Source organism: Papaver somniferum, unplaced genomic scaffold (genome assembly GCF_003573695.1).
Source record: "Papaver somniferum cultivar HN1 unplaced genomic scaffold, ASM357369v1 unplaced-scaffold_99, whole genome shotgun sequence".
Taxonomy (NCBI): Eukaryota; Viridiplantae; Streptophyta; class Magnoliopsida; order Ranunculales; family Papaveraceae; genus Papaver; species Papaver somniferum.
The window spans coordinates 2,128,848-2,200,936 of NW_020653081.1; the positions used below are offsets into that span (position 1 = coordinate 2,128,848).

A 72,089-nucleotide genomic window follows, 5' to 3' on the forward strand; every position below is an offset into this window, starting at 1 on the left:
TCAACTCTTCAGTCAGTTTGGAAATCTTGTCTTCCTTCTCCATCACAGCGTCATTGGTAAAGGGTATATTATTCTCACATGAGTCCTTAATAGCATTTATCTTCTTAAGAAGCCATTTCACGTTGAAGACAAGTCTCCCAGAATTCTCCAAGTTAAACTCTCAATCAAAGAGTACATCTGGAGTCACAGTATTTCTGGCCCTAGCGCATATATCAGTTACAACACGCAAGATAACATTTACTTTCATCGTTAAGGAATAAACACGCTTGGGATCCCTGATAACGATGATGTGACCAAATTTCCTCCATATTTTCTCGTACAAGTCGGAATATCCAATAGGAACACTGAATCCACCAACCAGTTCGTGATATGGGAGTGAGGCATCAAATGGAGGGTCAAAAAAAATCCCTGCACTCGGGTATTCATGCACTACTATACGATTCTAGATTACTGGAGCAACTTCCACGGCCATGGCAACGGTTTCTTCAGTTTCTTCTACTCGTGGTTCAACTTCTCCCGACACTGAAGCAACAACAATTGAGGTCTCAGTCACTTCAACAACATCAAAATGAACTCCCTCATAGACTTGAAGTTCATAGGTGGTTCTCCCTTTATCAATAACCACAGGGTTGTTCGAATTATCATTATTGGTTCCATTATTCTCAACTTCGGCATTTGGTACCTAATACGAAGATTACATGAGATTAGAATAATGCAAGCATGAAACCAAAGGAAATCGTGAACTCCAGCATATGAGTGGTCTAACATCATCAAGATTCATCATTATGCATTCACTACATGAGCAAATAACGTGGAAGTCATAAAAACACATTTTACAATAAGCTCGTCTGAGAAGATTTTACACTTCCCTGTACAAAACGATGAACTGGGAGCAATTTATAAATAATCTAAGGTTTAGTTATATGTCATTATCTTCGTATGGATGTTATATACAACATACTAAAATTTCATAGCAATTGGACAGACGAGTAAAAAGATATGGTCAAAACATTGGACTACATGACAGCTGAAAATTTTCTGGAAGTCTCCTGGAAGTTCATTGTTTCGTCGATTTCGACCCCTAGACGTGCTCAAAACTTAAAAAGCTTCTTCGCTAAAACTTTTGGCAAAACTTTACGTATATTCATATGAATTCTCATTCATTCATTCATTAATCAAGAAATTTATGCTTCTATGGATAAAATGCAAGAGAAATACTTACTTGGGTGGTCTCCGAAGTGTTCAAGGACCCTGGACTGCCCGTATCAACATTAAGAGCGCCATTTCTTTCGTTCGGTTTTGAGCTCCGGGAATTTTCTTTATCGCCATTTTCCGAAGGTGAACGAACATCACCAGTACTTTCCACTTCCATAGCGACATCCTCCTGGATACATTCTCAACAATTAGCATTTTTGTTGGAGCATTGCTCGGTCGAACTCGCATGCGTTACTATCTCAAGCATGTTTGTCAATGTTAGTGACCAAAACTACAAGTCTTGATCTCTGTTCTACAGTAGCTAAGTCTCGGACTAGGATAGAAAGTGTAGTTGAGCTCAACAACTCCATGGAGATTCATCATACAAGACGAAGAACTACTCAAGGAACCGGTGGAACTTCATCAACAAAAAGGTATGTGGAGACTTGAACTTCTCTATCACTCAAAAGTCTATCTACTCTATCTCCTACTTTGAGAGAAAAGTCGTTTCGCTATATAGACTTTGATTATAAACATTTGGTATTTCGAGCCGAGTATATCTCGCCTATCCATATCTCGAAATATGTGTTGGTAAGCTTTCGCTTCAACCAAGTTTATCTTTACCTAGTGACGAAAGTCATGTTATGTTTCAATCACTTTGAAAATTTCTTTACGAGAAATGGTTTAACAACTATATAACGTCCTCTAAGAATGTTTCAATGATTGAAATGAAAGTTTAGATTATATAACCAATGGTGGACATAAGCATTGTTGTGGAAAAACATATACGTACAAGTTCTTATTCCTTGAACCAAAGTTTGCGAACTTTGTTGATCAAGAGAACCGAAACTAGTGCTGTGAACTCAGACCGCGAACTCAGTCCGCGAGCCTAGTCCGCGAACTGGCAGAAGTTATCATTCCGAGAATATCTGCCGGAGTTTGTGAACTCCTTCCGGGAACTTAAATTCGCGAACCCAGTCCGTGAACTTGAGTGAGGTTATATCTAAAGGTGATTGTTTTGAAATTATACTTATAAATACTAAGGAATGGAGTTTGCAAACCGTGGCTATAAAGTTCATGAACCGATTCAAGGGAATCCAATCATCTTTGGTATATTTCAAGTCTTCGACTTTGGGTCGTAGCAACTCTTAGTTGTGGGTGAGATCAGCTAAGGGAATCAAGTGCGTAGTATCCTGCTGGGATCAGAGACGTAGGGAGCGCAACTGTACCTTGGATCGGTGTGAAATTGCTTGGGATCCAACTACAATCCAGTCCTAAGTTATCTTGGAGTAGGCTAATGTCTGTAGCGGCTTAATACAGTGTGTGTTCAATCTGTACTAGGTCCCGGGGGTTTTCTGCATTTGCGGTTTCCTCTTTAACAAAATTCTGGTGTCTGTGTTATTTCTATTTCCGCATTATATTGTTTATCTTTATAATTGAAATAATACAGGTTGTGCGTTGAATATCAATCAATTAGAATATCCGACCTTTTGGTTGTTGATTTAAATTGATTTACAATTGGATATTGGTCTTTGGTACCATCTAAGTTATTCCTTGTATTTGATTAGGACCCGCAGATTTTGCTTGAGTAAATCAAATCAACAGAGAGATATTAACTCCTTGATATACTTTTATCTAGATTGAGTCTGACTGTCTAGTTGATTCTCTAGTAAGTATATTGGAGTTAGTCCATACAGATTGCTAAGCGAAATATTGGGTGGTGTTGTTAGACCCCCGCTTTTTCAATTGGTATCAGAGCAGGAAAACACGTTTAATACTTTACAAGTCTGTGTTTGTAGCGATCTGACTCTATGGACAGAGGTGCTATCTCTATTAATGTACCACCAGTCTTCGATGGCTCTAATTACTTATGGTGGAAAATTTCTATGCGAGCTTTTCTTCAAGCACGTGATTTTCAGTCATGGGTATATGTTGTTAATGGCTGTGATTCTCCCGTTGTGGCAGTTGGTAATGTTAACGTTCCAAAGAATATTGATGAATACAGTCCTGCCGAGATACTTTCTACAAAGCAAAACTCTGACGGTTTGAATGCCATCATACATGCCATTACCCCAAATCTTTAGCACCATGTGTCAAATTGCACTAGGTCTAAATATGCGTGGGATATCTTAGAAAATGTATTTGAAGGAAATACCGGTGAAAAGGAAGCTAGCTTCAAAACCTTAGTTCCGATTGGGAAAACCTTCGTATGGAAGATGAAGATTCATTTGATGAGTTTAATCACAAAGTGTCTGAGATTGTTAATGCATCTTTTGCATTGGGTAAGACTATTCCTGAAAAGTACATTGTGATGAAAATTCTCAGATCGCTGCCATATAGATACGAGTGTAAGAAACATGCCATCATTGACGGAAATAACCTTGATAATCTTTCCAGAAATACGTTGGTTGGAAAGCTAAAGATCTTTGATCATGAGTATACATCCAAAATCGGAAAGGATGCTGCTTTCAAAGCACAAAAGAACACTAAATTACTTGATAAAGGTAAAAGTGTTTATGTCTCTGAGGATGATCATTTTGAGGTTGATTCATCAGATGAAGATCTTGACAAATCAGTCTTTATGATCACAAGACAGTTTGGGGATCTTCTATTGAAGAGAAGTAAACGGTTTTCAAGAGACAAACCTAGGTCATCAGATAAACTTCACAACCGCATTCCTTCTAAAAACAGGGATGCTGACGAGGCTGATGACGAGGATATGCCTTAGTCTTTAAGTGTAAAGGTTTTGGTCATTTTGCAAACGAGTGCCCAAATCGTAGAAAATACACTGGGAACAAAGGTCTAGCTGTAACACTTGATGAGATGTCTGAGATCTATGATTCTAATGAAGATAGGAAATCAAGTGTCGCTCTTCTATGTGAAAACATTAATTTTGATAACTGTAGCAATACACATATCAATATTGATGGTTTTGGTGAAGAATAGAACCTAATCAATATGGAAGAATCAATTGACCCATTCTTTGGAAACCCTGTTTGTAATGTTTCAGGATCCACTATGTGTCTAGCTGCGTGTACATCTCAGATGCCTGAATTTTATCCAAGATTGACGTGTTAGTTTTATTCTTAGAAGGGTCACGAACTTTCAAGGTGTTACAAGTACAAACATTCAATTGAGGCACGTCAACAAACTTCAACGAAGAGCAAATCGATTAGAAAATAAGCTTAAACTTTCTCAGAAGACCGCTGAGGTATGTAGGATTTTATCTTCGTCTAAACTAGACAAGGGTGTGCTTTATTTGTTCATTTTCTTGGCATGTTGCAGATTCCTTTTACTTGTGATAGCTCTATTTGGTTTTGATGACCCACAAATATTTCGGCTATTATTTTATGATTTTATGAGGTGACTAATCCTTTCTTAGTCTGGCTGAAGACTTTAAACTTAGCACTTCTTGGGAGGTAACCCATTCTCATGCAACACAGTAATATCTTTCCTTATCTCTTTTGCTTCAAATGGTAACAGTTTCTCCTTGTTCATGCTTTTAATTTCACCTTTGGAACATTGAGGACAATGTTAGATTTAAGTTTGGGGTATAGGAGAAACTTTTTAGTTGCATAATTAAACTCCAGAGCCTAGAAATTTGCCTATTAAGGATGGCACTAACCAATCTAAGTGGATGGAAGCATTTTGGTTGTAAGAGTTGAGGAACCAATCTGACTAGATGGCAACATCTAAAGAGTCTATTCATAAAAGCACATAGCTCGGGTGTTAGAAATAACATGATAGTTTCACCATATATCGTTGAGTCCTTTTCACTTCTGTTTTTATTTTGTTTTGTTTTTAAACTATGTTTCTCTAAGTGATTAGGTGGGGCTCACGATTCAAGTTGTTACCAATGCTAGGGTGGATTAGAGTGATTGAGATAAAAAATAAAAAAAAAATAGACCAGACCAATTGGAATAAATTCAATAAAGTTGACCACTGGAACCCTTGTATATGCCAGTTGTGTTGACCTAGAATTAGGATTATCGACCACTGGTACCCTTGTATATGCCAGTGTGTTGATATTAGTCAGACCGGTATCTCAGTCCATTAGGATAGGTTCATTTTGGCGGAGGCCTTCAGACAGATATGAGAAACCGTTCACCTAGTAAACATCAAAACCATCTATGTTTTTCTCTATATCCATCTTCTTGATCTATCAATGTGATTAGTTTCGACTCCGGATATTGATGTCCATAGTGCAACTATCTGAGTAGAGCTCTGTCACTTTATATGAATTTTAGTATGCTTGAGTGCGAACTCGTGTACAACAATTGGAATTTCGCATCACGGTACTTCCTCCTGTAGTCAATAAGTATGCCAACCAAGGAGATTCTTTAGTGCCTTCCAAGGTTCTTTGTAGATAGCTAGAGTCTGGAGTATAAAGGTTTTGTGGGTATATCTCTGGTAATCCCTCAGGATACAATACTCCTCCACTAGGGACACCTAGGGGTTTAAAGGCTTATTGCATACGCTAAATGCAATCGACGATGCCTGCGACAGTGAGTTAGAATTTTATTTTCTAGATTTGATTTGCTCGAGGACTAGCAAATAATAAGTTTGGGGGTATTTGATAGACACATTTTTGTGTCTGGTATAATCTCAATTGTATATATTGTTAGTGCTCGATTTTGTATTTATTATGGCTCTTTGTGTCTTTGTAGGTGTTTTTGGAGAAATAAGCTTTTGCGGGAAATTTGTCTCGAAAAGTGGTATTTGCGCTCGTGGGAGAAAATTACTATTTGGACTCTCAGTTTGGATAAGGGGCACTTCAATTACTAAGGGGCACCTCACTGCTATATACACTCCAATGGCTAAATGCACCCCAGTCTGGATAGGGGGAGGTCATCTTCTCTTTTGTTTGAAAATAGAAACTGGCAGGAAAAGAAAACACAGTTCGTCGACGTTATTATCTAGAGAAATTTGGTCGAGATTTTCTCAGGGTTTTAGTTGCATTAAAGACACGTATCATCCTGTTACACTAAAACAGGGTGGATAATCTCCTTTAGATTCGATAAAAGATGAAAGGTACGTCACTTTGAAGTAAAATAGGGCAGCCATTTTTTATGGGATTTGGTGGATCATATTTGGCAGTTGCTGTTGGATTTGTACGAGGAACTGGATAGGAATGGTTGTTATATCGTAACAGGCTTTTTATTGGGCTTTTGATTCGAAAAAGAAGTATTTCACGTTGATTTCCTTAAACATGGAGTGAGAGAGATATTCGGCTCTGTAATGGTATTTTTGGAAGTTACGTGAAAAGATAGGAAAGATTACTCTATGTTGATTTAGTTTTATCCTTGAGAGATTCAGGGACGTCAGATTAGACTAAAAAATACTCGTAAAGAAAACTTGGAGAGGATTATTCGCAACTTCGCAACTAGGAAAGAAACAAAAGATTTCTGGGAGATTTTATTGGTCCTGAGGTGTATATAAGAGCGGATGGAAGTTCAGAGAAGGGTATCGGGAGTTAGGGGTCTAGTCAGAGGCCAGAGAACCCGAGAAAGAAGACTCGCAAAGAAGCTCTCTGCTGATGCTGAAGCAGGAGGAAGAAGACGAAGCTGAAGAACATTGGACATACGAAGACAGTCGCAGAGGCAGTCTTTTTCAAACAGCATAACAGAAGTATCGTTGTTCAACAATAATAGATAACATATATCATAAGCTTGTCATCTTTTCTCTGTAACAGTTCAACCCGTTGTAACAGCTGTTTGTAACACCGTTGCAGCATTGCAAACTGTCTGCTTTATTAGTTTTCTCTTGTTTTTTTACCTATTTGAGCTATGAACAACTATTTTGAGCACGTGAATAATATGAGGAGCTAAACCCTTTTGCTGAGGCGACGGAGGAAGCCATTTTCCCAATTACTATATGGTAATCTCTATTTAATTAATTTTTACAATATCTTTTATGATTATTTGCACTGAACTGAAATTGAATATATGATTCTGATTAAGTGGTTGTGTTCTAAATTGACGGGTCATGCTTAGGTTAGTCTTTTGATGGTCCGTGCTTTCGATTTACAACTATTGTTTTGAGAATTTACTTGTCTAGGTGAAATTATTAGAATCACTTTAAACGTAAAGAGTTGCATGAATATTTATTAGATTAAATCACATAGAAATTGGAGATTGGTGGAATCCGAGTCTCGGTGCTTTTAAAATCTTGAAAACAACTTCATCTTGAGTTTTTATTTTTAGTCTAAAACAAATCTTCACAAGTCTTTAAACGAACCACTTTTCTTACCACTTGAAAAAACAACATCATGAATCCTTGTATATTCCGCAGTATTGATCTTCCCTGATCCATATTTTATGTGTATACTGCAATACTCCATAATTTTTTCTTGTGTTGAGCATATGAACGGTTAAGCTAATCATTTATTTATGGTTAACTTAGTCGTAGCTCCGTAAGTTCTCTTATGTTGAGCATTTCCAACTAAACTGATCACTCTTGTGTTTAATTTGATTGAGTATTCCGATTAAATTAATCATGGGTTTGCTTGTGATTAATTTGATTGAGTTTTTGGATATAGAAAATCATTCTTATGGTTTTTGGTGTCCAATAAAATCCTTCTTTTCTTTCGAAATTAAGGTCGCTCTTGTTGTTCTTTCGGGAATGACATCAAATGGGGGAGAGTTCTTTTGAACTTGTGCTTAATTGCCAAATCTTGAGGGGAGTGTGGCTGTGGAATATTATATGGGTTATCTTGTATCTTTAAAATCCTTGATGAATACTTTTAGCTTTGGCTTTATGATTGCATCTAAACTAGTTGGTATGTATTTTTCTTTTAGTCGTGAAATGTCTCTTTCGGAAATTTCATTAGGATCCCGTTCTTGTACCTTTGCCAATTTTATTGACAAAAAGGGGGAGAATTAATATGTAGTTTACACTACAAATACATATGGTTTTCGGATCATTATGTAAGGGGGAGTGGTTTCCATGTGAGATGGAGTATTGACTAGGGGGAGTGATACATATCACCATAGTATTATTGTCAAAGTTGTGATACAATTGAACTTTGATACTGTGTAATAATACTATGACACTATATAACAATGATCGAGAACTATGTTTTCTCATTGTTATAGCTACGGATCTTCAACATTAATGGTGATGCTGAACTTACAACCTTTGGGATCATTGGAGTGCTTGGAAGTGACGAAGATTTCGAGTAATGTTGAAGATTAGGCATGTGGAATAAGAGCTACTAAAGTTTATTTATCTTTTTTGTATCCCATATGTATTGATAGTTTTGTCACTAAAATTGACAAAGGGGGAGATTGTTAGAGCATTGCTCGGTCGAACTCGAATGCGTTGCTATCTCAAGCATGTTTGTCAATGTTAGTGATCAAAACTATAAGTCTTGATTTCTGGTCTACTATAGCTAAGTCTCGGACTAGGATAGAAAGTGTAGTTGAGCTCAGGAACTCCATGAAGATTCATCATACAAGACGAATAACTACTCAAGGAACCGGTGGAACTTCATCAACAAAAAGGTATGTGGAGAATTGAACTTATCTATCACTCAAAAGTCTATCTACTCTATCTCCTACTTTGATACAAAAGTCGTTTTGCTATATAGACTTTGATTATACACATTTGGTATTTCGAGCCGAGTATATCTCGCCTATCTATATCTCGAAATATGTGTTGGTAAGCTTTCATTTCAACCAAGTTTATCTTTACCTAGTGACGAAAGTCATGTTATGTTTCAATCACTTTGAAAATTGCTTTGACGAGAAATGGTTTAACAACTATATAATGTCCTCTAAGAATGTTTCAATGATTGAAATGAGAGTTTAGATTATATAACCAATAGTGGACATAAGCATTTTTCTGGAAAAACATATATGTACAAGTACTTATTCCTTGAACCAAAGTTTGTGAACTTTGTTGATCAAGAGAACCAGAACTAGTCCGCGAACTCAGTCCGCGAACTCAGTCCCGCGAACCCAGTCCGCGAACTAGCGGAAGTTTTCATTCCGAGAATATCTGCTGGAGTTTGTGAACTCCTTCCGGGAACTTAAGTCTGCGAACCCAGCCCGCGAACTTGAGTGAGGTTATATCTAAAGGTGATTTTTTTGAACTTATACTTATAAATACTAAGGAATGCAGTTTGCAATCCGTGGCTATAAAGTTCATGAACCGATTGAAGTGAATCAAATCATCTTTGCTTCAATTGTATCTTGTGTAGTACATGAGATTTCCTTGCAATTGAACAACTCTCTAACTAGTTCATCTTGAAGTCGTTTGAACTAGTTATGGCGAAGAAGAACATGGTTGATATGAAATGCTCATATGGCTAACCATTTGGTTAACTGTTGTTGAACCAACAAGTGCACACATTTGGGTACGGTTAACAAACCTAGAAGCGTGCATTGTAAAGTGTGTATAACAAGCTAAGTTTTCGATCTAACGGTTGAGAAATATTAGCTTGAATCTAAATCAGGTTTTCATCTAACGGTGAATATTGAATGCTTTGTGACTAAGCTAACATTGATTGCAAACCCTGATTTGAAAGACTATATAAAGGAGAACTCTAGTATTGTGAAAAACTAATCCCCACACCTTACGTGTGATACTAGTTTGCATGCTAGAGTCGATTCTCCTTTAACCTTTGGTTTCTTCTTAAAAACCAGGTTAACGACTTAGAGACTTCATTGGAATTGTGAAGCCAGACCGATACTACTTTAATCGTAGTTGTGTGAACTGATATTTCATCTTCTATCGTACGAGTGAAATCAGATTGATTGGCTTGAGATTGATATCTCCGATAGGCAAGATATAAAAAGTAATCACAAACATCTTCGTCTCATTGTTTGTGATTCCGCAACATCTTGTTTCACTTCCATACGATTAAGATTGTTGTGAGGTGATTGATAACTCTAGGATGTTCTTCGGGAATGTAAGACCGGATTATCAATGGGTTCCTGTTCACCTTGATTTATCAAAAGACGGAACAAAACCTTTTGGGTTTATCTGTGGTAGACAGATTGATCCTTTCAATAGACTTGTCGGTGTGAGACAGATTGGTTTATTTATAGTCTTCGACTTTGGGTCGTAGCAACTCTTAGTTGTGGGTGAGTTCAGCTAAGGGAATCAAGTGCGTAGTATCTTGATGGGATCAGAGAAGTAGGGAGCGCAACTGTATTTTGGATCAGTGTGAGATTGGTTGGGGTTCAACTACAGTCCAGTCCGAAGTTAGCTTGGCGTAGGCTAGTGTCTGTAGCGGCTAAATACAGTGTGTGTTCAATCTGGACTAGGTCCCGGGGTTTTTCTGCATTTTCGGTTTCCTCGTTAACAAAATTTTGGTGTCTGTGTTATTTCTATTTCCGCATTATATTGTTTATCTTTATAATTGAAATAATACAGGTTGTGCGTTGAAGATCAATCAATTGAAATATCCGACCTTTTGGTTGTTAATTTAAGTTGATTGACACTTGGATATTGGTCTTTGGTACCATCCAAGTTATTCCTTGTATTTGATTAGGACTCGCAGATTTTGCTTGAGTAAATCAAATCAACAGAGAGATATTAACTCCTTGATATACTTTTATCTAGATTGAGTCTGACTGTCTAGTTGATTCTCTAGTAAGTATATTGGAGTTAGTCCATACATACTTCTAAGAGAAATATTGGATGGTGTTATTAGATCCCTGCTTTTTCAATTTTGTCTACAAAGCATCATAATTGGTTATACGAAGAAATACTTACGGCCTCTTCTTCACTCAAGTCGGAAACTGTTTGCCCAGCAGCAGAGAACTGAAGACCGTCAATACTTGATGGAGTAAAATTCTGTAACAAAGTAACAAATATTGGTTTTACGATCCTAACTACACGGATGAGAAGAAGTCATGGTGAAAGAAATATCGACAACTCACCAAAGAAATCACTGGGGACTTTATGATGTTAGGCAACATCTTATAATTCTTATTCCTGCCTTCTCCACCATGAACAGTCGCTTCAGTTTCTGAGAGGTCTACGTCGATTTGAGGTCTTACATTACGATCGTCCTGTTAAAATTTTGATGCAGCAATCAAAACACAATTATCATGATTTTATGAATATTATACAAAGAATGCTTACTTGTGAACATAATGGAGATGTTTTCCGTTTATCACCACCAGGGAAATGCTTCAGTCTTGGTCGAGTAGCAATCATCTCATCAGAAGGAGGCTCTTTCACCAAAGGTTGATCAACCGTCAAGAAATCAAGTAGACGCCTGAGCTGTTGATCCCAAAAGTTTATGTAACCTGGAGTTACATATGTAATCCGCTCAGAACTATGGAACCAGTATTCACTTCCTTCCACATGTGTGCGATATAAACGAGTCATAAGATGTTCAACTAGTGGATTCTTCCTTCGAAAAGTCGGAACACACTGATCCATACCCATTTTCCGAGCCACCCTATCAATATTATATTCTTCTACCGAGAATTCCCCATGTATTGTGATATCAGGTTACCAGGAGTGCAACTCAGCATAAAAGACCTCTCGTCGTCGCTCAAATCAACACCAGATTTCAAAGTCATACTTTCTTCAACATTGAAAGTTGTCAACTGAGAAATATAAGGGGGAATTGACACCCATGGGCGGAAGTTGAACTCAGATTCACGGTATAACACATCAAAGAAGAGAGGCTTGAGTCGAGGTTGCTTTGTGGACCAGCGCATAATCCTAGCATTGCTCTTCTCAGAGAAAACATGGCGAGCATCAGTATTCAATCCTTGCAAGATAGTACGCGGAATGGGTGCATAATTCTTGAAACGTTCCCACATCAAGGCTTGAAGAAACATCGTATGGGCATAGCACTGAATCTTCATAAATCCATTCGAGATGTTGGAATCTATAATCAAGGAGTCTAAGTTAGAGTACAAAGAACCCAAGAACAGACTACCTACAGGGAGTTGATCACCCTGAGCCATCTTAATAGCAAGGGGAATTATGAACGGCGTCAACAAATTCCCAGCGTCTTCAAATACATCTCTGGACAACCATAAACACAAGAAAGCAGCAATAGATAACGTACTGTCAACATGCCACTCAAGAGTAGTATCTCTCGTCCACCAATGTATTAACCAGCGAGCACAACAACCTTTGCTTCCGGATACCTTATTGATCTCCTCCATTGCGGTTGTCAAGATGTTAGAGATTGTTGTTTCCTCTAAGTAGGAAAGACCTTCAGGAAGGTTACCTGTGATTGGAAGATGCAACAAAGCAATTACATCCTCTAAGGTGATGGTAAACTCTCCCCATCTACACATGAAAGTGTGAGTTGGAATACACCAACGAGCAAGTAGAGCTACCATACCTCGCGCATCATGAAAAACGAATAGGTCTCAAGAAGGTTGGATAGCTCGTATTATTTGTGCATCATGCAGCTTGGCTCGAACACGAGGGAAACCCAGCATATACATTGCCCATCCAGAAAACTTTTCTAAAGGTCGTCGAGAAAGCTTAAATTCAATGATTGACGCAGAAAAATATCCTCGTTCAAGACAGAACCGAATGGCTGTCTGAGGAGTCACCAATTTTTTCTGAGTAACCTCTCTAGGATTTATCAGAAAACGAAATGCTGGAGTTCTGATACGCTTTTCAGGCCATTGATCCACAAAGAACACGTCCTCTATGTTTGGAACATTCTTGATTCCAGGTGTTTCATCTTCTTCTTTGCCAATGGAAGTCTCATCCATGCATGTATCATCCCTGGAGGTATCATTACCTATGCATGTATCATCTCTGGAGGCATCATTAGCTTGGGAATCATACATCCTTGCAAAGTAGCTGTAAGGTTCACATAACATTCTACTTCAGTATACCATCCATACAAGATGCAAACTTTGACAAGATGATGGGATCATGCAAATGGCAAATGCTCAACTAGCATCTACAAAAATGGTAATTCTCAACTCTTACCTTTTTTTACGATTTCACTAACAGTAGTGACTGTAATACAAGAGTTAACACTTCAAACTTGCTCGTTTCTTCAAAATCTACAAAAGACGAGCAAACTCAGATTTTTATAAAATCATGAACACTTCTACTGTGTGAACATTAACCACTGAATCATCAAAACTAAACAATATTTCATCATAAATAATTGTTCACCTTTAAACACTATTCAAAATCAGATTTTGGTTTTCAAAAAATATATATTCGTGTATATATATATATATAACGTGAATTATTCACGTATAAATAAATTTTGTAATTTTAATGTGAGTAAAACTCACGTAATTTTTTTTTTCCGTGAACACATTACGATTTTACATAAAAAAAAATCGTGGATATTCCACGGTTTCATAACAAAAAAAAACTTTTCCTTCGTACGATCGTCCGGCTTCGAAACGAGGGTTTATTTCGGTTTTATGAAAATTCATACTTTTAAGATTTTGTTTCCATGAAAGCTCATAAACAAAATTTTATCACTAGACGCATGTATATATGAAAATCTCTCCTAAGTCAGGAATTATCTTAAACTAACGATCGAGCGAACATACGTTTTCAAAAAGGTTTTTTTTACAAAACTCACACTCATATATATACATGTATATAATGTTGACATCAAAAAACACATGAACAACTCATGAAAACAGCAAACAAAACAAAACAAAAATTTGTCCAGCCGGAAATTGGCCAGACGGTGACGGCGACGGTCGGCGGCGTTAAAGTTTCAGCGAAAATTCTGCTCCTCCCTGATGGCGTGAAGGTGATGAAGAGATGAAGGTGGTGGTCGTGTGTAGGTGAAATAAAAAAAAGGGGATTAATCCCTTTTATATTAAATTTTATTTCCAAAACCTAATTCCACAAGGATTTCCTTTTCGGGCCCGGACCCGCGAATCCTAAACCGACCAAGGTTCCATCACCAAATTAGCGGTGCTACACCATTTTATGCTCGTTAGATGAATCTCTATAATGCCGCTGGGATCTTCGTTCAAGCCGTGGTTTGCTCGTGCAATCGAAAATCGAGTAACGTCTTATCTTACGACACCATTCAGTGCTGACTAAGGACACATGATTGTCTCTCACTAAGCAGGGGACTTGATGTAGATGGTGGATTTTCGACAAGGGATAACATCGTAAAACCATAACTATACATGCTCCTGATCCAGCAATCAGATGAGTATTGAGGCTCATGTCTCTCATTGGAGCATGAAAGCTCATGCCACAAGAATCTCTGACTGAGAATATTGTCTCTCAAAGTATATGTAGATGTGTAGTCTCTCAGCTGAGGAAACGACATATCTCATGAATACTGAGAAATTTCAGTAATTACTTCTATATGGAATCGCAAGATTGGACGGCTCCTAGACAGCTTGCCTGCTAGTATATAGAAATAACGTCTTCAGGATGTAACAATGTTTTCCCTGACTATATAAAAGAAATATGACGCTTCAACAAGCTACTTTAAACGTTAGAATAGATTGACACGTGTCGTACGATATCCGTTACACTGAACTATCACGGTTGTGAATCGTTGCAATAACTGTTAAACCCAATCTGTTACAATAAACTAAACAACGATTAAAATCGTTGTTGTATCTGTTACAAGGAAGGACAGGTGGCAATAAGTCAACCGTTACACACAAAGTCGCCGTTATAGTATCTGTTACACCGAACTGTTACAGACCAACCGTTACGATCTTCATAATAACGGTTATCCATTACAACAAAATGACATCAGATAAATCTTGCACTGACTAGATAACTGTTGGTTTTATTCCAATGAATGAAACCATTATTTAATAAAATTTTACTGTAACGAAATGAATCGTTGATAAAATATTATAAAACTAATAATAACAACACATTTCCAATGTTTTTTTGACGTTACAATATATAGATACTAACGTTTTTTCAACGTTACACAATCTCTGATTTCTTGTAGTGATGATCATGTGAAAATTACCTTGAGCATCTTACATAATTTGTGTGAGACAATCATTTGATGTTAACTTGGGATGTTTCGTATTGATAAATAACCATTTGAAAATTACTTGAATCTAGTGGTATGTGTAAGATTACCATTGTCGTCTTCTAAGGATATTTCAAATCAATTAACGAGAGTTTTAGAACTACTACCAATGTCTGGATACATCACAGTCTGCGTACCCAGTATGCGAACTGTGAAGTACTAGTTCGGGCCCGGAACTCTTACTTGCGAACGAGTTTATCTGTGATGGGTCTGGAACTATGGTTTGCGAACAATGTTAGTTGTCATGTATCGGTGTTGGAGGGGGTGCCCATATCATAATCTAGTTGGTTATTAGTTTAATTGTTAGTAGCACTTGGCTTTTATCAATTGTAAGGGTGCCTACATAGTTTCCATTCTCCAAACCTAGCCATATAATGCTAGTGAATCTGTGTAAGAGGGATTATCCAATTTATGAATTAATGAAAATGGAATTTAGTTTAGATCTCTTCTTCCTCTTAGGCTGGTTCTCTGAATCAGATTTCTCTAAAGGCTCGATCCTTCGGGATTAAGAGAAGTTTATCCTCAAATTATCCATCTAACCCTGTTATGTACATCTAGGTACATAACAATTGATATCAGATTCGTTCGATCCATGGGGAGTATTTCGTATCTATTTAGGGAGAAATTAACTCTATAACCATTTACTTGATCTGAAGAAAATATATCAAGACATACTTAATGATGTACCTTCACCCAGTCGAAATTATCATCTTTCACAAACAGAATATCTCACCAACTTCACCAAGAAGAGGTAAGAATCAATTTATATACCACCATTAGCAGACGAATTCGTTCATGGAGTTGTGAATACGAAAATGGTAGAAGTGAAGGATCAATTTGATGATTTAAAATCAACGATGCTTACCAAAAAAGTTTTTTATTCGGCAATGGAGTTGTATTTTGGTAAACAAAACTGCAGTGGGGAAGATCCAGTAGGAGCTTCAAATATTACTTCGAAGTCATCGGATGAAGGCGATCCTACTAAATCAATTGGAATTGGCGACCTAATTTCTACTTCTGTTGCCCAAACTTTAGATTCTGAAGACTTTGGCGTTGTTACATCGGAAGAAGCGGATTCAATTCCTACTTCTGTTCAACTAGATTTTTCTTCTCAAGTCCCCAATAGGATTGAATCTCAGAAAGTTAGCTCAATTTCCGCTGGCGCTGTGACAGACAAGGATGGTTCATCTGATTGTGTGAATTTTCGACATAATGAAACCGCAAAGACAGATATTAAGGACTTCACCTGGATAAATCAGATCGAAATTGGTAAGTGTTTTAACATTATTCTGAATTCTTATCGCATCATATTCGATCGTGGAAAATAATTTAAACATATGACAGGGACTTCTCGTTTTGCTATGTGTGATTCTTTGTTTTGGTATGTTTTGGATAAATTCTTTGAGGAAGATGTTCGGGAGTGGAATTTTGAACATGGGTACCTGGTCATATTCATGGTTTAGAGATTGAATTGTTGCTATGTTAGGTAATGGTAGAGTTGCTTGTACTGCTTGGCAGAGATTTGTTAAAATTCTTCAAATGGATATTTTGTGTTTGAAGAGCAAAAATGTTTTCAGCCACCAATTGTGTAGTAAGAAATCTTTTTACTCTTGTTTCAACCTTCCTGGTGGAGTATTTGATTGTGGCAAAGGGTCATATAGTATTAAGAGGTTCTCTAATCCTGCTGGTAAATATGAATGTCATTTGTTACATTTTCTCCTTGTGCAATTGTTTTTCTCGGGTATCAGACGGAATCTCAGGGTATGAATCTGTTGGTAATTTTGTTTCTCAATGATGTTGAACTTGGTTACGATAAAGAGTTGTTTGTGGAAATGTCAGAGAGAAATAGATTTGTGATACTCTTGTTCGCACAAATGGTTGCAGTTGGGAAGTGATATAATTTGTTGGATACAATGCTGCTGTTGGAGAATGTCTGTCGTCCTCAAATTGTACCTCAGTTGGCAAAGGTACAAGTGGTTTGGAAGGTGCTCTGGAGTTTGAGTAAATATGAAGAGGACATGCCTTGGCAGACCGAATATATCTCACCTGCTGATACAATCACATATTGGGGTTGTCTATTAGGTGTTATGGTTAGAGTTTCTGATTTACAAGTGTTCAACAGCCTTAAGCTTCTTTTCTTGATTTTCAAAATAGTGCGCCGATTGGTTTATCATTTGAGAAGGAATTTTCAAAGTCCTTCGCAAGATGTCTATAATACCATTCAAGATAGACACAAGAGTATCCAGGCAATTCCGTGCCCATATCGGTTTCTCTTTTCTACCTACATATGTTTCCCAGCTTGTTATTGTCGATTGTTGTGGGTCTGTGGAGAGTCAGAATACTGGAGAAAGATTCCAGTCTATGAAGGTGTTGAAGGTTCATACAGAGTGAAAATTATCTTCAGATTTCATAGAAGGGTAGTGGAAATGCGTGCCAGAAAGCTGTGTGATGTGTCTTCGCAGTAGGGAACCGAATTATGCTTGCTTCATCTTGGTTCATTGTATATAGCAAGTGGTGATGCTTTCACTTTGATTTTTACTTGCCTACCAAAAGGACCCAACTCTACAGTTTCTGGTAATAATGAATACTGTTCCGACATGGAAGAGTTTTTTGTAGAGGGAGTGAAAATCAAAGAGCTGCTTATCATGGTTGGTGGTGTACGCTTTTATGGATTCTTGAGGTGGAAATTCAGATTGTTTCAACCTGGTTTAGGAATAGCGAAAAGTGTTAAAATGACAGTTAAATTCTCAGTTTTCACCTCTAATGCAACCTGGACTTATGAATGCATGAGGGTTAGTGGAGGTACACTTAGCCATGCGAATTCTTCCATGACGGTTCTTTATCTTTGTATTCTACTTGACACATATTCTGGTGCTGCTATCGGATTTCGTTGTTGGGGTATCTACCACCATAAGGGTTGTATCCGGTTGGAGTTTTCAGGGGAGTTGAGGAGCATTCGTTTCAGTCTCATGATGTTTCCAGATCCTACTGTGCTAATGTTGCTGATATCCTTGCTGTGGGTATTCTTGAGGAGATTCTTAGCAGCAAATGGGGTTACTGAGCTTGCTTATTTACAGGTGAGCCTGTCTGTATGGATCAGTACCGCAATTGTTGTGAAGCTACAGGAAGCTTGCTATAATATTGACGCGATAAGTAGGTGGATGTGTGGAATGCTTAGCAATTCTGGTGTTGTAGTTATTGCTGAACACAACAGACGCAGTGCCCATAGTATGGTCTTCGGGATTGTTACTAAGAGCGCATACCATGCCAGCAGTTGTACAGATAATAGAGTCACTTGTTTTTTTTTTGGTAAATGGCAGAAAAAAGTCAAGTTCAAGGACCCATAAGAGTATTCAGCGGTGACAGTTGCTTGTTGGGCCTGGGCTTGGAGTATGTGACTATTGGGCTTCTCATGTGTTTAGAAAGAGCCACCACTACTATGTCATGTACGGGTGTTGGAGGGGGTGATCACAATCCTTGCTCCTCCTGCATTGCTCATGCAGTTGTCACAAGCGGCTACCTATCTTACAAAGTTAATTTTTGCGCCTCTCATCCTTGAGGACAAGGTTGCTTTCAAGGGGAGTGGAATGTCATGTACCAGTGTTGGAGGGGGTGCCCATATCATAATCTAGTTGGTTATTAGTTTAATTGTTAGTAGCACTTGGCTTTTATCAATTGTAAAGGTGCCTACATAGTTTCCATTCTCCTACTATATAAGGCTAGTAAATCTCTGTAAGAGGGATTATCCAATTTATGAATTAATGAAAATAGAATTTAGTTTAGATCTCTTCTTCCTCTTAGGCTGGTTGTCTGAATCAGATTTCTTTAAAGGCTTGATCCTTCTGGATTAAGAGAGGTTTATCCTCAAATTATCCATCTAAACCTGTTATGTACATCTATGTACATAACATTAGCAAACGGCAAAAACTAGTCACGGTCCGTAATGGTAGTTTGCTAACTCAGTGGTTAGGTTCTAAAATTGGTAAGTATGACAACTTGTTCCCATGCTTTGTATGCTAACTATTGTCTATACTCATGAACTAAGGTTCGTTTGCGAACTCGGTTTGCAAACCTTGGCATTATGTTCATGAATTGGTTCTTGTATAAGTACTTTGTACACTTACAAACCAAGTCGAATATGTCTCAAATGCTTCATGAATATTTATATGAGATAGTGAACATTTGAAGAACTCTCTTAAAACACATTTAGATACATTTGTTTATCTATCATGATTGGTTGATTATCAGATTGAGTCTAGAAGTGTAAGATGAATATATCTAATCTAAAAGTTTTCATATGGATAACTTCGGTTAAATGTTACTCAACCAACTTGTTATACACGTTTAGGTACGGTTCATCCATATATGAATATAAGTATATATCATTTATGTGTATCAACCTAAACCATTTAACGGTGGATATTGATTGCTTATTTTCTAAACAAGCTTAGCTTGAATCTTAAATCAGAGTTCGTATAACGGTGAATATTAATTGCTTTGTTACTAAGATATCTTAGCTTTGATTGTAAGCAACCCTGATTTGAAAGACTATATAAAGAGAAGTTCTAGCGTATGGGAAACCTAATCCCGACACTTTCGTGTGTCCTAGTTGCAAACGAGAGTCGACTCTCTCTTAATCTAGGTTTCTAGTTCTTCTGAAAACCATTACTAGGTTTAACGACTTAAAGACTTAGATTAGGATTTGTGAAGTCAGATCCAACTATTTTCTTTGTAGTTGTGTATCATGATCTTACTTTTTCTATCATATTGAGTTTAATCTTCTCTAAGATTTTCTCGAAATTTATCTCCGATAGGTAAGATATAAAAAGTAATCACAACAGTTTCTTCGTCTCAGACTCTTGTGATTCTGCAATAACTTCTTCTGTCAATCAGTTAGGTTATTGTGAGGGGACTAATATTCTAAGCTGCTCTTCGGGAATATAAGACCGGATTATTAGTTGTGTTTCCTGTTCACCTTGATCTTTATTTTAAGACGGAAACAACAAATATAATATACTTATATGTGGGAGACAAATTTGCTTATAAGTCTTCGACTTTGGGTCGTAGCAACTTCTAGGATGTAAAGGACATCAACTAGGGAATCAAGTGTACAGGGTCTTGCGAGATTCAAGAGGCGTAAGGAACACGACTGTACTTTTACCAGTGTGAGAATTGGTTAGGGATCAACTATATCCGGTCCAAAGTTAACTTGTAGTAGGACAGAGTCTGTAACGACTTAATACAGTGTGGTGTTCAAGTATGGACTAGGTCCCAGGGGTTTTCTGCATTTGTGGTTTCCTCTTTAATAAAATTTTTGGTGTCCGTGTTATTTCTTTTCCGCATTATTTATATAATTGAAATATCACAGGTTGTGCGTTGTTCAATCACAATTGATAAATCCGACCTTGTTTGTTGGATAAAACTTACACTCGGGCATTAGTCTTTGGTACCATGCGAGTTATTCTCATAACAATCAGGTTCACAGATTTCTATCTGTTTGATTTACTGATTGTGTTGAGAAAGAGATAAAGCTCTTTGATATATTTCTTGATTGAGTTTCATTAAGTTGATTCTCTCAAAATTATATTGGAGTTTAGCTCATACAGATTGTCGAACGAAAAAGTTGGGTGTGGTTGTTGTACCCCCGCGTTTTCAGTTTGAAAATTACTTATTCATAGGCGACAGAAAAGTAACCGTTGACGCTAGACATTCTATCGAGCAATATCCAAAAAACTGCCAACGATAAATTCTTTATCGCTGGCGCTATCATCAACACCGCTCTTAGAAACAATCACTCATCTGTGTTTCCATAGTAGCGTGCTTGGTTTGCCATGCCAATTGGTATGGAAAATGATTTTTATTGAATTGGTGCATATGGATAGGTATAATGTTAAAAGTTCAGGACACTACATAGCACCAGGGTCGGCCCCGAGGCAAGATTGACGAAGCCTTTCTTTGGGGCAGTACGGGAAGCGGGGCAGCAAATTTCATGACGAATAGAATTAGTTAATGATAAGAGCGGATTATCATTCATATAAAACAATCATGGTTTTTTCCTTCAATTTAATCTTTTTATTTTCTAGGGAAGAAGCTTAAAATCCCTAAATTGTATTTTTAGGATAAAAACTTCGATTCATTACTTTTTGAGTGTTTTATCATCTTAATCTTAAGTCGTCATATGAAGCTTTTGATGAAATTGGTCCTTTAACATTCCTTTGTTGATCTGCAATACAATGAAAAAGGTCGTTGCTTTTGTTTATACGGTTATTGTTTTTAGGAATCCAGTTCAACCTTTGAATTACGTCGCTTAGTCTGCAGTTGTCTTTGATTTTATTTTATTTTTATTTTTTTTGCGATTTTTTATTACTGGGTTGATTACTAAGAAATATGGCTTTTCTCTTTCCATTAACACTTATTTTTAACATGACTTACTCCTTTCATAATATTTGATCTTTCACTATGAACTCAATAGTGCATTTTTGTCACTACCACTTGATCTTGACATCACGAATTATGTTTTGTTTGTTACAATATGCCTAGTTTCAGTTTGAAATTTAGGATTTCTAATTGAACTCAAGAACTTGGATACATTGGAAAATGGGATTATTGTAACATTGCATAAATGTGAATACGGTTGGTGAACTAAGCCATGCTTTAAGAACTGTAAAATGGGGCAACAATTTTACTACCGCTTCGGAGCATCAAAATCTCAGGGTCGGCCCTGCATAGCACACCCTCAAATGCACCTTTCAAATTTTTGGCACGAGTACAAACCGGAAACAACGTGGTTCAGTGAATCAAGCTTCACCCACAATTATTTCATCCTTATAAGTTTGTACCAACACAAAAAACATCGCTACAGTTCTACAACGAAAGTTTTTAACCCTTCTTCAAACATTTCCATACATTATCAACAACAATCATCCAACCAAGAACACATAAAACATGACACAATTAACCAATTTTATTACATAAAATGGAATATATACGAATCTTGCCCATTTAGGGACTTATGCAGACTTGTTTCCCTTAATAAAGCTTTTACTTGTCAAAACTCTCTCAATTTCAGTTTCACAATCAACTTTGCAAGCCTAATGGTTTTCTAATTCCTTTAATTATTTATACAGTAGTTACAATGGCCAAAACTGTGCACAACACTTGCATACGCATGGGACAACCATCTGTCCAATAAGGCAGTTCCATAACTGTGCATACTGGCCAGTTTCTTTCCCAACTCGAGCCAGCCTTAAAAAACCTGTACCAAAGCAGTTATAAATACTCCCACATGGTTATAAACTCCTTTCATAACCGTTCACCCATGTTTCGCATCATCGACATGATCACAAAGCCGATAACCAACTATAACCGTCACTGAGCAAAAATGTCCTATCTTTGCGCTTATTGAACTTTGTCCTTGAGTCAATACACAATCAAAATAACGCTATACTCATCCTGGCCTTTTCCAATGTACAACTATCATAACGTTGTACTTGCACAGCTATCATAGTGCTGCACACAACTTGGCCTAATCTAATATACATCTATCATAGCGCTACAATCACCATGGCCATTTACTTAGCTCATATGTGTCATATTCTTCGCTAAGCCAATTGCTCGACAATAACAATGCCTACTCTTGCATCACTAGATTGTTTCCACTGTCCAAACTTTGGCCAGTCTTGGATTAATACATAGGTTAACTCTTGGCCTATTCCATGTTCTTGCATCATACTTGAGTTGGGCCAACTCAATTTCATGGATATGCATCAATGCTAACATCACGTGTTGCATTTGTCATGTTGGCCTTGTTTTACCTTTCCTTAATGAAGCTTCATTGTGTCTCCAATAAGATTCATTACTTTGGTCACTGACTTTAAAGTGTAGCGCCATCATCACGCTTCACTGGCCCTGTAGGGTACCGCTATCTTAGCACTTTATAGTCTATGCAGTCTACTGCCATCATGGATATTCACTGACTAGGCCAGCTATGTTGCTTCATTAGCCATACATGTTATACTACATACCACAGGTTCAAACTACCCAAATGCAACAACCAACCTTGACAATGGCACTATGCTCCACAGCACAGTTCCTCCAACTCGCACTTAACCAATTTCTTCTCTTCTTAGCCAAAACTCTATTCAGCCCATACTAAACAAGGGTTCTGCTCACAAATCTTTCAAGCCGTCAGATCAATACACACACTCCGCTTGATACATAAAACAATAAGCCAAACAAGGGACAAATGCACCAACAGAACTTTGCTTTAAACTTGGTCGAAGCCTTATTATTACTGCACACTTAGGGTTACACAACTCTTCTTGTTCCGGACACCCAACCCATTACAAAATCATGCTTATATAGCGTTACAAAAGCTATATACAAGTAACTGACTAGCAGTTACATATTTACTTTACATAGGGCAGTTGGCCAACTGTGCCAACTGCTCCCCTAAATCCAAGCAAGCAATTCCTATCCTTTAATAAAGCATAAATCAAACAACTTCCGTGTAACCAACTTGTAACCGTCAAGGCCATGTGCCTAGCACATGTCATCTAGCCTTGTTGCGCCATGATAGCTTGGTCAACCAAATCTCGGCCATCATTGCTGGGCATCATTCTCTCAATGATACAAGTCTTACTTGCATGCCTGCACACCACATGCATACACTTTGTGACTACTAGTTTTCCTAATCTACGTAATATGAGCATCTCAGAGGATCATATACTAAGTAGTATGGATACTTAAGTTGAACTGATATTTTTGAGTAAGTAAAAGTTATGTTCGAAATAATATCTACTCAAAACATCATATACTAAGTAAGTAAAGATACTTTGAAAGAGCAGATGCTAAGAAAACAAAGGTATCTCTGTAAAACAGAGATAAGTAAGCAAATAAGCTAAATAAAGAGATATCTCAGATGAACAGATAACTCAGAAAGCAGAGATAACTTAGAATACAGAGATAACTCAGTAAGTAAATCTCTAAGAGAGAAGATAACGTAAGTGCATCTAAGTTATCAACACACAAGAGATTACGTGGTTCGGTTAATTCGAATCTACGTCCACGGGTAAAGACGATATATTTATCATTGATCTTGTTACATTTGGGTGGAAGAACTCCATTAAAGAAAGTATGAAGCTCTAGAAAATAAGAGAGAAAGTAGAGAGAGAAAGTGAATCTTTTCCCTAATTCCTAACCAACCCAACTCTCCTTCTTTGTTGGTGAAGCTTGGTATTTATAGCCTCTTCTTCTCCAAATATATCTTTGTTGTCTTTGGGTCCATCGTGTCCTGATATATCTTCCATACCAATGGTACCTTCGTTCACCGCAAGCTTTATCCAGTCAGACTCTGCCTCCTCAGCTGACCCACGTTCCTTTGAAAACTACCCAACCTTAGTACATATTGTACCTTCGTTGGCATCCCACTATCTCAAATCATACAACGGCACCTTAGCTTCCTCCATGTGCCATCGTGAACTGTGAAACCTCAGTACAAGTTGTGCCTTCGTTGGCCACGTACCTTTTCCAGTCAGAGGATACCACGTACTCTGATCCCACATGGTTGACAACTGTGCCTTGGTACTAAAAGCTGCGCAGACTTCTCAGCTACCTCTGACAGACAGACACACCCATGTACCTATACTACAACCTATTGCTTAATAACTAAGCAATCTTGGTAGTGATTTGGTGTACTCCGTTGTAGCTTACTTTGATACTCCAACCTTTAACATTGTGTCACACGTTGATAGAGATAACTTCATAACTTAGCATCTGTTTGAGGGTGAAAAAGTTTCTGCTGATTTCGATAATTTAGTGTGTAGGTAAGAAACGAGTCTAAACCCTAAAAAAAGTACCGCACGGGAGTACTTTAGATTCGAGAGATCAATTTGTACAAATCCGGCCTAAAGCAAGAAATGGTCTTTCCAGACTTGCTTCGGTCACAAAAGTGAAGGAGAGGGGTTGGTCTTAGGGAGGGAAGCGAAGAGAGTGTTGAAGCCAGAATAGTTGATTCTGAAAGGTGTGGTTGTTTTACGACTTGTATCAGAAGGTAAAGCTGGATAGCCAAGATGGGAAGCTACCAGGTGATTTCTGAGTGTTGTAGTGTTCTCCTGACCAAACTTGTCGTTTGGTGGAAATAGGTGAAACCTATTTATACAAGTCGTAATAAAATGTACCCTGGCCTCGTAAGAAGTGGAAGCGATTGAGTGGTGGAAGAAAAATGGTAACGGGTAACGCCTGGAATTGATGTTTCCATAATGAGGATACGTTTCACCATTATTTCATGCCATTACTAACCGCCTCACTCTTATGACACTTTCTTGTAACGGGCGTTTTGCACGCCGCACGCTGTAAACCGCCAGACCAATACCGTAATGAGCATCCCCCAGTTTGTGACATGTTTTGATGTCTCGAGTGTTTTCATGGAAAACGTGTAGCATGTTGCTTATGTGTGGCAAGTTAAGATTGAGAGGCCTGCTAGTTCAGCGGCGAACTTGTACGACTGAGATCTGTATCCCAATAGAAATGGTAGCCGTTGATCTTGGCTACATTTCATTTGGCGGCCAATGGCATGGTGTCATGGCCGGCATGGCTCGCATACTTTAGGGGCGTCCAAATTGGGGTTTCGGCATTGCGGCCAAAAGTTGTCACAAATTTTGGTGGCGAACTTGTACGGCTGAGATCTGCATCTCAGGAGGAAGGGTATCCGTTGATCGTGGCTACCTTTCGTTTGGCGGCCAGCGACATGGTGGCATGGTCGACATGGCTCGCATACTTTAGGAGCGGCCAAATTAGGGTTTTGGCAAAAATCGTGGAATTTGGCATTGCGGCCAAAAGTTGCCACAAGTTTGGTGGAGAACTTGTATGGCTGAGATCTGCATCTTAGGAGGAAGGGTAGCCGTTGGTCGTGGCTACCTTTCGTTTGTCGACCAGCGGCATGGTGGCATGGACGGCATGGCTCGCATACTTTAGGTGCGGCCAAATTAGGGTTTTGGCATTGCGGCAAAAAGTTGCCACAAGTTTGGCGGCGAACTTGTACGGTTGAGATCTACATCTCAGGAGGAAGGGTAGCCGTTGATCGTGTCTACCTTTCGTTTGGCGTCCGGCGGCATGGTGGCATGGCCGGCATGGCTCGCATACTTTAGGCGCGTCCAAATTAGGGTTTTGGCATAAACCGTGGAATTTGGCATTGCGACCAAAAGTTGCAACACGTTTGGTGGCGAACTTGTACGGCTGAGATCTGCATCTTAGGAGGAAGGGTAGGTGTTGATCATGGCTACCTTTTGTTTGGAGGCCAGCGGCATGGTGGCATGGCCGGCATAGCTTTGGCGTGAGATGGAGACGCAAGTATCGTGCGGAGTTGTTGGCTCGGCTTGGAGCCGCTGGCAGTGTGCGGCTTGGACGGAGCCGCTGGCATGGTGCTGCTTGGAGCCGCTGGCGTGGTGCGGCTTGGACGGAGCCGATGGCATGCCTTTGGCACAGTGGTGTGGTTGGCATGCCTTTGGCACAATGGCGTGGCTGGCATGGCTGGCATGCTTTTGGCACGGTGGCGTGGCTGGGATGGCTGGCATGCCTTTGGCACGGTGGCGTGGCTGGCATGGTTGGCATGCCTTTGGCAACGTGGTGTGGATGACATGATTGGCATGCCTCTGGCACGGTGGCGTGGATGGCATGCCTTTGGCACAGTGGCATGGCTGGCATGGTTGGCATGCCTTTGGCACAGTGGCGTGGCTGGCATGATTGGCATGCCTTTGGCACGGTAGCGTGGATGGCATGGTTGGCATGCCTTTGGCACATTGGCGTGGCTGGCATGATTGGCATGCCTTTGGCACGGTAGCGTTGATGGAATGGTTGGCATGCCTTTGGCACAGTGGCGTGGATAGCATGGTTGGAATGCCTTTGGCACAGTGGCGTGGCTGGCATGGCTGGTGCATACCTTTGGCACGATGGCGTGGCTGGCATGGCTTTAACACAGTGGCGTGGCTGGCATGGCTGGTGCATACCTTTGGCACGGTGGCGTGGTTGTCATGCCTTTGGATCAATGGCGTGGCTGGCATGGCTAGTGCACACCTTTGGCACGGTGGCGTGGCTGGCATGCCTTTGGCACAGTGGCGTGGCTGGCATGTCCGGTGCATACCTTTGGCACGGGCGGCTGGCATGAGCGAAGATGATGCCAGCCAATACTAAGGGTTCTGTCGCAGAACGTAGTATGTATATATATAAAAAAAAAGGTACCCAGTAAGTCTTGTATTGGAAAGGTGCCGAAATTTATAGCGTATTTGGGATGGTTGTCGCATCCGCGAGTCTGGGTAAATTTCACGTAGACATATTGAACGGCTCAATAAATGTGCTAGCAGAGATATTGGTGTTTACAGATCCGTTTTCTTACAGAGTGACGTCACGTCAGACCAAGGTTTTACGATTTTAACCCTAAGCTAAAAACCACCATCAACATTAAGTCCCCTGCTTATCTCGGAACAGGGTCCTTGTTGCGAGGTAAACATGAGATGGTGACAGACAAGGGAAAAATCGAAACGACAAGTCATGTAAAGATGGTCAGGAAGATCCGACTAACCTTTTTCGGGAGGTAAAGAGAACCCGTGACTCCGGTGTTGGCGGATTTGCGTAAATTCGTCTCGTGGTGCTGCTAGCTAGGCCGCGGAGTGGTAGAGATGGTTGATGGCTGGGACGCAGACAGTTGGCGTCAGCTTGGCTTGGTCGTGCGCCATCTTGGCTAGGCTAGGGAACGCGGAGTTGTTGGCTTGGCTTGGAGCCGCTGGCGTTGCTTGGCGTGAAATGGGGCCGCTGGCATGGTGCGGCTTGGAATGGAGCCGCTAGCATCGGTCGTCTTGGAATGGAGCCGCTAGCATAAACTTAGCGCGGGCGCTGGCTTGGGATTGGCATGGCGTGGGCGCTGGCATGGCGTGAGCGCGGACTGTTGGCACCGTGAAGCTTTCCATTGTGGTCCCGGTTGCCTCTTTCCATGCGTAGCTCAAATAGGAAACCCTTTCCTTATTCAAATTCCAAAAGTGTCACGCCTATAAAAGGGGTTAGCTCTCCTTTTTATCTTGTATCCTCGTTCTCACGTCCTGGTGCTAGCGGCAGAGTGGTAGCAATAAAGTGGGCAAGCATATTCCAGGTATGTACTCCAATGTTTCTCTTTCAATCTTGTTTTTTTTTTGTTGGTGCAAACCCTAGCCATAGGTATACCTTCCATAAATTTGTAGAAATATTGTTCTTCTGTATTGGTGTAAACCCTAGCCATAGGTATGTCTTCCGTAAATTTGTAGAAATACTTCATCATAAACGATTCCTCTTCGAATATCACCATAGTAACATTGACCACCTCATTAATAGTATCGGGGGAAATCTTTATGCAAAGTAGGCATGCACGGGTAGGCGACTGCCATTGATTCTATGAAAAACTTGGCGTTAGGTTTTCCTTTTTTTTGTGCGTTGCCGTGAGCATAGTTTCCGCGGTGAGAGGCGCGACACCTTGGCCGAGAGCGTACTTCCTGCTTGAAAGGCATGGCTTTGGCGAGGGGGCGCATTTCCCGCGGCAAATGCGAGGTTTGCCCTGCGCGAGTATCAGCCTCTACTTCTTTGGCTATGCGTGTTATGACTTGTAACTAAAACAAGTTGGCTCGCGTCCAAAATGGATTCTCTCTTGTTGATAAAGCGGTCTTCATGCATTTTTTTTCTTGGAGTAACTTTTTTTCGTTTTTTGCTCCGTTGTAGCTATTTTGAAAGTGAAATCATCGTAAGAAAATTTTGTTGGGATGTCGCCTGAGAAAAGTCTTGTCATACCAAAAGACGTTGGAATATCCAAGCCAAACATGGATGATGAATTCTTCACAATGTATTCTGCCACAACTAGGAGAAACCATCCCAAGTATGTGCCGATCCTTCTGACGGGTTCGGAGGGCGAAGGAGGGACCCGGTCGGTTCGTCCAGGGGGTGTAATACGGTTTTATCTTCATAGGAAAGAGTATTCCGCTTCTCCTATTGACTTTAAAATCTATCAGAGTCCATTACGTTCTTTTGATAAATGGATGCAATTCATGATAATTCAGGACTGAGTAAGAGCTAACTTGACCAAGGAGCAGATCATCGATGTTGTCACGGTTTCTGCAACACTTCAGATCAGGAAATACATCCCGGGATTGGTCGCTTTTATCTCCAGATGGTGTCCAGATACTCATACGGATATATGTAGGTGGGGTGAAATGACCATCTCTTTAGAGAGTGTAGCCGTTTTGCTGAACCTTCCCATAACAGGGAACCTTGATGTCACGTTATCTGAAGATGAAGAACAGATGCACGCCACCCTCGTTGCGAAGTCAAAGTTCGTTCGGAAAGATTACGAGATGAAGTGTTTCCACAACTGGTGGGTGTCTCAATGGTTCCCAGATGAGCTGGAGCCGGATCAAAAGAATAGCACGCTTCATGTCGCGGCGTTCTTGGTTCTTTGGTTATCAAGAGACATTTTAGATGATGGATCTGGTAAGAAGGAGATAAGACGGGAGCTCATCAATTTCGCCATAAAATTAACGAAAGGTGTCGTTATCCCCATTGGCGTCTTGTTTCTTGGTTCTCTGTACACACATTTGGATCATCTGGTCGCGGACATGTGCGCTTCAAATGGTTACATGAAAGTGGACTCGTATGTCCACGTCGCTTTTCTCCAAGCGTGGTTGTGGGAGCATTTTGAAAAATATGCCCACAAACCGTTGGCTTCACTTCCCGAGTCATGTGGTGGCTCCAGGATACTTCGCTGGTTGAATAGGTGTCCGAGATCCGGATCATATCTAGTTGAATTTCTCGACAACTCGTACGCGGTCAACTTTCGTCCATGGGCTCCGGTGCATGCATCCATAGTTCAGGTTAACACTTTTGCTCCTGCTCCGAACATGTCTTTGCTTTCTGATGAAAATAATATGAGCGCTGGAGAGGTTGTATGCATGCGTAGTTGTATGCCTGGTCCTGTGTCGTCTTTCTTTCGAGGATCTTGCAAGGTAGTCTCTTATAATATCGATAGGACGGCTCGGCATATGGGATTTGACCAGGGGGTCCCACTCATTCGTCAGCTGGTTGCTCCAGAAAACTCGTCGCCAGTTGCTCTTGATGCTAGTGTTCTTATGCCGGGTAAAAGTCTCCCTTTTCTTCTCTCGGAGCGAAGTCCATTGACGACCTACAAGTATAACATGTTCTGGAAGGATGAGTTTCTGGCCATCCATGGATTCGTGAACGATGTGGTAGAAAATCATCGTGATAAGCCTTCCCCTGCGGTTTTAGAAGAGCATCCACTGTTGAGGGATCCCTCTTCGACCAAACGAAAGTCCCCTAGTGCGGACGCAGACAGTCCCCAAGGGCGGGAGCGAAAGTCAAAAGATCGTGCAGGCGGTTTTCGATCGATTCGGTGGCTCTCGTGACCTTCAGTTCTTCCAATATTCGGGTATGTATCACTTTCTTGCTGGCTTAATTGGATTGTGTAAATCTTCGTTTCATTACTGAATGTCTGTCCTTGTTCCTTGCTCAGGGTCTCAACAGCGTGAACGCCTTTACCAAGCTTGCACGTAGTCAGAAAACGGTGCCTCTCCAGGCGGAGGGTGGCAATGTTGAGCCTTTCCATGGTGAAGAAGAATCCGGAAAAAAAAGAAAGTTCTGACTCCAGTGACGATGAGAATAATTCTTATGACAGCAGCGTCGAGTCTTCCTACAGTGAGTCCGAAAGTGAATCGGTGAGTCTTCCACATATCTCTTTCTTTCTTTCCTCTTTTTCTCCCCCTTCTTTTTTTTGAAGTAAAAACCAAAATCGTGATATCACAGGAGAAAACCGCTCACGAGGATGGCCTTGAAATAGAGACTCGCCACAGTGAAGATGTGGTTGTACCTCCAATTGCGGAAACCGCGCCTGCTGGCGATTTGGACATTGAAGTTGATCATCCTGAAGGTGTCGCCGCGACCCAAGTGGTGGAGAGCACTCCAGTGACTGCATATGCAATCGTAGTTAGAAATCCCTTGTCGGTTACTGATTCAGTCGCGGGCGCCATCTTCACTCCTCCATACCTGGTTCCTTACCCGGATCACGTGTTGATCGGAGGCTTCAGTGTGCATCCAAGTATGAGGAACTATATACTAATATATGGGAAAGATACAGACATATCGCCACGACCAAAAGGATTATCGAATTGTGTTGGTCAAGCGTGTGGAGGAAGCTTTATCTTCGATTGACGACATGTGCCACGTGACTGGTCACACCGTTTCCGAGGATGTAATTCAAGCTGGAAGTTCTATCGTAACATGTGTGTAGACTTCGAGTTCAACGCTCCTTGGTTTGTTGAGGGTTTCTCTGAGATCGAAAAGTTGCAAGCCGAGGCGGTCGAAGGCCCTTCCGCGGATGAGATCATACAGCATGAGGAGGAAATCGAAAGGTTGTCCAGGAAGCTGAAGCTGAAATGGGCGTCTCTCCAAAGCACAAAGGAGGATTTTTCTAAGAAGAGCAAGCCATTACTGGATGGTTTTCCTTGAATGCGCTTCTGTTTTCTGAACTTCTTTACTTGGTTTTTTTTTTGAAAGGCAAAAAACGCCTAGTTTATGGTTTGATTGATTTTTGAAAGGCGAACAGAACGCCTGGTTTATGGTTTGATTTTTTCTGGGTTTTTGAATTGGTAGATAATTGTTACCTATGAGGGTTTCAGATTAATCCTTGGAATGAATTGTTTTTAGAATAACGCCGTTTTTATCATGGTCATAAGTAACACAAATATTTTAGGAAAGCCATGGGGGGGTGAAAGTTGTGTGACAGTAGAAAGCATGGGATGAAATGTGGGAATACCATACCATTGGTTTCTATTATCCATGTGAAAACTCTAAGTAGTAGATTACGTATTTTGTCTAACAAGACTTACTTGCTTTTAGGGTCTCCTAACAAAATGGATCTTACGGACGTAAGTCTGAGTTTTGTGGGAGGCACCGCCGTAACTGTGAAAAGTACCCAGTAATTCCTAAGTCTCAAATCGTTCCAGAGCCGCCTGATAACCGAGCCGTTGATCCCCGAGCGGCTAGTTTTGCTTCTACCATCTCAATATCTGGGCTGAAAATGAAATCAGGAATTGGAAATTGCTATTGTAACCGAGAGATTAATCTCCCACTGTGGTCGCCAATTGTTTGAGGGTGAAAACAGTTTCTGCTGATTTCGGTAATTTCGTGTGTGGGTGAGAAACGAGTCTATACACTAAACAATGTACTGCACGAGAGTACTTTAGATTCGAGAGATCAATCTTTACAAATCCAGCCTAAATCAAGAAATGGCCATTCTAGACTTGCATCGGTCACAAAAGTGAAGGAGAAGTGTTGGACTTAGGGAGGGAAGCAAAGAGAGTGTTAAAGCCAGAATAGTTGATTCTGAAAGGTGTGGTTGTTTTACGACTTGTATCAGAAGGTAAAGCTGGATAGCCAAGATGGGAAGCTACCAGGTGATTTGTGAGTGTTGTAGTGTTCTCCTGACCAAACTTGTCGTTTGGTGGAAATAGGTGAATCCCATTTATACAAGTCGTAATAAAACGTACCCTGGCCTCGTAAGAAGTGGAAGCGATTGAGTGGTGGAAGAAAAATGGTAACGGGTAACGCCTGGAATTTATGTTTCCATAATGAGGATATGTTTCACCATTATTTCTTGCCATTACTAACCGCCTCACTCTTATGACACTTTCTTGTAACGATCGTTTTGCACGCCGCAAGCTGTAAACCGCCAGACCAATACCCTGATGAGCATCCCCCAGTTTGTGACATGTTTTGATGTCTTGAGTGTTTTCCTGGAAAACGTGTAGCATGTTTCTTATGTGTGACACGTTAAGATTGAGAGGCCTGCTAGTTCGGCGGCGAACTTGTACAGCTGAGATCTGCATCCCAGGAGAAAGGGCAGTCGTTGATCGTGGCTACCTTTCGTTTGGCGGCCATCGGCATGGTGGCATGGACGGCATGGCTTGCATACTTTAGGCGCAGCCAAATTTGGGTTTTGGCATAAACCATGGAATTTGGCATTGCGGCCAAAAGTTTCCACAAGTTTGGTGGCGAACTTGTACGGCTGAGATCTGCATCTCAGGAGGAAGGGTATCCGTTGATCGTGGCTACCTTTCGTTTGGCGTCCAGCGGCATGGTGGCATGGACGGCATGGCTCGCATACTTTAGGCGCGGCCAAATTAGGGTTTTGGCAAAAACCGTGGAATTTGGCATTGCGGCCAAAAGTTTCCACAAGTTTGGTGGCAAACTTGTACCGCTGAGATCTGCATCTCAGGAGGAAGGGTAAACGTTGATCGTGGCTAGCTTTCGTTTGGCGGCCAGCGGCATGGTGGCATGGCCGGCATGGCTCGCATACTTTAGGCGCGGGCAAATTAGGGCTTTGGCAAAAACCGTGGAATTTGGCATTGCGGCCAAAAGTTGCCACAAGTTTGGTGGCGAACTTGTACGGCTGAGATCTGCATCCAAGGAGAAAGGGTAGCCGTTGATCGTGGTTACCTTTCGTTCGGCGGCCAGCGGCATGGTGGCATGGCCGGCATGGCTCACATACTTTAGGCGCGGACAAATTAGGGTTTTGGCATAAACCGTGGAATTTGGCATTGCGACCGAAAGTTGCCACACGTTTGGTGGCGAACTTGTACGGCTGAGATCTGCATCTCAGGAGGAAGGGTAGCCGTTGATCGTGGCTATTTCGTTTGGCGGCCAGTGGCATGGTGGTGGCCGACATGGCTTTGGCGTGACATGGAGAGGCAAGCATCGTGCGGAGTTGTTGGCTCGGCTTGGAGCCGCTGGCAGTGTGCGTCTTGGACGGAGCCGCTGGCATGGTTGGCATGCCTTTGGCACAGTGGCGTGGCTGGCATGCCTTTGGCATAGTGGTGTGGCTGGCATGGTTGGCATGCTTTTGGCACGGTGGCGTGGCTGGCATGGTTGGCATCCCTTTGGCACGGTGGCGTGGATGGCATGGTTGGCATGCCTTTGGCACCGTGGCGTGGCTGGCGTGATTGGCATGCATTTTGCACGGTGGCGTGGATGGCATGGTTGGCATGCCTTTGGCACATTGGTGTGGCTGGCATGCCTTTGGCACAATGACGTGGATGGCATGGTTGGAATGCCTTTAGCACAGTGGCGTGGCTGGCATGATTGGAATGCCTTTGGCACGGTGGCGTTGCTGGCATGGTTGGAATGCCTTTGGCGCAGTGGCGTGGCTGGCATGATTGGCATGCCTTTGGCACAGTGGCGTGGCTGGCATGGATGGTGCATACCTTTGGCACAGTGCCGTGGACGGCATGGCTGGTGCATACCTTTGGCATGGTGCGGCTTGGACGGAGCCATGGCATGCCTTTGGCACAGTGGTGTGGCTGGCACGGTTGTCATGCCTTTGGCACAGTGGTGTGGCTGGCATGGCAGGCATGCCTTTGGAACAATGGTGTGGCTGGCATGGTTGGAATGCTTTTGGAATGGTGGCGTAGCTGGCATGGCTGGCAATGCCTTTGGCACGGTGGCGTGGCTGGCATGGTTGGCATGCCTTTGGCACGGTGGCGTGGCTGGCATGATTGGCATGCCTTTGGCACGGTGGCGTGGCTGTCATGGTTGGCATGCCTTTGACACAGTGGCGTGGCTTGCATGATTGGCATGCCTTTGGCACAGGGGCGTGGCTGGCACGGTTGGCATGCCTTTGGCACAGTGGCATGGATGGCATGATTGGGATGCCTTTGGCACGGTGGCGTGGCTGGCATGGTTGGAATGCCTTTGGCGCAGTGGCGTGGATGGCATGATTGGAATGCTTTTGGCACAGTGGCGTGGATGGTGCATACCTTTAGCACGGTGGCATGGATGGCATGCCTTTGGCACAGTGGCATGGCTGGTGCATACCTTTGGCACGGTGGCGTGGCTGGCATGGACGGCATGCCTTTGGCACAGTGGCGTGTCTGGCATGGCCGGTGCATACCTTTGGCACGGGCGGCTGGCATGAGCGAAGATGATTCCATCCAATACTATGGGTTCTGCCGCGGAACGTAGTATGTATATATATAAAAAGATACCCAGTAAGTCTTGTATTGGAAAGGTGCCGAAATTTATAGCGTATTTGGGACGGTTGTCGCATCCGCGAGTCTGGGTAAATTTCACGTAGACATATTGAACGGCTCAATAAATGTGCTAGCAGAGATATTGGTGTTTACAGATCCATTTCCTTACTGAGTGACGTCACGTCAGACCAAGGTTTTATGATTTTAATCCTAAGCTAAAAACACCATCAACAGCATCATACGGAGAGATGTAGTGTGCGTTGTTGTAACATAATAAGTTACCCCATCTGCAGGTTTTTGGTACTCACAGTTTGCCCCTTTTCTTGAGGGTTGTTCGAAGAATGACCCTTAAGAAAAAATCTTGATCCTCCTTCGTTTATTTCGCTGAAGATTTTCATTGGAGTATCAAATAAGTTTGCTGAGATACCTTCGAAGCATCTTGCCGGGGTATCCTTGAAGTAAATTCAAGGAGGTACCATTGAAGTGAATTCGCTGAGGTACGATTGAAGTATTGAAGTATTGAAGTAAATTGCTGAGGTACCCTCGAAGTATATAAGTGTCGAAGTAATTTGCTGAGGTACCCTCGAAGTATCGAAATATATTTCTGAGGTACCCTCGAAGTATCGAAATATATTTCCGATGAAGTACCATAGAAGTATCGAAGTATATTACTGAGGTACATTTGAAGTATTGAAATAGTTTGTCGATGTAGAGAAGTACCGAAGTAGTATATTGAGGTACCCTCGAAGTACTGAAGTAGTTTACTGAGGTACCATAAAAGTGTCGAACAAGGTTTTGATGTTAATATTATCACAAAAATATATGTATGTTTGTATGTATGCAAGCATGTATATATGTATGTGTGTATATATGTATGCATCTTTTTATGTATGTATGTATGTATGTATGTATGTATGTATTTGTTTACGAAGTCCACGCCTTCGTTAATGAAAGTTGAGACTGGGATAGTGGTTTTCACCCTTTTTTTAAAGCGGAGCCTTTGCTCGCTGGTTGGGTATTTTTGCTACCTTTTGGACCAGCCGTCTCCTGAGCACGATATAATGAGGCTAGAAGGTACCCCCTCATAGCATGCAACTAAGTTTTACTGAGTTTTATCTTATTGCCTAGGCGTATACCTTTTAGTTTTTTTTTTTTAGCTAAGGTGTATTTCAGATGTCTCTTTATTTACCTAGTACGGAGTTGTTTCCCGGTGTACCTTCGTTGTTGTAACTTCACTCCTTTGCAATGGAAGTATACCTTTTGGAACTTTTGTCGTTGGATAAGCTTTTCGCGTATTGTTGCACCTGCGTAAATAAAATACGTATGTGCGCCATTTGGTATTTTCACCTTTTGGTAATGTGTGTTATAGCATTTTGCTTGCTTTGTTGCACGATATTTATGACATAATGTGTCCAGCTTGTTGCATAATCAATCCATCGCTCGGTGCTAAGGTATGATTAACCTTGGTGGAACATTCAACGTCCTACCTGGATATCATTTGTCGAGAAGGTACCATAGCGGCGAGGATCCCTACGTGGGCAATAATTTTCCTGTAACCCTACGCGTTAAGCGTGAAGGCTGCTTTACTTCGACAAGGTATCTCTATTTGTAGGATATATTGCTTATCATTTTCCTCTTAGTGGGATTTATTTGGCCTGAGGATCCGATATTGACATATGCGCGGTTATGTCGTGCCTTGCCTCATCGTCAATTCTGAAGGTGGGTATCATTTCTAACCCTTCGTTTTTTTCGTCAATTCTGATGGTGGGTATCATTTATAAGCATTCGTTTTTGTCGTCAATTCTGACGGTGGGTGTCAGTTCTAACCCTTTGTTTTTGCATGTTTGTTCATTTCACACGCATTAAAAGCTATATTCCAAATCCAAGCTTTATATTGATTGCTAAGTATATAAGCATACCTTACAATTGTATTAGCTTCACCATGTATTTGTTGTTTTTAGTTGATGTTGTAGAGGCGCCATGATTGATGTATGTTTGCACCCTTTTGCTTTTGAAAGCTGGTTCTTGCAGATTTTGAACGGAAAAGTATTTGCATTTATGGAGCCTTCGTCCATATAATTTGAGGTTTTCTTCTCGCCTTTGTCAGCTACATGTTCGTCTTGGGTGCCACAAGTTACTTTGCTTGTAGTGAGATGCCCCTTGTAGGCTTCATTATGGTTACAGTGAGTTGCTCGTTGCTCTTGTAGGCTTCGTTCCTGCATAGTAATATAAATTCCTTTGGCACCATGTGTATTCGAAGGGTACCCTATAGGATTGAATTGTTACTTCTTCTTAGTATTGAAGAATTTTTCTTGCAACGAACTGCCTCTTGCATTAGTCTTTGGCACTTCGTATGTTCCTCAGGTTGGAGAGTTGGGGTATACATATGTATACAGACTTCGTTCTTCGTTGCATTTGAGTTGTGCACTTGTGGGTATACAAATGTATACAGGATTCGTGCATTTCTAGATTGGGAGCATCGCAATAATGGTGGTTGATAGGTTGCGTCTGCTTATGCGTCGCCATGTGACTCCTCGTAGCTGAGTATGGTTTGAAGCTTCGTTGAGTATGCATACACCTACGCACACGGGTTTTGTTGACTTGTACATCTGTATCTTTGGATTGGATAACCCATTCATTGCAATTGTGAGTCTGCCTTAACAGTCTTCGCTCACATGCATGCATGGTAGTGGTGAATCTGCCTTTAACGAACTTCGCTCCTATGTATGGTTGCAAGTGGTGAGTATGCCTTTAACGGGCTTTGCTATCCTGCCTTTACAAAATACAACTATTGCTGATGTCTTTGGCTCAAATTAGCATGACTTCCACCTTCGTCGATAGGTATGGTTTTGGAGGATTGACCTTTGATGATGTTGATGCTACACACTTATAGTAGCTCATAGATTTGTTGCTTGATGAACTCCATTTTACGGAGTATATACAAAGATATATAGTTTGAGCAGGTAATGTCTTCCGATGACCTTCCTTTGCCCATGAAAATTCGCAAAGCGATAAGCTTAAGAATTTTAGAGGAACAAGGCTTTGTCCTTCCATGCGAGTCGTATTTTTAACCTTTGTCCTTACGCTTCATCTTCGTCCCTAATTTCTCATACTCAGATACGCACGAACCTAGGATAGTCTTCGTAATTGTCTTTGGTTGTTGAGAATGTCTATAAATACATTCGAGCTTGCCCCTAGCTACTCGTACTTAGATACGTATGAGCTAAGGGAGGACTTCGTATAGTCTTTGACTATTGAGAACGTGTATGGACACATTCGAGCCAAAGATATTCTTCGTATTTTCCCTTGGATTCGCGTACGTAGATACGTACGAGTCAAGGACACTTTTCATAATTGTCTTTGGATGTTAAGAATGTGTATGAATACATACGAGCCAAAGATAAGCTTCATATTTGCCCCTGTATACCCGTACTTAGATATGTACGATCCAAGGGTAGCCTTTGTAATTGTCTTTGGCTGTTGAGAATGTATATGAATACATTCGAGCCAAAGATAAGCTTCGTTTTCGCCCCTTGATTCGTTTACTTAGGTACGTACGAGCCAAGGACATCCTTCGTTTTTGTTTTTGGCTGTTGAGAATGTGTATAAATACATTCGATCCAAAGATAAGCTTCGTATTTTCCCTTGGATGATCGTACTTAAGTACGTACGAGCCAAAGGCAGTCTTCTTAATTGTCGTTGGCTGTTGAGAATGTGTCTAAATACATTCGAGCCAAAGATAATCTCCATCTTTGCCCTTGTACACTCATACTTAGATATGTACGAGCCAAGGGCAGCCTTCATATTGTCTTTGGCTGTTGAGAATGTATATGAATACATTCGATCCAAAGATAAGCTTCGTTTTCGCCCCCTGGCTTCGTTTACTTAGGTAAATACGAGCCAAGGACAGCCTCTGTTTTGTCTTTGGCTGTTGAGAATGTGTATAAATATATTCAAGCCAAAGATAAGATTTGTATTTGCCATTTGATGCTCCTACTTAGGTACGTACGATCCAAAGGCAGTCTTCGTAATTGTTTATGGATGTTGAGAATGTGTATAAATACATTCGATCCAAAGATAAGCTCCACCTTTGCCCATGTATACTCGTACTTAGATATGTACGAGCCAAGGGAAGCCTTCGTAATTGTGTTTGGCTGTTAAGAATGTGTATGAATACACACGAGCCAAAGATAAGCTCCATCTTTGTCCATGTATACTCGTACTTAGATACATACGAGCCAAAGGCAGCCTTCGTAATTGTCTTTGGCTGTTGAGAATGTATATGAATATATTTGAGGCAAAGATAAGCTTCGTCTTTGCCCATGTATACTCGTACTTAGATATGTACGAGCCAAGGGCAGCTTTCGTAATTTATTGTCTTTGGCTGTTGAGAACGTGTATGGACACGTTTGAGCCAAAGATAAACTTCGTTTTCGCCCCATGGATTTGTTTACGTAGATACGTACAAGCCAAGGACAACCTTCGTTTTTGTCCCTAACAGATCGTACTTAGATATGTATGATCCAAGGATAATCTTCTTTTTTGTATTTGACTGTTGAAAGTGTATATAAATATACTCGAGCCAAAGATAATCTTTATTATCGCTCCAAGGCTTCGTAATTTTGACCTTTGTATTTCCGTTTCCTGAGAGTAAAGAGAAAACGGGGCAGGCTACGTTCCTAGTAGCCCCATTACGGAAATAAAAAAAGTTAAAGGTTTAGTATAGAGCTTAACAGAGATATGTTTGCTGAGTTCGTATTTAATAGAACTGTCCAATGTTTGGGATTTAGTTCCTAAATGAACCTTAGATTCAAAAACGGCAGAAAGTACTGCAAGCTGAGTGAAAGAAGGCATATGCAAAAGAAAACGACCCTCAGCTCATAAATAACCTTAGGGATTTTACTCCAAAACTTTTACTGAGGTTCCTTCGGAAACGGAGGTATCCAGATCCAGAGAAGGTTTGCTCAGATATTAAAAAATCACAGAGAATACCGTAAGCTGAGTAAAAGAAGGCATATGCCAAAGAAAGCGACCCTCAGCTCATAAATAACCTTAGGGATTTTACTCCAAAACTTTTACTGAGGTTCCTTCGGAGACAAAGGTATTCAGATCCAGAAAAGGTTTGCTCATGAGCAAGCAAATAATAATAGAATAATAGCTTTTTAAGCTTTGAAAAGTATTTTTAAAGGTGTTTCTTAACCACTTTTTGTAGATCCGTAAGATTACAAGATTTTTTCGAGGTTTAATACTCGAAAACTTGTCAAAGAATGATAAATTTTCACTAGAAAGTGAGATCTGTGCTTATTATACTTAGATATGATCTTCTAAAGAAGATCTAATGAAAAAAGACGATGAAATAGCAAATATAACGAAAATCGAGAGCTTTTCGTTCCAGATCGTTTCTAGCGTTAAACTGTGACTACTAATTTTCCCATAGTCTACGTAATATGAGCAGCTCAGAGGATCATATACTAAGTAGTATAAATACCTCAATTGAATTGATATTGTTGAGAAACTAAAAGGTATGTTCGAAATAAGATCTACTCAAAACATCATATACTAAGTAAAGATACTTTGCAAGAGCAGATGCTAAGAAAACGAAGGTATCTCTGTAAAACAGAGATAAGTAAGCAAATAAGCTAAATAAAGAGGTATCTCTGATGAACAGATAACTCAGAAAGCAGAGATAGCTTAGAATACAGAGATAACTCAGTAAGTAAATCTCTAAGAGAGAAGATAACGTAAGTGCATCTAAGTTATCAACACACAAGAGATTACGTGGTTCAGGTAACTCTAACCTACGTCCACGGGTAAAGATGATATGTTTATTATTGATCTTGTTACATTTGGGTGGAAGAACTCCATTAAAGAAAGTATGAAACTCTAGAAAATAAGAGAGAAAGTAGAGAGAGAAAGTGAATCTTTTCCCTAATTCCTAACCAACCCAACTCTCCTTCTTTGTTGGTGAAGCTTGGTATTTATAGCCTCTTCTTCTCCAAATATATCTTTGTTGTCCTTGGTTCCATCGTGTCCTGATATATCTTCCATACCAATGGTACCTTCGTTCACCGCAAGCTTTATCCAGTCAGACTCTGCCTCCTCAGCTGACCCACGTTCCTTTGAAAACTACCCAACCTTAGTACATATTGTACCTTCGTTGGCATCCCACTATCTCAAATCATACAACGGCACCTTAGCTTCCTCCATGTGCCATCGTGAACTGTGAAACCTCAGTACAAGTTGTGCCTTCGTTGGCCACGTACCTTTTCCAGTCAGAGGATACCACGTACTCTGATCCCACGTGGTTGACGACTAAAAGCTGTGCAGACTGTTCAGCTACCTCTGACATACAGATACACCCATGTGCCTATACTACAACCTATTGCTTAATAACCAAGCAATCTTGGTAGTGATTTGGTGTCCTCCGTTGTAGCGTACTTTGATACTCCAACCTTTAACTTTGCGCCACACGTTAATAGAAATAACTTCATAACTTAGTATCCTACGGAGAGATATAACGTGCGTTGTTGTAACATAATAAGTTATTCGACCTTTAATGTTGTGCCACGTGGCACAACAGATTTTTGGTACTCACACACTTTATATGCCAAACTTATTTGGCATCTCTCGATGCTAATTTCGTATCATTGATCATGTCCAAACTCTGTTTGACACATGCCTTTACCTAGCTGCAACTCCGAATGCACCACCGCATTTATGGTCTATGCCATGTTCACAATAATGTGCATTATCTCTGGGCCACTTGACCAGCCTTACTACACCACAATCGGTTATAATTTAGGAAACTGAAACGTGTCAAGTAACAACGGTAGAGAGAATGTGAAAAATTTGGGGAAAGGGGACGACATCCGAAGAGAGGGAAAATAGACAGACGGAAATAAGACCAAGCAGTGACTCTAGAGAGAGAGAGAGTGTGTGTAGAGTGATAGGGAAGTAGAGAAAGATCGATTATCATCATCATCTCTGAAACTCAAACACAAAATCAACCAACCAACGCAAAGAAGATGTGGAGAAATAGGAAGAGAAAGGATGAGGGTGATTTCATCGACGACGGAGACGTCAAAGCCAGAAAAAACCCTAAAAAAGCTTCTGCCGCTGATGATTCTGACAGCATCGTGATTTGTGAGGTCTATCTCTCTCTCTTTCTCTCTCAGTTACTAACTCTCTTACAGTTTTGCATGTACTAATTAATTTGTTTGGAATTTGGTTTTGAGAAGATCTCAAGGAACAGGAGGGTTTCTGTCAGGAATTGGCAGGGGAAAGTTGTGGTGGACATTCGTGAGTTTTATGTGAAAGATGGTCAGGAATTTCCTGGCAAAAAAGGTAACTGCTACTTTCCTCGCCACTCGCCCATATGCTTCTTTTAGTACTCTATAACGTCTGGATTTGATATGGATTTATTTTGTCTATTTCTTTGCTTCTTTTAGTACTCCATAACGTCTGGATTTGAGTTGTTATAGTGCTTGATTTGTTGGTATGAAAGCAGTATCTAATTAGGTTTTATTTCTGTGATTAAATAAACAACATACTCTTTTTATAAATTTTATAGAGTTTGGATGCTTTGTCGCGTGAAGCAGATAATCTGTTCCGTTTTAGGTTTAAACTTGCATGTGTGTTTACGGATGGGTGGACATCAAACAATCCAGAATAACAAGTGATATATGTTACAAAACGATACTAATGCTTAATAGATTGCTAGAGAAATTTAATTGTTATGTAACTAGTAGGATTTAACCAGTCTTTAGGCCTGCTATGTGTTGTGTCGTGGGAACAAAAGCCACTTTTTGTAAGTACAAGGATTGTTGAAGGAAGTTATGTGTAGGAGGAAATAATAAAATCCTAATTGTATATCCATGAGGTTGAAAGTCCCCGTAATGGTGACATTCATAATTTAACCAATTTTATTTTCCTTTGCTGGGAATTGACTCGTAATCATGTCAAGGATGCTGGGCTACATGATTCTCGTTTTGTGGCGAACTGTTTTATCGGGTTGTTACTTCTCTAACAATCATTTAACCAGAAAGTAGCGGAAGTGAGAATTGTATGTGTCTTATCGATTATAAGCATGTTCAAGAGGATGTTAACATTGCTGTTTTTGTGTGTATCACATGTTACATGAGTCAGTTGTTTGCCTTTCTATGAAATATCGTATAGCACAAATTTGAGGCTAAATTATGCCAGCCAAACTGAATGTTTAGATAAGACTTGTCTTATTTCACTTCTATTTCTTTTGCTTTCAGAACAGGATGTTCTGTATCCTGATTTCTTTTCCTAGATGACCAACAATTATAGCACAATAAGAAAATCATCAAGAAAAATGCTCCTAAATACCATTTAGGAAATCCCAATTGCTAAGTTTACCGACCAATCTGGACCTCAATTTTATTTTCTTACCATATTGAGAATAAGTAGGTGATTTGAAGGGAGGGAGCTAGGCTTTAGTGTTGCTTTATGCCTTTTTCCCTGCCAGCTATTAGGTGCTGTCAGCACTGTTTATAAGTAGATTTTGTGGCATTACCTTTTATAATGCTATTATGATGGAACTGTCCAATGGGCATCTTGTTATCTAAGATTATATGATTTCTAGTAGTGTACTTATGTACTCAGCATGTTGTCATGTGTAACCTATGTGTGATTACTTATGAGTTTCAGGTAGAGCTCTCAATTTTGCAGTGTCTTGTATTTATTTTCATGTTGTTCTCACTCTCAAGTAGTTGGTGAAATGAGTTTTATATTTTTTCAATTTGGAAGTTTGGCCAAAATGTTTTTGTTTTTTACTTACAAGCTACATCAGTGCACAGAACAGTTTCATTTAGTATTCTTAGCCAATAAACTAGAGTACTCACTGAGTTGCTAGGTCCGACGTGTCTTGATCTTTTAGTGATGTTAGGTTCCATAACAATTGTTTAATTTATTGCATAGAAAAACATAACTGAAAAGTAAGTTATTGCATAGAAAAACACAGCACTTGATGAAAATTGCGCAAATTGTATGTGTCTTATTGATTATAAGCAAGTTAAAGAGTATGTTAACATTACTGTTTTTTTGTGTATCACGTGTTACATGAGTCGGTTCTTTGCCTTTCTAGGAAATATCATATAGCACAAATCTGAGGCCAAACTGAAGGCTTCAATAAGACTTTTCTTGTTTTATTTCTATCTCTTTTGCTTCTGTCAACACAAGCCGTTGCGTATCATGATTTATTTTCTTAGATTGGCCAAAAGTTAGAGCGTAATACGGAAAAGAAAATAATGAAAAAAAAGGCTCCCAAACATTCACTAGGCTTACCATTCAGTCTGGACCTCACTTGTTATATTCTTATGATATTGAGAACCAGTACGTGAGTTGAAGGGAAGGAGGCAGGCTTTGGTGTTGCTTTATGCCCTAATCCCTGCATGAATTAACTAAACTAGCTTTTAGGTTCTGTCAGCATTGTCATGCTACGGACCCCCTTTTCAAATGTTATTATGATAGAACTGTCCAATGTGCATTCCTTTATCCAAGATTATATGATTACTTGTAGACTTAAGTGTATTTCCATCATATTTCATTTCTTATTATATTAGGTGTCCGTCATATTTCATTTCATGTATATTACACAACATGTTCTGATGTGTACTCACTGAGTTGCTAGGTCTGATATGTCTTGATCCTCCTATTGTTGTTAGGTTTCGTAACAATTGTTCATTTTATGTCGCATAGAAAAACATAATTGAAGCGTATACATTGGAATGAATCATACTCCATCAGTCCCTTTTCAAGAGTCTGGACTTCTTAATTTGAAAGGCTCAAGTTATAATCCACTTTCTTTATTGGAAAAGAAATAAGTTAAGTAGTGTATAACTAGCACCTACTATCTATTCCTTATCATTCTTTATAGTTTCGACAATTTACATAAAAGAGATACACCATGGATCACGACTATAACAAACTTGATCAACTTGAACAAGAAGGTAAGACCGTTGAATCAGGCTGTTTGCTGATCCTGCCAATTTTGGAACCCACAAATAGTATTATAAGCCAGCATTACTTTATTACTTACTTACTGCTACTGGAGTAGTGTTATTGGTTGCCTTGTTTTGAACTAGTTGCACATGACCAAATGGCTGATTGCTTTTACCTCTGTCTTTCAGGTATCTCCTTATCCATGGATCAGGTACTTGTTCTCCTCTGTACTCTCTTAATATGGTTAAAATAATTATTAGCACGAAACAAACTGTGTTTTCTTCATGGTACTTTCAATTTGTATTCTCTCGTACTTATGGATCTCCATTTCTTTTTTCGCCATCTGAAGTGGAACATACTCCGGGATCACGTGGAAGAAATTGACAAGGCAGTGGCAGGGGATTCATAGTGGCTGGAGCAGTGCAAGGTATATTTCATCCCTTGTCACAAAATACTTTTTTCTCTCGTTGACAAGTGATAAATGCATGACTCGTCTCTGTTTATTTTGGGTTCACAGGGAGTAGCAGCAGCAGTTTAACGTCATTTCCATTTTGTAACTTTGTAAATGATGCTAGTCGGAAAACAACTACCTGCTGGAGATAAAACAATTGCTATTAGTAGTTACTATTCAGTCCTGCTGCAGGGGTTTCACTAACTAAAACTTGGGAAAGAACCAACCCAGTCTATTTTCCTTCTGTTTAGTTGTTTCACTAACTAAAACCCCTGCACAACCAACCCAGACTAATTTACTTTTGTTGGTTGTGTTAGATGATAACAGTTGTGCTACTCTTTTTTCAGTTAGAAAGTTATCCATTGCCTATTTTGTTTGACAACTCCCTTTATGGCCAAAATTCTCCATATATGTTCTTGCCCTATCATGGACAGTAAGATGGAGCAGCACAAAGTTCAACAGAGAATAAATTACACTCTGTAGGGCTTTGACATGGGACAAACACCAAGTATACATTTATAGGCCTTAAACATAATGAAGTGTGCAGGTGATAGATGAAATAATGGCCCATAACCTTGAACATATGCAACAAAACAAGCGTAGCTCGACTCTATCTTGCCATGATAGATGAAATAATGCTCCCATAAATTAATGGCCTAATGGTTCCATTTTGAAGGAGAAACAATCTTTTAGCAGTTTAGGATCCTCGCCCAGCAGCTATTTCAACGGTGTCACTGCTGCAACTTGCTTCAAGGTGAATTTCAAGGTGAAAAACGTCTATGACTATTGTGCTTCAACCTGGCTTGAGCTGAGATAAAACTATATTGGCCTAAGGATATTCCTCCAAAGATCAACCCATTATGAGAAGGAAATGTACAAGCGAGAGGAATCAATGTTAGCAGTGCCGATTGTGAATTCTGTCAAGCATTCATCCTAGGTTTTGTTGGCTGATCTGGATTTCCTACATGAAATCGTGTTTAGGAATTCCCTGCTGTAGAATTTCCTAGCCCCGTGTCAGAACAAGTTAAGAATAACAAAATTTGGAGTGGCTGAGCCTTTCGATATGCGTTGGACAATTTGGAAAGAACGTACCAGGACTGTGTTGGGAGGCAGAACAATCTAGAGAGCTTATAAATAAGTCCAATCTTTCATTTGACACTGGTCTCCACTCTCCAGTGATATCCGGACGTTCCTCCTACTCTTGGGTTTCATAGACCCTAATGGTGGTGTTGATATTCATGTAAAGATTAGAGGGAGGAAACCAATGAAACTGGGGAAGAGAGAGACAAGATAACCATTTAGTCGGGATTTTACAGGAAATCTTGATTCTGGAAACAATTTTGCTCAGTCATGTTTCAAAATTTTGTATAAGAATCAAAAAATTGTTATCACGACGGACAACACAACTCAAACATTCTTCCGTGTAAACATGTAACCATGTCAATTATGTTCCCTAACAGATTAGGGACTGCAACCAAAACATGCAAACCTATTGGTTTGGTCAACACAACAAAATATGGAAGATGTTGAATGAGCTTCATATATGATCGGTCACTTATGCAAATTCTGTGGTTGAAGACAAATATTAAATCACGACTGTGGTTGAAGGAAAAAAAGAAAAAGAAAAAGAAAAAACGTAACACGGCTTTCAGATTTCCGAACTCTCAGAAGAAGCAGCTAATTGTTATGACAGCAGTTCTAATACAAGCAAAGCCACAGCAGAACTCCTCCAGTTTACAAAAATGTACATCATGTGTGTATTGCAACAAAGAAGAAGAGTTTTGCAGAACGATGTGTCATTCAGAAATTAATGAACTAGTTTTACCTTGAAAATCGCACTCTCGTTGCAGCTCCATTTCTTTGCCTGTTCTTCTCTAACATCAAAGCACGCTCCCTCTCCTTCGTCTCCCTATTCAATCGCTCTTCCCTCAGTTCCTCCAAAGTCTTTTTTCCAGAGTTTTTACTTCCCTCCCGTTTCCCTGATACCGAGGGACTAGAATCTCTAACAGGAACATCACTGGACGGTTTAGAGACGTACCATGGTGCCTTTACACCTTTACCAGCAACACCACAACCAAACCTGTATACTTCATCCTCTGGCAACAAAACTTTGGGTACTTCCTCCTTCTTTAATCTTTTCTTCATCTTCCTACCCTGATCATCTACTTCTTCTTTAGCACCTCCTAAAGGAAATATCTTCAAGCCTTCAAAGAGATTGATGTGATTTGACTTCTTTGATTCTACCGCAGTCGACGCACTTGCTTCACCAGTGGCAGCAACCTTAGGAGGTAAACCCTTGGAAGCTCTTAATTTGTCTAGACGAAATTCAGTATCTCGTTTCCTAGACTGTTCTCGCTTGAGCTGCTCTTCTTTGGCTGCTTCTTCTTCATCTTTCTTCACTTTCTCTCTATTATCAAAATTGTACACGTTCCAACTCTTCTGAGGGAGAATATTTAGACCTCCATGACCCCCCATATTTAATCAATACTGCTCAATGAGAATAGATTTAGGTTAAATTCTCCCCATATTTAATCAACACTGAGAATAGGTTTAGGTTAAATTCTGTCAAGGCTGTACACTAATGCAAAATCCTACAAAATGGAATCCATAACACATCCGTGAAATTAAGTTTTACAATAGTAAAACATCCAAGTTAATTCTTAAGACTATCTAGTTGAATTGACCTAAATCATGTAATTGGGAAAATAAACCTATGTTGTAAAAACTTCATTACACCAACGATTTAGATTGGATTCTCAAATATTGAATGATTGGGTGATTCATGCTGAGAAAATGACTTAGAAAGAATAGAGTAATTGCTTAAATCAAAGTCGAGATACAATTTGAAGAAGAAGGATTAGAAGTTAGGTCATACCTTGAAACCCTAAAATCGCGCAGTTTCTTGGTTCTGTATTCTTATCTTCCTGTAAGAGATTGATGATTCTTTGTTGTTGGTTTTCGAGAGAAGAGATTAATGATCTGGGTAGGAAGTGGGGAGATTGATTCACAAAACAACAAGATTGAATTCGTCCAGGTTTTTATATTTATTTGTTGGCCAGCGATTTGTCGGAGCGTTAGGAGACCGACCTTTTCCGAATCGCCTCGGTTTAGTGCAAGCAATTATGTGCCTAGATCCCTCCCTATCCAAGCCAAGTTAGAGTGGTAACTGGTAAGTAAGACTAAAAATACCTGGCGTCCGATGATCCTGAAAGAATTAGGGGTGACTATTTTATTCCCAACCCATAGACAAGGTTATGGGATGTCTTAATTTTCGAGATTACTTAATTGCCCTAATACAATCGGTAGTAAGTATAGGGTGTTAGCTACCCATTGTTAAAGTATAAAACTCGAAATGTAACTTGTGGCCGTAAGCAATCGGTAGATAGGTGAAGTTCATAAATAACTTCATAAACTGCCGATTACTCTGACCCAACTTATTAATCGGAAGTTTGGTGAAGTTCGTATACTACCGATGTTGTAGTTTCCAAATTCGAAAAATAGAGATTTTGGCAAAAACAAAATTTAGGACAACTTCGTAATCGGAAGTTAGGTGAAATTATTAACCTACCGATTATTGTAGTTCCCAAATTCGAAAAAAATAGAGATTTCGGCAAACAAAATTTGGGACAACTTCATAATAGGAAGTTAGGTGAAATTATTAACCTACCGATTATTGTAGTCGGTCATTTAAAAGATAAAGCCGTTGGTACTCTAAACTATATAAGGATGGTATCCTTTTACCCTCTATGCAACACAAATACATTTAAACTCTCTCCGACATCATCATCTTCTACGTAATGGCCCAACCATTCATTAATCCTATGGAGTTCACGATAGAAGAAGATTTATCTTTATGTAAGCGTTATGTTCAATTCTATCCGAGACGAGGAGAAGAACGTATGCAAGGAGGCGTAATGAGTATGAGTTATTTGGGGAGAATTCACGAAAATTTTTGCGCCGACATCGATAACCCAAATAACCGTCACTCCGCTGATCTTTTCTGCCGAGTTGGTTCAATAAACGGACACGTCGAAGAATTCGTCCATTTAACTTATCTTGTGAATCAATATCGATTGAGGGGTAAAACCAATGATGAGGTTATAGCAAGATCTCTCAGGGAATGACGGAAATGGAAAAGATCAAGCTTCCATTATGAAGATCATTTCAGAATCGTTAAGGCGATGGAGAGATTTAATCTGTTTAGGGCTCGTCCACGGCACTAATCACAAGTCATTGTGATAGTTGTGGAAGTTCAATCAATAGTTATGATTGTAAAATTAAATTATTATGATTTGTAGGTGATATCGTTATGATTTTCAAATTATTTATAACAATCGGAAGTTTTAATTCTTTATCTAACTATCGATTATACTCCAACGGCTATTTCATTGAACATAAACTAGTCGCGCCTCGAAAATCACACACAATCGGTGAATAATACATATTGACAATCCTCTGATTATATGTGTTGAATGAAACTGATAACTCTGTTAACAAAATTGCAAATAATCGGTAATACATAACAATATAAAACGTCCGATTATGTATAATCGTTAGGAATAGTTCAATCCTTGTGTACCGATTATATGTAATCATTGTACGTAATTTCAGTCATTCTTTTAAAAGTACGCATCAACTGCCATATTTTCAACAAAAAAAAGACGTTGGGACCCTCATCTATATAAAGAGGGGAAACTCTTCTTATTTATGCACCAAACAACACATATATAGCGTCGTGTATTCTACAAATAGATTTTTCATCGTCTACTCTTGTGAATTTATTTTATATCTCAACTTACAAGCATGACAACGTTTGACGCTGCTGAAGATTTGGTCATTGTCAAAACATGGTATCATGAAATAAGACGTGAAGATGTCATAGACGGAAGGATCGCACCCGAAATCTTTTCGGGGAGGGTAAAAACCACCATCAATACCTTTTAATGTGGTTTTAACTTGGCAACCATTACATGTCCAACAAGAGTATCCGGATCATCGTGGTTGTGACAACCATTAGCAACTTTAGACATTTTCCACTCTTTACCATCCCTACCATCGGCCTTATAGAAGACAATCTTAAATGGGAATCCAATCTTTTTTGTATGGGTTCGGTATTTCTTCCTCTCCGTCTTCCTTACATATTTATTATTCTTTACCTCATGACACTTTTTCTCCCCACCTCGATCACATATCATTTCAAACCGAATATCCTTCACACAACGGTTCTGAACTACCACGCACATCTTCTCCTTAGCCTTGTTGATAAGCAATTCCTTTGCCTCCTCCTTACTTCCAAATGAATATATGCGCATATTACACAACAAACCTCATAGGCATAAGCATTTTAACATATATCATTTGAAGAAAAGAAAAGAATAGTCATGAGTATAACAAATCATTTGCATAGTGGTGAGAAGTATAATGCCTCAAATAAAATTCAACATCCACCGCTACAATAGCCTGCAAACAACAACAACAAGTTAGGCCACTATAATCGGACGCACAGGATAGCAAATTTCTACCGATTGTTCAGTAATCGGAGGATAAAAAAAATAATAATCTTCCGATTAAATACTTTGAAAAGTCTGCGGATTCTGTATGAATAAACTTGAATAATCGGTAGCATTTGTATTTACCATACGCCCGATTATAAAAAAATCGGTAGAAAAATGAATATCAACTACCGATTATGAGATCTAAAGAATTCCAAAATTTTCACCGATTAGGAAAGATGAAACAAACCAATAATTGAAATTTTGAAAAATATGTATTTGGGGCGATTTTGACAATCGGTAGTAATGTAAATTTTCCAAACCACCGATTATTAAAAATTGAAATTTTCAATTTGGAGGTTTTTCAAAATCGGTAGCATTATAAGTTTCATATTCTACCGACTATGGATATATTATTACACATGACTTAGTAATTGGTAGATATATGATTACATTATCTACCAATTCTGGGTAGTTCATGGTATTAAATGCATACAAAAATCGAATTTTCTCGTTTAAAAACGCATACAAACACATACAAAGTGGGTTATGAGTTTCTTAACACAATACCTGTGTGTTAGATTAATCGTTAGCTTCGATCTCGGGTGATTCTATGCTTTCTTCCATAAAGCGTCGTCTAGGGTTTCCTCTCCACAAAAGTTTGGATCATTCAACAAAAATCCCAAATCGTCTTCTCTAAACGGTAGTGAAGCTTCAACATTATGTTCTTCACCTTCTTCTTCATACCCATCCACGTTTCTTGTTGATTTTAAGAAAAATGGTAAAATCTCACTTCTTATTCTTTCTCTTCTTCTTCTCTATCTCTTCCACCAAAAAATAAAACCAAATAATGGGAAAAAGTTTCCCAAAACCAACTTTATACACATTATCTACCGACTGTCGATTTAGCTACCGATTGTCAACATCGCAACTACCGATTACTGAGTTAGCTACCGATTGTGCACACCGACACAACCTATACTGATAATAGCTACTGATTATAGGGTTAGTAGAAGAAAAAAATGAGGTAGACCAAATTAAAATACCGATTGTTGTTTAATCTACTGATTATGGAGGGCATATTTGCCATTTCGAAAATTCGGAGATAAGGGATGGCTTGAATTTAGGTTTGGGTGACCCTATTTTGTCTTATTAGTCTTCCTAATTTTTTTAGGGTCGCCCCTAATGACGCCAGGTAAAAATAGTACAACCCTCGTGGGACTAGAGGAATGGGTATCCTTCTATACCTGGAAAATAAGAGCCATGGTCAGAGGAAAAATACGGCTACACTCTATAACCCCATTATACTTCCTCTATAAATTGTGAGCCTTGTGACCTATTAGTTGTGACGGAATTAGAAGACTAAAACCTCTTTTTGATGGCTTAGCAGACAAAGCTCGATCGACTTTTATACATGGTATATTGATTCTTGACTACATTTTAGCAGAAAAAAGGTCTATCCATTTTAAAAATCAGTCCAAATCTACATTGAGTTCATTTGCTTTGAAAACTGAAATTAAGAAAGCCAGTGATATAATTTGTTGGAGCTTTCTTAGTCATCGTCTTAAAATTTTAGTCATTATTGGCAAAAATCATGACATTATCATGTAATGCATCACTTTTGCATCTTCCTCTATCATTGCTAATGAAACCTCTAAAAGTTATTTTAAAATGGCTAAGACAAGGTTGGTGTCTATCACCCTGTTTGTTCATTTTTTGCTCTTAAAGTTTATCTCGGGTTATGAGAAATACGAAGTAGTCTTTTCGATGTGTACAAATTGAATGTCAGGTCTCATCTTGTTTTCCACTTTATATTTACGGACGATCTTCTTCTATTTGGAATTTTGGATAGTTAGATTATTGAATCAAGAACATTCTTTTCACTTACGCTAGTTGGTCGTATCAATCCAAATAAGGTAGATAGAATGAAGTTTCTTTAACTCTCGGGATCAAAAGATGCACTCAAATGGAAAGTACTTGCTATCAATTGCTGAAACCCTCCTATAGAGTCAGTTCTTGTGAATTTCTAGTGGAAAAATCAGAAGCCAACATGGTTGGTTCAAAGAAGAACTATGTGACTTATATTGGCATAATAATGTTAATAAAGATTGTTAGAGCATTGCTCGGTTGAACTCGCCAAGCGTTGGTATGTCAAGGTTGGTTGTCATATTTTAGTATCAAAACTCAAAGGTCGCTTGATTAGATTATTAGAACTTTGTTAGGTTATACTAGGAAGCCTAGAATGTTGAAACATACAAGTATTACTTTGAATACCTGAAAAATTTGAAGAAGTATCGACATCAACGAAGATATCATCCTTCTACTTGAGGTTAGTAATATAATACTTGACTTGTTTCCATTTGTTATAGTTACTATTAAGTCGTTTATGAAAATGCGGGGGTGCCAAAAATACACCACCAATTTTTTATTAAGCAACCTGTATGGACTAAACTCAAATACAATTCCGAGAGTTACAACTTAAAGAATCTCAATCAGAAATTATATGAAGAGTTTATACCTCTTTCTCTCACAATCAATTTGTAAACAGAAACAAGTCCGTGAACCTGATTATACCATGAGACTTCTTGGGCGATTCCAAAAATCAATTTTCAAGATCAATCAAGTCGTATCCAACAATTACGACGGACGTATCTGATATAATTGATTTATGTACAACCTGTGATATTTCAATTATAAAGATAAACAATATAATTCGGAGAAAGAAATAACACAGATACCAGAAATTTTGTTTACGAGGTAATGCAAGTGCAGAAAAAACCCCGGGACATTGTCCAGTTTTGAACACCAAAGTGTATTAAGCCGCTACAGACTCTAGCCTACTGTTAGAGCACTGCTAGGTCGATCTCGCAAGCGTTTCTATCTCAAGCTTGTTTGTCAAGTTTAGTGATCAAAACTATAAGTCTTGATTTCTAGTCTACTAATAGCGATGTCTTGGACTATGATAGATTGTGTAATTGAGATTTAGACTTCACGGCGTTCATCGATTGAAGACGAAAAACTACTAAGGAGAGGTTATGGAACTTCATCAACAAAAGGTACATGGAGACTGAAACTCATATATCACTCGGGAAGTCTATTTCTACTCTATCTCCTATTTGAAACAAAATTCGTATAATTATATAATATTCGATTTATACACATTTGATATTTCGAGCTGAGTTTAACTCGCTTACATTTTTCTCGAAATATGTGTTGGTAAACTTTCGTTTTAACCAAGTTTATCTTATATTCTTGACGAAAGTCAAAATGTGATCATGTGAAAATCTCCTGGTAACATATTACATGATTTGTGTGAGACAATCATTTGATGTACACTCGGAATGTTTCGTATTGATCATTCGATCACTTGAAAATTTCTTTGAAGCTAATAGTTTGTGTGAGACAGCTATTGTCGTCTTCTAAGAATGTTTCAATGATTGAAATGGAGTTTAGAACATTTAACCTTAATTGGATTGTAGACATAGTATGCGTACTTGCATATATGTTGATCCAAGACCGGTGTAGTATGCATACCCGTATGCGTACTGGCAAGGTCAGGTGAAGTCCGGGAGCCTTGGTATATGTACTGGCGAACTCAGTTGTAGTCCGGGAACTTTGGTATGCGTACCCGTACGCGTACTGACTTCAACTGATGTTTGGATGCGTGACAATATGCATACCCGTTTGCGTACTGTCGAACACAGTCCAAGTCCGGCTATTTAAGAATGCGTACCCGTTTGCATACTTGAGTGAGTTATGTTCTAAAATCGGTTATACCATGAACCAATACATTAATGTAATAAGGATTGCAATCTTTTACAAACCGTGGCTATAATGTTCATGAATCGATTCGAGTGAATCAAACCGATTTTGTTTCAATTGTGTCTTGTATACTTCTATGAGAATATAAACAATTGAACAACTCTAGAACTAATTTCTTTTGAGTCATTTGAACTAGTTGTGGTTAAGATGAATAAGGTTTATATGAAAGTGTTCATATGGCTAACTTCGGTTAACTATTGTTGATCCAACAATGTTAGAGCATGGCTCGGTTGAACCTACCAAGCGTTGGTATCTCAAGTTTGGTTGTCATATTTTAGTGAACCAAAACTCATCTAAGAGTCGCTTGATTATGTACTAGAGACAACTTCGTATAGGTTAGACTAGAAAGTCTTTGATTATGAGACATACAAGTATTACTCGAAGACTTGAAGAACGTGAAGACGTAACGAGCTACAACGACGAAATCATCCTTCCTCTTGAGGTTAGTAATATTGACTTGAATTGTTTAATTCCTAACGTATCTTTAAAGTCGTGATATATTGAAAACATAACTGCGAAGCTATGAATGATTATTATACTTTAGTAGTGAGACGTGATCATATGATCATAGTGTTAAGGAATCAGAATACGAAGTATAACGCTTATCTTTTGAACTTCGTATATATGACATCGACATAATCGTATGAATGTTATTGTGATTATGTGTATGGGTAAATGTGAAGATTTCATCCTAGGAAACAATGTTTACATTTGTTTAAAGGAAATACATCCATGAACTTTTTTTATGAATCGAAAGGGAAATCGCCAGGCTTATTGGTATTGTTATTCGTTGCATATCTTTGGATTACCAATATGTGTGAGTTAGTAGAACCGATCATAACTTGTTATGCATCTTGGTATAACTAATCACAATGCCTGACTTATGATTTGGTATGACTAGTTTTTATTAATTAGTATAACCGATCCACATAAGATGGTATGATCGATATTTGTAATTGGTGTGACCAATCCTAGTAATTGGTGTGACCGATCACAAAGGAATTGTGTAATCGATCCTTGTAATTCGTTTAACCGGTCCTAGTAATTGGTGTAACCAATCCTAGTGACTGGTGTGACCGATCACAAGCAATACCATGAGTATATGGTAACCGGTCCTGGTAATTGACATAACTGATCCTGGTAACTGATGTAACCGTTCCTGGTAACTTGTGTATTCAATCACAAGTAATCCATATTAAGGTAGAACCGATCCATGTGATTGGTAGAACCTATTGAACCCATGATTGTGATTTGATATTTGATAAATCACATAGTTATCTTGGAATACAAATTAACCAATTCTAAACTTGTTTCGAAGTGTGGTATAATCGATTCCAAGATTGTAAATATGAAAGAGGATTTACAAATAAAAGATGTCAACATACTTTGAGCACAAACAATAACTCTTATCTTTTATTGTTCAAAGATATTCCTTAATAACTCAAGGAGATCCCGGTCCGAAATAAATTAAGAATCTTTTAATTAAGGTTGTTAGTTTTATATGCTCTAATTACCAGCAATTAAATGCATATATCTAGAAAATAAAAATTAGTATTGTGCATTTACTGATTGGAGATTTCCTATTGAGAAATTTCAGAAATATTGGACAAAGCATTTTCAGGAATTATGAAAACCGATTTTGGAAATTTATTGCATATCTTGAGAATATTCGGTTTTGGAAATTCCTTGGTGTCCAAAAATAATTGGTCTATAAATACCTAAGTTTGCATATCTAGCAAACTATCCTAAGATCCAGGCAAACTTTATACTTTTGTTGTTTCTGGTGGAGCCGTCTATCCGGAGAGGAAAGTACCCTAATTAGGCGAAATCTCTTACGAGCGCTCGGTTAAAGACTTATATGGGATCGAGAAGCTCTACGAGTACCGTTGCTGGGAAACTAATTGCAGTTTATAAGTTTTCGATTGATTTGATTGACTAACAGTTGTTGAACTTTGATTGCACCTAGTTTGTTTATTCTTGAGAATTTTCTCTTCTGATATAAAATTCACTCAAACTAGATCGAAGTGTCGACGGGATCTTTAGAACTGTTTGTAGATCTAAAGACATCTTGTGATAATCCATTGTTAACAGACTCCGTTCTGTGTGAGATTGATCACAAGAGATTCAAATGGTGTTGTGCAGGTTTAATTGAAGATTAAAGAATATTTGAAGATGCGAAAGATTTCTTATTGGTTTCTCATATCTTTGTGTAGCAAAAACCTTGATCGGCTGGGATCCAACTAGAATCGGATTTATTCGATTGATTAGTTGTGTGAAATCGACATCGCTTTATAGTCCCTTGCTAGATTATGTATTGATTGATTGCAAATCTAAATTCTGCTACTTCGGTAGTTGTTGGATAGATTGATCTAACAAGGCAAAGGATTTTATTAGTTTAAACGGAAGACCCTTTGCATATGACTTGAGATATCTTTATCTAAAGGAATCAATAGAGTTGTTACCAAACAGATTTGTTGTTCCTTTACTGTTTGGAATACGAATTGGTCCAGTGCGTGTACTTATTGAATGTTGGAAGCGCAGGGATACTAAAGAAACTAAGTGAACTAAGTTTAGTTTCTTGGACTCAACTATACGAAGTTGGTTTAGATTTTTTATAGCGGCTTAATTCTGAGAGTATTCAATTATGGATTTGGTCCCGGGGTTTTTCTGCATTTGCGTTTTCCTCGTTAACAAAATCTTATGTGTCATTTACTTTTCCTTTCCGCAATTATAATTGTCGTTATTATGATTTAAAGTAAATTACACAAACGTTAACTCCGTATTACTTGATAGTGATCCTATAGAGTGTGGTTAAGTCCGAACCTATTATCAAGTATGAAAATGCGGGGGTACAACAACCACACCCAAAAATTCGTTTGGAAATCTGAGAGGACTTACTCCAATATACTTTCTAGAGAATCAACTAGACAGTCAGACTCAATTTATAGAAAAATATATACAAGAGTTTATATCTCTAACTCTCAATTCAATCTGCAATCAGCAAATAGAAATTTGCGAGACCGATTGAATATAAGAGAATAAACTTGGACGGTACCAAAGACCAATGTTCAAGGATAAATAAATTTCAATCCACAACCAAAGGTTGGATTTCCCAATTGGTCGATTCAATGCACAACCTGTGATATTTCATTTATATATCAAAATATAACGCGGAAAAAAAATAACACAGACACCAGAATTTTGTTAATGAGGAAAACCGCAAATGCAGAAAAACCCCGGGACCTAGTTCAGATTGAACACCACACTGTATTAAGCCACTACAAACACTAGCCTACTACAAACTAACTTTGGTCTGGACTGTAGTTGAACCCTAATCAACCTCACACTGATTCAAGGTACAGTTGCGTTCCTTACGTCTCTGATCCCAGGAAGATACTACGCACTTGATTCCCGTAGCTGATCTCACCCATAACCAAGAGTTGCTACGACCGAAAGTCGAAGACTTGATAAACAAATCTGTCTCACACAGAAAAATCTATTGGAATAGATAAATCTGTCTCCCACAGAAATACCTATGAGTTTTGTTTTGTCTTTTGATAAATCAAGGTGAACATGAACCAGTTGATAAACCGGTCTTATATTCCCGAATAACATCCTAGTATTATCAATCACCTCACACTAATCTAAATCATATGAAAGCGAAACTAGATATCGTGGAATCACAAACGATGGGACGAAGGTGTTTGTGATTACGTTTTATCTTACCTATCGGAGATTAAATCTCTAGCAAAAATCTTAGAGAAGATAGTACTCATACGATAGAATCGGGCTAGATCAGAACACGCAACTCCAGAGAAAATAGTTGGGCCTGGCTTCCCAATGAATTCTTCAAGTCGTTAACCTACAGGGTCTCGTGAGAAACCTAAGGTTAAAGGAGAATCGACTCTAGTTATGCAACTAGTAGCACACAAAAGTGTGGGGATTAGGTTTCCCAGTTGCTATAGTTCTCCTTTATATAATTTTCAAATCAGGGGTTGCAATCTAAGTTACCTTGGTAGCATTCAATATTCACCGTTGTATGAAAAACCTGATTCAACCAAGCTAATATATTTCAACCGTTAGATCGAACTTAGTCTGTTAGGACACAAATGAAATGTACCCTCATTTAGGTTTATGTAACCGTACCCAAACGTGTACACCATGTTGGTTCAACAATAGTTAACCGAGGTTAGCCATATGAACACTCTCATATCAACCTTATTCATCTTAACCATAACTAATTCAAATGACTCAAATGAAACTAGTTAAAGAGTTGTTCAATTGCTATATTCTCATAGAAGTATACAAGAACACAATTGAAGCAAAATCGGTTTGATTCACTCGAATCAATTCATGAACATTATAGCCATGATTTGAAAAGAATGCATTCCTTATTAAATAAATGTTTAAGTTCATGTACACAGCCGATTTTAGAATTTTAACCTTCAAGTATGCAAATGGGTACGCATACTTGAAATACCTGGACCAAGATTGGGTTTCGCCAGTACGTAAACGTGTACGCGTACAATCCCAACAGAAATTCTTGGACATGAACCTCACGCAAGTACGCGAATGGGTACGCATACTTAGGTTCCCGGATTTCTCAAGCTAACTGGTATGCATACGGGTACGCATACTATGGTTCCCGGACATGGATTACATATGTGCAAGAGCACATGATGTGATTTGTAGATAGTGGTAAAAAGTGATTCGATTCTCGAACTTGTGAAGGATAACTTTAGACTTAAATTCAAAACAAAATAGAAAACTCCCTAGTAATTATAACAAACACTGATAAAGTTGGTATCAATATTAAAAGAACACTGAGGCTAAGATTCCACTATTTTCCAAGTTCAAAGTGATTTGGTCCAAATATTTATATTCATGCAATTTTCTCGTTTAATTTGGTTCTAAAATATTGCAACTAATAGATTTTCAAAAGTAATAATTGTAAATACCAAGTATGAAGCATCAAGAGTCTATAAACTAAGCATACTCCATCAAAATAGATCACCATCACTTTAATAAAAATCATATTCAATAATAGTTCAAGGCAAATAATCATAACAATAATTGCAATAAATTAAATAAAATAGATTGTACCGCTTTTTGTTGGAAAAATAGCTTCCTCTATCGCTTCAGCAATGGGGTTTAGCTCCTCATATTAATCATGATCTCAAAATAATTGTTTATGGCTCAAAAGATGATTAAAAAGAAGAGAAGGTTACAAACGTCATTGTTACAGGATTTTAAGACTGTTAAACAACGATAGTGGTCTGTTGTAGTAATATTACGGCTGTTATTGGGTGTAATATGTTCTTCGTGTTCTTCCTCTTCAGCAGCAGCAGCAGAATATGGTATTTTCCTACAACTCGATCTCTGGAGCTCTGTGGTGTTCTAAACTTCTATGAAAGGCTTCCTCCTTTTCTGTTTCGGTCCCAACATCCTATTTATATCAAAAATACCGATTAAGTCTCTCCCAAATCTTCCAAAATCTCTTCCTCTCTCTTCACGACAAAGTTGCGGCAATTTCTTGTTTTGGATTTCTACGCGTTTCTGAGCTTTCCTTTTTATTCTAAACTCTTCCTTAGATAGATACAAATCTTTGGGAAGGTTCATAGCACTTTAATCTTTCTAAAATTCCCTAAAACAGGTCACACACGTGACTTTCCATATATTTCTGTTGTGATAAAAATTCGTCGATTGAGCCCAGTCTAATCGATTTCAACACCCATATCAGATTCCTAGATCCATAAGGATTCTATCCTATGAAAATAAGAGGTTTAATCGACCTCAAACTCCTCCAAATCACGATTGCCAAAACTGCCAGAGATATTTTTATTTGGAATGGGTGCTGAGGACAAATTTGGGTGCTGTGGACAAATTTGGGTTACACATAACCTTGGGTGCTCTAGCCAATTCTGGGGTCCGTTTAGCAACTGTCCTTCGGGTGCCTCGAGCAACTTTTCGAGCCAATTTCGCCGCAAAATCTTATTTCTCCAAAAACACCTACAAAGACATAAAATAACCAAATAAGCACAAAATCGAGCACTAACAATATATACAATTGGGATCAAAATAGACACATAAATGCGTCTATCAAATACCCCCAAACTTATTATTTGCTAGTCCTCGAGCAAATAAAATAAAATAAAATCCTAACTCACTGTCGCAGGCATCGTCGATTGTATTTAGCGTATGCAATAAGCCTTTAAATCCCTAGGTGGCCCTAGTGGCCGAGTTATAGTCTCGGGAGGGATTACAAGAGATATACCCACAAAACCTTTATACTCTAGACCCTAACTATCTACGCAGAACCTTGGAAGGCACTAAAGAATCTCCTTGGTTGGCATACTTATTGACTACAGGAAGAAGTACCCTGATGCGAAATTCCAATTGATGTACATGAGTTTGCACTCAACATACTAAAATTCATATATAAGTGACAGAGCTCTACTCATACAGTTTATGTACATCATAACCGGAGTCAACCAATCACATGGAAAGATTAAGAAGATGGATAAAGAGATGGTTAAAAGTGAACGGTGTTTCCCATATCTGTCTGAAGGCCTATGCCAAGGTGAACCTATCCTAATGGACTGAGATACCGGTCTGACTAATATCAACACAACCGTCTTATACAAGGGGACCAGTGGTCGATAAACCTAACTCTAGGTCAAGACAACTGGCATATACAAGGGCACCAGTGGTCGACTTTATTGAATTTATTCCGGTTGGTCTAATGGTCTGGTCTCATTTTTTTTCTTTTTTGATGGTATCTCAATCACTCTATTCCACCCTAGCAAAGGTAACAACTTGAATCGTGTGCCCCACCAAATCACTTAAAAAATAAAAACAGAAGGATTAGGATTCAACGAGATATGGCGAAACTACCATATTTTTTTTTTAATTCTAACACCTGCGATCTGTGCTTTTATGAATAGACTCCTTAGATGTTTCCATCTAATCAGATTGGTTCCTCAACTCCTACAACCAAGATTTTCCCATCCACTTAGATTGGTTAGTGCCAACCTTAATAAGCATAAATTTCTAGGCTCCGAAGTTTATTTATTGCAACTAAAAGCTAACAAAAAGTTTCTTCCCCACCCCCAAACTTAAATCTAACATTGTCCTCAATGTTTCTAATGAAAGAGCAATACCAAACAGTAAAGTAACATGAGGAATTAGTAAAGAGAGAAGTCGGAAACATAGTACCTGGGTGAAGAGAGAAATCAAAAACTAATATACAACATACAATCGCCTCGATGGTCAATCAAGGGTAAACAGGGTCCTCCAGAGGGACCTCCTCAATATCACCTGTAGGAAAGGGCTCTAAAAAGGGTTTCAATCTATGACCGTTAACCTTCGAAGAACTACTACCATCCGATGTCTCGATCTCAACAGCTCCATGAGGAAAGATAGTGCGAACAATAAAAGTACCCGTCCACCGAGAACGTAACTTCCCAGGGAAAAGATGCAAGCGGGTATCATACAGAAGAACTTTTTGACCTGGAGAAAATGACTTTCTTAAGATATTTCTATCATGCACAAGTTTCATTTTGTTCTTATACTCCTTAGCACTATCGTATGCATCTCTACGAATCTCTTCCAACTCATTGAGCTGGAGTTTCCTATGGGCTCCTGCCTTGTCGATTTAAAAATTTAGCTGCTTAACAGACCAATAAGCTCTATGTTTTAACTCAACAGGTAAGTGACATGCCTTTCCATAAACTAGTCGATAAGGCGACATTCCAATGGGGGTCTTAGACGCAGTACGGTAAGCCCATAAGGCATCAGTAAGCCTAGACGACCAGTCTTTCCGATCAGGATTAACTGTTTTCTCTAATATACGTTTTATCTCCATATTGGAAACTTCTACCTGACCACTAGTCTGTGGATGATACAGGGTAGCTACCTTATGCGTAATACCATATTTTTTCATCAAAATCCTAAAAAGTCCATTACAAAAGTGTGACCCTCCATCACTAATTATAGCTCGCAGTGTACCAAAACGTGTAAGTATATTATTTTTCAAGAACTCAATTACAACCCTATGGTCATTGGTTTTACAGGCAGCCGCCTCAATCCACTTAGAGACATAGTCTACAGCGAAAAGGATGTATAAGTTACCAAAAGAATTAGGAAACGGACCCATAAAGTCAATACCCCACACGTCAAAGACCTCCACAACTAAAATATGGTTCAAGGGCATCATTTTCCTACGGGAAATGGTTCCTAATTTCTGGAAATGTTCACAAGTCACACAGTAACTGTGGGAGTCTTTAAAAAACGAAGGCCAATAGAATCCACACTGCAATATCTTAGCAGCAGTTTTCTTAGCACTAAAGTGACCCCCACAAGCATGATCATGACAAAAGGAAATAATACTGGACTGGTCACTCTCAGGTATACATCTCCTAATAATCTGACCTGGACAATACTTAAACAAATAAGGATCATCCCAAAAGAAGTGCTTAACCTCAGGTAAAAACCTAGAACGATCTTGTTTACCCTAATGTTGGGGAATTTGACCAGTAACAAGATAGTTCACTACATTCGCATACCAAGGTAATTGGGTAACAAAGAACAATTATTCATCAGGAAAGCTATCCCTTATAGGAAGGGAATCATCAGGGGAACTAACAACTAGCCTAGACAAGTGGTCTGCTACAACATTTTCGGCACCCTTTTTGTCTCTAATGTCTGGAGAAAACTCTTGCAACAAAAGGATCCACCTAATCAATCTAGGTTTTGTATCCTTCTTACACAAAAGATATTTTAAAGCAGCATGATCAGTATATATGATGATCTTAGAACCTAAGAGATAGGGTCTAAAATTTTCTAAGGCAAACACAATGGCTAACATTTCCTTCTCGGTAGTGGTATAGTTCAACTGGGCATCATTCAGAGTTTTGCTAGCATAGTAAATCACATGAAGTAATTTGTTTTCTCGCTAACTACCAATAAGGGTTAAGTATTCTAAACTCTTATTTCAATCATTGAAACTTTCTTAGAGGATGACAATAGCCGTTTTCACACACTATTAACATCAAGGAAATTTTCAAGTTATTGAAATAATCATAACGAAACATTCCAAGTCTACACCAAATGATTGTATCATACAAACCATGTAAGATGTTACTCGGCAATTTTCACATGATCATCTTTTGACTTGCATCAAGAATATAAGATGAACTTGGTCGAAGCGAAAGCTTACCAACACATATTTCGAGAAATATGTAAGCGAGTTAAACTCAACTCGAGATCAAGGTAGTCAGTATCGGTTGTACAGGCCGATATTAAAGGTTTTTATAGGATATCGAAAAAAATCTTCACGATATCGAAAATATCGGCGATACGAAGGAGAAACGATAAAAACGCGTGTATAGTCCTGTACGTACCGATATATCGGTTTCATATGTATACTGATAATATATGTTTCACTTGTACACTGATATATCACTAATGTATTTTGTCTTTTGATTATGATTTCTTGAACTTTTAGTTCAAGAAAGTAAATCCACTAATTTTGGTAACTTCATATATGATTATGGTGGATGTAATTACTATAAATGTGATGTTGATGGGCTAACAAATATTCAATGCTTAGATTCGTTGTTGATAGTATAAGGATCTAATCAACCACCTCTTATTTTGTAAGGTTAAAGTATGTTTACTACAATTATTATTTTTTATTATGGTTATATCAATATATTTTTTTGTTAGATAACTAATACATATTAAAAAAATCTTAATGATGTATCGCCGATAAAAAAAGATATTATCATTTTTATAGGTGTATAGGACCCGACCGATACGATACCGATACACGATATTAACTACCTTGCTCGAGATCTCAAATGTGTATAATAGAAAACGATATCGTAACACGATTATGTCTCAATATAGGAGATAGAGTAGAAATAGACTTTCCAAGTGATAAATGAGTTTCGGTCTCCACATACCTTTTGTTGATGAAGTTCCACAATCTCCCTTTAGTAGTTCTTCGTCTTCAAATGATGAATGCCGTGAAGTATAAGGCTCAACTAAACAATCTATGTCCTAGTCCGAGACATCTATAAGTAGACTAGAAATCAAGACTTATAGGTTTGACCACTAACATTGAAAAACATGCTTGAGATAGCAATGCATGCGAGTTCGACAGAATGACATGCTCGGTTGAACTCGCATGTTTTGCTATCTCAAGCATGTTTGTCAAGTTTAGTTGTCAAAACTATATGTCTTGATTTCTAGACTACTTATAGCTAAGTCTTGGTTTAGGAAAATTTAGTGTATTGAGCTCTAGACTCCATAGCGATCATCTTACGAAGACGAAGAACTACTCAAGGAACCAGTGGAACTTCATCCGACTAAAAGGTATGTGGAGGCTTGAACTTATCTATCACTCAAAAGTCTATCTACTCTATCTCCTACTCTTGAGACAAAGTCGTTAAATATGATAGTTTTCATACATACACATTTGCTATTTCGAGTCGAGTTTACTCGCCTATCTGTTTCTCGAAATATGTGTTGGAAAGCTTTCCCTTTAAACACTTTTCATCTTAACCCGTAACGAAAGTCATGATGACGTTTCAATCTTGAAAATAACTTTGATGACGATAATTGTGAATAACGACTGTTATAACATTATAGAAAAATGTTTCAATGATTGAAATGTAGAGTTGAGATTACGTAACCAACTATGTATATAAGCATATATAGTGTGTTCGCACATTAGTTTATAAATCCATGTGTCGGAAACCAAGTGTGGTCATATGTGCGCATACAATATTGGTGAAGGAGACAGGTTGGGTACGCGTACCAGCGGAAGTTTTCGATCCGAAAATTTCTGCTGAGTTTGTAAGTTTGCAAACTGTTAAACCAGTCACCTTAGGTATGCATACCCATGAAAGTTTTTGAACCGAAAATTTCTGCTGAATTTCTAAACTCAAATCCGGTATCTATGGTACACGTACCCGTACGCGTACCCAAGCTGGTTATATTTCTCAAATCGGAAGTTCATGAACTTAAACAATAAATCAATAAGGAATGCAATCTTTGCAAACCGTGGCTATATTGTTCATTAATTGATTCAAGTGAATCAAACCGATTTTGTTTTAATTGTGTCTATTCATAAAGACCTAAGCAATTGAACAACTCTTCAACTAGTTCATACGAGTCATTTGAACTAGTTATATGAAGAAGATGAATACGGTTAATATGAAAGTACTCATATGGCTAACCATTGGTTAACTATTTGTGAACCAACTAAGTGTACACGTTTAGGTACGGTTACTCAAACATAAATGAAATACATTTCATTTGTGTGTGACAAGCTAAGTTTAGATCTAACGGTTGAAAGATATTAACTTGGTCAAATCAGGTTTTTCATCTAACGGTGAATATTGAATGCTTTATTACCAAGGTAACTTGCATTGCAAACCCTGATTTGAAAACTATATAAAGGAGACATCTAGTAACTGGAAAAACTAATCCCCACACCTCCTGTGTGATACTAGTTGGTTTTGCTAGAGCCGATTCTCCTTTAATCTTAGGTTTCTTCTCGAGACCCTGTAGGTTAACGACTGAAAGACTTCATTGGGATTGTGAAGCCAGACGAAACTACTTCTCTTGTAGTTGAGCGATCTGATATTTCCATTTTTTGTCGTACGAGTTCAATTGAATAATTGACTTGAGATTATATCTCCAATAGGGCAAGATAAAAAGAAATCACAAACATCTTCGTCTCATCGTTTGTGATTCCACAATATCTAGTTTCTCTACCATACGATTTAGATTATTGTGAGGTGATTGATAATACCAGGATGTTCTTCGGGAATATAAGTTCGGGTTATCAATTAGTTCCTTTTCACCTTGATTTATCAAAAGACGGAACAAAAACTCATAGGTTCATCTGTGGGAGACAGATTTATCTATTATCATAGAATTTTCAGTGTGGTACAGATTTGTTTTAAAGTCTTCGATTTTGGGTCGTAGCAACTCTTAGTTGCGGGTGAGATAACCTAAGGGAATCAAGTGTGTAGTATCCTGCTGGGATCATAGACGTAAGGAGCGCAACTGTACCTTGAATCAGTGTGATATTGATTAGGGTTCAACTACAGTCCAAACCGAAGTTAGTTTGTAGTAGGCTAGTGCCTAAAGCGACTTAATACAGTGTGGTGTTCAATCTGGACTAGGTCCCGGGGTTTTCTACATTTGCGATCTGGTATCTATGTTATTTCTATTCCGCATTATATTTTGTTATATAATTGAAATATCACAGGTTGTGCGTTAAGATCAATCAATTAGAATATCCAACCTTTGGTTGTTGATTTAAATTTATTGACATTTGGATATTGGTCTTTGGTACCATCCAAGTTATCTCTCTAGTATTTGATAAAGACTCGCAGATTTCCATTTGCTTGAGTATAGATCAAATCGAGAGATTGAGACATTAACTCTTTGATATACTTTTATCTAGATTGAGTCTGACTGACTAGTTGATTCTTTATAAAGTACATTGGATTTAGTCCATATAGATTGCTAATCGAAATATTGGGTGAGGTTTTTAGACCCCCGCTTTGTCACTTCTCATACAAATGATCGATATCCTTGGCATCTTCACCACTACTCGGAATCTACGACACTTCCAAGTACTCCATGATTCTAAACGTGTTCAACTCAGCATCATGGTTGTTGAAGATCCATAGTGATAACAATGAGAAAACAATTGCTCCCAATCATTGTTATACAGTTGTTAGAGCATTGCTTGGTCGAACTCGCATGCATTGCTATCTCAAGCATGTTTGTCAATATTAGTGATCAAAACTATATGTCTTGATTTCTAATTTACTTATAACTAAGTCTCGGTTTAGGATAGTTAAGTGTAGTTGAGCTCCAGACTCCATGGTGATCATCTTATGAAGACGAAGAACTACTCGAGGAACAGGTAGAACTTCATCCGACTAAAAGGTATGTGGAGACTTGAACTTATCTATCACTCAAAAGTCTATTCTATATCCTACTCTTGAGACAAAGTCATAAAAGTATAATAGTTTTCGTACATACACATTTGCTATTTCAAGTCGAGTTTACTCGCCTATCTTTTTCTCGAAATACGTGTTGATAAACTTTCTCTTTAACCATTTTCATCTTTACTCGTGAAGAAAGTCATGATGACGTTTCAATCTTGAAAATAGCTTTGATGACGATAGTCGTGAATTGTTATAACATTATAGAAGAATGTTTCAATGATTGAAATGTAGAGTTGAGATTACTATCTATGGATATAAGCATCTATGAGATTACCATCTATGGATATATAGTGTGTCCGCACATTAGTGTATAAATACATGTGACCAAAACCAAGTGTGTGCATATGTGTGCATGCAGTATTGGTGAAGGAGACAGGTTAAGTACGCGTACCCGTAAGCGTACCGACATAAGTTTTCATACCGAAAATTTCTGCTGAGTTTGTAGTTTGCAAACTAGTAAATTAGTCACCTTCGGTACGCATACCCGTACGCGTACCCACGGAAGTTTTTATACCCAAAAATTTCTGCTGAGTTTGGAAACAAAAGCCAACTCAAATCCAGTAGCTAAGGTACACATACCCGTACGCGTACCCAAGCTGGTTATTTCTCAAATCGGTAGTTCATGAACTTAAAAAATAAATTATAAGGAATATAATATTTGCAAACCGTGGGTATATTGTTCATGAATTGATTCAAGTGGATCAATCCGGTTTTGTTTCAATTGTGTCTATGAATAAAGACCTAAGCAATTGAACAACTTTATCAACTAGTTCTTATGAGTCATTTGAACTAGTTATGAGAAAGATGAATACGGTTAATATGAAAGTGCTCATATGGCTAACCGTTGGTTAACTATTTGTCAACCAACTAAGTGTACACATTTAGGTACAGTTACTCAAACCTAAATGAATACATTTCATTTGTGTGTGACCAGCTAAGTTTCGATCTAACGGTTGAAAGATATTATCTTGGTTGAATCAGGTTTTTCATCTAACAGTGAATATTGAATGCTTTGTTACCAAGGTAACTTAGATTGCAAAACTGATTTGAAAACTATATAAAGGATACATCTAGCAATTGGAAAAACTAATCCGCATATCTCCTGTGTAATACTAGTTGGTTTGATAGAGTCGATTTTCCTTTAACCTTAGGTTTCTTCTCGAGACCATGTAGGTTAACGACTGAAAGGCTTCATTGGGATTGTGAAGCCAGACGAAACTACTTCTCTTGTAGTTGAGCGATCTAATCTTGTCATTTTCTATCGTACGATTTTAATTGAATAATTGACTTGATATTATATCTCCAATAGGGAAAGATAAAAAGAAATCACAAACATCTTCGTCTCATCGTTTGTGATTCCGCAATATCTAGTTTCGCTACCATACGATTTAGATTATTGTGAGGTGATTGATAATACTAGGCTGCTCTTCAGGAATATAAGTTCGGGTTATTAATTAGTTCTTGTTCACCTTGATTTATCAAAAGACGGAACAAAAACTCATAGGTTCATTTGTGGGAGACAGATTTATCTATTATCATAGACTTTTCTGTGTGGTACAGATTTGTTTATTAAAGTCTTCGACTTTGGGTCGTAGAAACTCTTAGATGTGGGTGAGATCAGCTAAGGGAATCAAGTGCGTAGTATCCTTCTGGGATCAGAGACGTAAGGAGCGCAACTGTACCTTGAATCAGTGTGAGATTGATTAGGGTTCAACTACAGTCCAAACCGAAGTTAGTTTATAGTAGGCTAGTGTCTGTAGAGGATTAATACAGTGTGGTGTTCAATCTGGACTAGGTCTCGGGGTTTTTCTGCATTTTCAATTTCCTCGTTAACAAAACTTCCGGTGTCTGCGTTATTTCTATTCCGCATTATATTTTGTTATATAATTGAAATATCACAGGTTGTCCTTCAAGATCAATCAATTAGAATATCCAACCTTTGGTTGTTGATTTAAATTGATTTACACTTGGATATTGGTCTTTGGTACCATCCAAGTTATCTCTCTAGTATTTGATAAAGACTCGCAGATTTCTATTTGCTTGAGTATAGATCAAATCGAGAGATAGAGATATTAACTCCTTGATATACTTTTTATTAAGATTGAGTCTGACTGTCTAGTTGATTCTCTTAAAATTATATTAGAGTTAGTCCATACAGATTGATAATCGAAATATTGGGTGAGGTTGTTATACCCCCGCATTTTCAATTGGTATCAGAGCAGGCAAACACGTTTAAAGACCTTACAAGTCCGTGTTTGTAGCGATCTGACTCTATGGACATTGGTGCTATCCCTATTAACGTACCACCAGTCTTCGATGGATCTAATTACTTATGTTGGAAAATTTCTATGCGAGCTTTTCTTCAAGCACGTGATATGTTGTTAATGGCTATGATGCTCCCGTTGTGGTACCTGTTGTGGCAATAGGCAACACTACTATTCCAAAGAATATTGGTGAATACGATGCTCTTGAGATACTTGTTGCACAACGAAAATCCGATGGTTTGAATGCCATTACCCCAAATCTTCAGCACCATGTGTCAAATTGCACTAGGTCTAAAGATGCGTGGGGTATATTAGAAACCGTATTCGAAAGTAATACCACTGAAAAGGAAGCTAGGCTTCAAAACCTTAATTCCGATTGGGAAAACCTTCGTATGACAGATGAAGATTCATTGATGAGTTTAATCAGAAAGTGTCTGAAAAGACTATTCCTGAAAAGGACATTGTGATGAAAATTCTCAGATCGCTGCCGTATAGATAGGACTCTAAGAAGCATGCCATCGTTGAGGGAAATAACCTTTATAATCTCTCCAGAAATACGATGGTTGGGAAGCTTAAGATCTTTGATCACGAGCATTCATCCAAATCTAAGGATGTTGCGTTCAAAGCACTTAAAGACACCAAATTACTTGATAAAAGTAAAAATGTGTATATCTCTGAAGATGGTCACCCTGAGACGGATTCATCAGATGAAGATTTTGACAAATCAGTCTCGATGATCACAAGACAGTTTAGAGATATTCTGTTCAAGAGAAGTAAACAGTTCTCCAAAGATAAGACAAAAGCATCAGTCAAACCTCATAATCATATTCCTCCTAAAAACAGGGACACAGATGAAACTGATGACGAGGATATGCCTCAGTGCTTTAAGTGTAAAGGTTTTGGTCATGTTGTAAACGAGTGCCCAAACCGTAGAAAATATACCGGGAACAAAGGACTTGCCGCGACACTTGATAAGATGTCTGACAATTATGATTCTGGTGAAGAAAAAAAATCAAGTGTTGCTTTTCTATGTGAAAATATTGATTTTGATAATTGTAGCAATACATACATCAATCCTGATAATCTTTTAGAAGAGAGCCCAATCAAGATGGAAGAATCAATTGACCCTTATTTTGGAAACCCCTTGTTTAATGTTCAGGATCTACCTTGTGCCTAGCAGCTTTCTTTTCAAAGGCGCCTGAACCATCTTTTGCGTTGACATGCTCCTATTATTATCTCAAGGGACATGAGTTTTCAAAGTGTTTCAAATACAAACACAAGATGAGATATGTCAACAAGCTTCAACGAAGAGCAGATCGTCTAACCACCAAGCTTAAACTCGCGGAGAAAACAGCTGAGGTATGTAAAATCTTATCTTCGTCGAAGAGATCAGTTTCCAAAGATAGATGTAGGAAATTAGAGAATAAAACATGGTCTAAACATACGAAAAGGCAGGATTCCATGAATTCCAACCAAAAGGGTCATGGTGGACAAATTGTTGTTCACCACAACACAACTTGATTGTGTTGTCATGTGCATCTTGTCTCATGTGCCTGTTCAAAAGAGACAAGATCTTGCACACCTCAGGCTGTAAAAACATATTTTTTTTTTTAGTTTTGTTTTTTGATTTGTGTTGATTGGTTTTTGGAATTCCTCCATATCACTGTTGATATTGGAATAGACTGTTTTTCCAAAAGAAGAGGGCCATTATCGACAATTCTACTCTTTATAGGGTTGTGAGTTGAACGTGTACGAACCTGTTTAAAGGTTTAAAAACCCTACATTCCTTTTTCCTTCTCTGATACTCTTTATATCTTAAGACTGCTTGTTGAGG

At 38.8% G+C, this 72,089-nt stretch overlaps 3 protein-coding genes across 4 annotated transcripts; 2 read left to right on the top strand and 1 right to left on the bottom strand.

The window, feature by feature from the left end:
- Window positions 1-15,594: 15,594 nt before the first annotated feature.
- Window positions 15,595-18,957, top strand: LOC113346429. Of its 2 annotated transcripts, none has more exons than XM_026589960.1 (2): window positions 15,595-16,444; window positions 16,520-18,957. In XM_026589960.1, exon 2 carries the CDS (start codon window positions 17,773-17,775, stop codon window positions 18,520-18,522), a length of 750 nt encoding a protein of 249 aa, XP_026445745.1. In that variant the 5' UTR covers window positions 15,595-16,444; window positions 16,520-17,772; the 3' UTR covers window positions 18,523-18,957. Both variants share the same exon structure in this region, with proteins under 2 accessions (XP_026445745.1, XP_026445746.1).
- A 23,108-nt stretch (window positions 18,958-42,065) lies between these two features.
- LOC113346447 (RNA polymerase II transcriptional coactivator KIWI-like) lies at window positions 42,066-46,025 on the top strand. The gene is made up of 5 exons (XM_026589991.1): window positions 42,066-42,374; window positions 42,465-42,570; window positions 45,381-45,403; window positions 45,542-45,619; window positions 45,710-46,025. The coding sequence occupies exons 1-4, from the start codon at window positions 42,252-42,254 to the stop codon at window positions 45,599-45,601; spliced, it is 312 nt and encodes a 103-aa protein (XP_026445776.1). The 5' UTR covers window positions 42,066-42,251; the 3' UTR covers window positions 45,602-45,619; window positions 45,710-46,025.
- A 1,173-nt stretch (window positions 46,026-47,198) lies between these two features.
- On the bottom strand, window positions 47,199-48,776 carry LOC113346446 (leukocyte receptor cluster member 1 homolog). Its single transcript, XM_026589990.1, has 2 exons — window positions 48,519-48,776; window positions 47,199-48,130 (listed from the first exon to the last, which is right to left on the bottom strand). The coding sequence occupies exon 2, from the start codon at window positions 48,116-48,118 to the stop codon at window positions 47,465-47,467; it is 654 nt and encodes a 217-aa protein (XP_026445775.1). The 5' UTR covers window positions 48,119-48,130; window positions 48,519-48,776; the 3' UTR covers window positions 47,199-47,464.
- Between the last annotated feature and the right edge of the window lie 23,313 nt (window positions 48,777-72,089).

Excerpts from the sequence above, each read along its gene's own strand:
- LOC113346447 (XM_026589991.1), top strand. The coding sequence starts at position 42,252 with ATGTGGAGAAATAGGAAGAGAAAGGATGAGGGTGATTTCATCGACGAC. Across the intron at positions 42,571-45,380 it reads GGAATTTCCTGGCAAAAAAG|GTATCTCCTTATCCATGGAT; the intron begins GTAACTGCTACT and ends TCTGTCTTTCAG. Across the intron at positions 45,404-45,541 it reads TCTCCTTATCCATGGATCAG|TGGAACATACTCCGGGATCA; the intron begins GTACTTGTTCTC and ends CGCCATCTGAAG.
- LOC113346429 (XM_026589960.1), top strand. The coding sequence starts at position 17,773 with ATGGAAGAGTTTTTTGTAGAGGGAGTGAAAATCAAAGAGCTGCTTATC.
- LOC113346446 (XM_026589990.1), bottom strand. The coding sequence starts at position 48,118 with ATGGGGGGTCATGGAGGTCTAAATATTCTCCCTCAGAAGAGTTGGAAC.